Source organism: Phalangium opilio, unplaced genomic scaffold (assembly GCF_054372755.1).
Source record: "Phalangium opilio isolate 3A_F unplaced genomic scaffold, DU_Popi_V2 ptg000101l_1, whole genome shotgun sequence".
NCBI lineage: Eukaryota > Metazoa > Arthropoda > Arachnida > Opiliones > Phalangiidae > Phalangium > Phalangium opilio.
In genome coordinates, this window is record NW_028324204.1 from 6455674 (window position 1) to 6527762 (window position 72089).

The following is a 72089-nucleotide window of genomic DNA, read 5'->3' on the forward strand; positions in this document are numbered from 1 at the left end:
CTATATTTTGGAAAAGGCGTCAATTTATTTCAACTATATTTTGGAAAAGGCGTCAATTTATTTCAACTATATTTTGGAAAAGGCGTCAATTTATTTCAACTATATTTTGGAAAAGGCGTCAATTTATTTCAACTATATTTTGGAAAAGGCGTCAATTTATTTCAACTATATTTTGGAAAAGGCGTCAATTTATTTCAACTATATTTTGGAAAAGGCGTCAATTTATTTCAACTATATTTTGGTCAATTTATTTCAACTATATTTTGGTCAATTTATTTCAACTATATTTTGGTCAATTTATTTCAACTATATTTTGGTCAATTTATTTCAACTATATTTTGGTCAATTTATTTCAACTATATTTTGGTCAATTTATTTCAACTATATTTTGGTCAATTTATTTCAACTATATTTTGGTCAATTTATTTCAACTATATTTTGGTCAATTTATTTCAACTATATTTTGGTCAATTTATTTCAACTATATTTTGGTCAATTTATTTCAACTATATTTTGGTCAATTTATTTCAACTATATTTTGGTCAATTTATTTCAACTATATTTTGGTCAATTTATTTCAACTATATTTTGGTCAATTTATTTCAACTATATTTTGGTCAATTTATTTCAACTATATTTTGGTCAATTTATTTCAACTATATTTTGGTCAATTTATTTCAACTATATTTTGGTCAATTTATTTCAACTATATTTTGGTCAATTTATTTCAACTATATTTTGGTCAATTTATTTCAACTATATTTTGGTCAATTTATTTCAACTATATTTTGGTCAATTTATTTCAACTATATTTTGGTCAATTTATTTCAACTATATTTTGGTCAATTTATTTCAACTATATTTTGGTCAATTTATTTCAACTATATTTTGGTCAATTTATTTCAACTATATTTTGGTCAATTTATTTCAACTATATTTTGGTCAATTTATTTCAACTATATTTTGGTCAATTTATTTCAACTATATTTTGGTCAATTTATTTCAACTATATTTTGGTCAATTTATTTCAACTATATTTTGGTCAATTTATTTCAACTATATTTTGGTCAATTTATTTCAACTATATTTTGGTCAATTTATTTCAACTATATTTTGGTCAATTTATTTCAACTAGATTTTGGTCAATTTATTTCAACTATATTTTGGTCAATTTATTTCAACTATATTTCGGAAAAGGCGTCAATTTATTTCAACTATATTTCGGAAAAGGCGTCAATTTATTTCAACTATATTTCGGAAAAGGCGTCAATTTATTTCAACTATATTTCGGAAAAGGCGCCAATTTATTTCAACTATATTTTGGTCAATTTATTTCAACTATATTTTGGAAAAGGCGTCAATCTATTTCAACTATATTTCGGAAAAGGCGTCAATTTATTTCAACTATATTTCGGAAAAGGCGCCAATTTATTTCAACTATATTTTGGAAAAGGCGTCAATTTATTTCAACTATATTTTGGAAAAGGCGTCAATTTATTTCAACTATATTTTGGAAAAGGCGTCAATTTATTTCAACTATATTTTGAAAAAGGCGTCAATTTATTTCAATATTTTGGAAAAGGCGTCAATTTATTTCAATATTTTGGAAAAGGCGTCAATTTATTTCAATATTTTGGAAAAGGCGTCAATTTATTTCAATATTTTGGAAAAGGCGTCTAGTTATTTCAGCAATATTTTGGAAGTCATTGCAACTATATTTTGGAAAGAGTGCCTATTTTTCGGCAATTTGATAAATGTAAACACCTTTTCCAAAATATCGTCCTTTACATTTACCAAATTCGGGAATAATTTGATGCCTTTTCCAAAGTATCGTCCTTCACATTTATCAAATTCCCGAATAATTTGGCACATTTTCCAAAATATCGTCCCTTACATTTATCAAATTCCCAAATAATTTGACACCTTTTCCAAAATATCGTCATTCACATTTATCAAATTCCCAAATAATTTGACACCTTTTCCATATCGTCATTCACATTTATCAAATTCCCAAATAATTTGACACCTTTTCCAAAATATCGTCATTCACATTTATCAAATTCCCAAATAATTTGACACCTTTTCCAAAATATCGTCATTCACATTTATCAAATTCCCAAATAATTTGACACCTTTTCCAAAATATCATCCTTCACATTTATCAAACACCCAAATAATTTGACACCTTTTCCAAAATAACGTCCTCCAGATTTATCAAATTCAGATTAATTTGACACTTTTTTCCATGATATCGTCCTTCACATTTATCAAATTCCCGAATAATTTGACACCTTTTCCAAAATATTGTCCTTCAGATTTATCAAATTCAAGAATAATTTGACGGCATTTACCAAAATTTACCGTTATCATTTATCGAATTCCCCAAAAATTCAACGATTTTCCCAAAACATAGCAGTTTTTCTCGCATTATATTTCCGTCCTTTTATCAGAAATGAACAGTTTCAGTAAGCTTAAAAAATTCCATAGCTATATCTCCGGCGCGAGTACGTCAATTTTTCACAGTCCCCCCCGGCTTATTTTGCAAGATTGAGTACAGAATGCGTTAAGCGGATAGCGGCTTCAATGAGGGTAAGTGAGTGGATTTTGAAATTTTCAAAAATTTTTTTAACTAACTTGCGGCGGCCAAATAATTTTTTAACTATTTTTTTCGGACTCCCCACAGTCTAATTAACTAGAAACCATTGTTAGTTGGGTGGGTCACGTGAAGTGCAATCCTACCAAACCCTGTATCCCTCATACGTAACCCTCCGTTTCGAACGTGGTTACGTTGAGAGAATCTGTGCAGATGTAAACATGGAAATTCCTCTACATTCCTCTACATTGGTTTAGTTAAGGAAATATATCACACATCTTCACAATTAGTAGCATTTTAGTGAGATTAACAAATAATGAAACCCTTACCCTGTATACCTCCTATATTTGTTGGTAGCAGAAAACGAAGCAGACTGCGTATTTTTGTAGTACAGAGCTGGAAATTAGTTTTTTATCTTTAAAGGGGAAAGACAGTATAAAGACAATATTACATAGACAAACTAAAATACAACTTAAGCCTTGGCCGTAAAGAACGTTCAAAAACTTACTTTAAATGATATAAAAACCTCTGTTAACTGTAATTATTTACCTGAATTACTTTTCGAGACGAAAATTCGACCTGATAACGACGTATTTCTTATTAAGGGTGCTACAGTTAATTAGAAAATACATAAAAAGGTGCTCAAGCTCGGATGAAATACCAAAGTAATTTGTCAGCGTCTACTGCCATAGATATAGTAAAACTATAAAGGGTCTAGATCCACTTCGCTGGCTTAGGCTTAACGAAAAAAACGTGGAAGGGGCAACGAGCAGACAGCCGCTATTTTCTGGGGGTAGCCGTATAAAACGCCATCTATCGGGAACTTTCGAAACTAAATTAAAGGATGAGCTTAGAGTAGTGGCACTCTATGTTAACCCCCTATAGGGCATAATAAGTCAAACCCTCGGAGATGCCATTACTCCATTTTATACGACCTAAGAGCAGAAAAACGTATTTTATAAATTTTACACCTGTAAAATCGTTTAAAAAACACTTGGAACTTGTATTTCTACTTACTTTCGAGGAAATACCACCGTTTTCTGAAGGTAAGAGTCTTTTTTTATACATTTATTAGTAATAAAAACATTAAAGGCGAGCTAAGCCTTGGTCATGGCCATAATGTAGATTTGATTTGCACATAGAGAAAAGAGGCTGTACTTTTGTGACTTGGAAAATTTATTTTTTAGGCTTTTCGAACATTTCTATGGCAAAATGAGGTAGGCCTAGGAGACTAATGAAATATTTAGGGGATAATTTTGGAAGCAAGGTATCATTGATGAATTGGTTGTCTTTCACTATCATCAAGATTTCGATGTTATCGGGTGGCACAAATACTGCCCAAAAGCATACGGGTACGTTACACACGAAAAGCTGACCCTGAATCTGATGATAGACGTTCCAGTTCATCCGTTTCTTCGTCAAAGTAAAGGTAAAAGTTACCCGAAGCTGCTTTTCCTCTGATAGTTTCTTTATTCTTGAAAATAGTGTAAGGGCATTTGATCTCCACAAAGTACAGCTGGTCCTCAACCAGTATAAGGCAATCGGGGCTTGCCCCAAGGAAGCAAAATTGTGGATTAACAATCAAACCCACAGAGGTGTGACACTGGGTATTGATGTGTTGCCTGAATATTTGAAAAAGCAGCGGGTTCATGCTTCAATCTATGATCAAAGGACAACGCTCCCATTTCTTCTAATGCTTCAGATTGTTGCTCGAGAGTCAAATTACGGAGAGTCAGTTTAGGGATAATTTCATCGGTTACATTAATTTCATCTCCAAATTAGGATGGAATCGCGAACCGTACGGTTTGAGCGCTCTACGTAGTCTCTTTCCAGTGGTGGGAAAGAAATCTGATTTTGTAAAATGTTTCGAACAAATCCGTAAACTGGAGATATCAGTGGACAGAGGTCCTACAGCTGTTGTTATAGAATTAATCCACTTCTTTCTAGTGGCAGTCTCTTTCGGAAAGTTGTGGTAAGAAAGAAAACGTTCTTTACACCTACAGTTTGAACGCAGCAAACATGAGTTGAAGCCATGATTGTTACATAAATAAGTAAATAAAAACGTTTATGTTATATTTTGTTTTATGCCTTTAAATATAGAGACACACACTTAACAAAGTTTGTTATGGTGGGCACCATTATCGACTCTTATTTTAAGAATATGTAACAGTTTAATGTCCGGATATTTAAATATCAGTACCTTAAAACGTTGCTAACGTTTTTTTAACATGATAAAATAACGTTTTTCAACGCTGAAAACAACGCTAATCACTAATCTGCCGTGTTTTACAAGACCAAGGCTTAGCTCGCCTTAAATGTTTTTATTACCAATAAATGTATAAAAAAAGACTCTTACCTTCAGAAAACGGTGGTATTTCCTCGAAAGTAAGTAGAAATACAAGTTCCAAGTGTTTTTTAAACGATTTTACAAGTGTAAAATTTATAAAATACGTTTTTCTGCTCTTAGCTCGTATAAAATGGAGTAATGGCATCTCAGAGGGTTTGACTTATTATGCCCTATAGGGGGTTAACATAGAGTGCCACTACTCTAAGCTCATCCTTTAATTTAGTTTCGAAAGTTCCCGATAGATGGCGTTTTATACGGCTACCCCCAGAAAATAGCGGCTGTCTGCTCGTTGCCCCTTCCACGTCGACCTCCCATTGAATTGTGTATCTACCCTTTTAATATATCTGTCTACTGCTAGATAGTCTGACCCAAAATAATTTTTGACGTACTTTCAGAATTAACTAAAATTAACATACTTAGAGTTAATTGATTTAAATAAAACTAGCCGATAGCACACCTTGAATACTTAATTGTTAATTCAAGAGTATTCCGAAAAGTAACTTCGCTGTAGTTTTTCTGTTCGCGGTGGGGGTAAATCACGAAAAACGCCATGTTAATCTCCATAGGAAATTTAGTAAAAGCATGTGAATTTTGCTTTAACGTTACAACAGGGTGTCACGTCATATCTACAAGGGCCTACCGGCCCTGTAGAATTCAATATTGTATTTTCTTGTATCGGATGTGATATGAAAGTATTGTTTATATACCTCATACTCTCGACAAAAAATTTACCGTAAACGGCCTTTTCGCTTCAATTTGAGGACCATTTAATTGGTTATTAATCATAATTAAGGAAACAATTTTTTTACTATCGATTTTGATATCTTCTAAACCAGGCCTTTCGAGTAAGGTCGGAGTTTAGATACCCTGGACCTTTCCTTTAAAGCATCGTATCAAAAATATGGGGCAAAAGTTGTAGTATTATATCTTGCAAATACGTAAGAATATAATTATTCCAATTTATTATTAGTTAGCCGGTATGTCAAACTTGGAAATAATCCCAAGCAGAAGCCCATTAAATTAGCCTAGGAAGTAAACAATTACAATAGCTGGCATAGCGTACGTCTCTGCTGGGGTAAGAACTACTTTTAACTCCATGGATGGGGATTTAGCTTTTTCCCCCTTTCGCAGCACTGTTAGAAATCTCGAGCTGTATTGGAAGTCTTTCTTCACGTGAGCGGGGCGTGACTTCTTCAGCCCATGAACGCTGGATCTCTAAAGGGACTGAAAAACGGTTTAGATCCCACTATGTAGTACGTTTGCGTTATAAAACAAGCTGCCCCAGCAGAAAGGACACTCGTGCGGGATATGTAAGATAATAAAAATTTAAACAATAGGGCTAAAAAAGCGAGCATTAGATAAAAAATTCTTTGCTAGACGCCATACCTCCAGTTGTGAACTTGTGAGAGTCTAATAAATATTAACAGTAGAACTAGCAGCAGACAACTCCTTCTAAAGACTTAAGCTATCCACTAGCACCATCGCGCGCCACCATCCTTAACCCACCGCACCAACGCGTGCTTCTGAGGAGGCGGAGTCTATTTATCCTTTTTTGCGGCTTCAGCTAGAGTGCGTTCTGGTAGAGTCACCAAATAAGTGTTTACTTTAAAAAATCGAAATCGCAATGATGGGGATGAAAAGCCCGAACACACGGTATTCCTGTCGCCATGCATTGCCAAAGCTACGCTAGAGAGACCTTGAAAACCGGGACCAATACCTCGTGCGAGGGGGGATTCTCCCCCGCACGAGTAAAAAAGGAACGGCCACGGTCGTTATATTGTCTTTTTTTTTAATATCATTATAAAGAATCAGAGCGGTGCTAATTTATTAGTAAGAAAATTAAAATTGTAATTAATTGGCAATTTTACTAATTGAAAATGGTAATTGAATTTTAATTACTTTACTGCTAATTGGGAAGTAATTTTTTTCTTTAAATCGGCGAAAGAGATTAATTGAAAATCCAATTGGCTAATTAGCTAAAACTAAATCTAATTAATTTTTAATTAGATAATTACCTTTCCGATGTATACTAATTAATTATAATTACTTCCCAATTAGCAGTAAAGTAATTAAAATTCAATTATAATTTTAAATTAGTAAAAATGCAAATTAATTAGAATTTTAATTATCTAACTAATTAATTAGCACAGCTCTGCATTAAACCTTGCATTACCAAAGGCGGAACAGGAAACCCATGGGGACTTTTATGGTGATATTTGATACTTACGGTTTCTTTTTCACCTCAATTAGACAAGTAATTAATAAGAAATTTGTAATTAATTATGAAATGAAAGAATGTTTATTGTACATGAAAAAAGTCATTTACAGACTCACGTGAACATGCACATTGTGTACAACGAAAGAACAACAATCAAGTTTAAGTATATACAAGACAAAGAGTATACTATGGATAAGCTGGTACTATGTTATTTTATACATGTGCTAAGGGTTAACGGATGTCAGTTAATTTAATTGCGAATATATCTAGATTAAAACGTAGGAAATTGCATGATCTTTGCATGCGATTAATAAGATTAGTTTGAAAAATTTCTAATTTCTAATTGAATTTAATTAATTTCTTATTGCTATTTGGCTAAATAATTAATTCATAAATATTAATCTAATTGCTAATTGGCTAATTAGTAAATTCATAAATATTAATCTAATTGCTAATTGGCTAATTAATTATTCATACATATTAATCTAATTGCTAATTGACTAATTAATTAATTCGTAAATATTAATCTAATTGCTAGTAGGCTAATAAACTAATTCATAAACATTTATCTAACTGCTAATTATAACTTAATTAGTTGGCAGCTAATTAGCACAGCTATGTTTATTACTGTTTCTCCACGTTATTGCAGTTTTTTACTAATTGAAAATGGTAATTGAATTTTAATTATTTTTCTGCTAATTGGGAAGTAATTTTTTTACTTCAAATTGCCGAAAGAGGTTAATTGAAAATCCAATTCGCTAATTAGCCAAAACTAAATCTAATTAATTATTAATTTGATAATTACCTTTCCGATGTATACTAATTAATTATAATTACTTCCCAATTAGCAGTAAAGTAATAAAAAACTCAATTATGATTTTAAATTAGTAAAAAAAAAGCTAATTAGAATTTTAATTAGCTAACTAATTAATTAGCACAGCTGTGCATTAAACCTTGCATTACCAAAGGCGGAACAGGAAACGCATGGGCGCTTTTATGGTGTTATTTGTTACTTACGGCTTCTTTTCTCACCTTAATTAGACAAGTAATTAATAAGAAATTTGTAATTGTAATTAATTCGTTTGAAAAAGCTGCTTTCCTGCTGGACAAATTGCTAAACTTGGCTAGTTTTAGCTCAGCCCTAGTGTACGAGGTCCGACTGGTTCTGTGATATCTTATAGAAATAGAGACACACGATGGACAAGAGAGTATGTTGGTTTCATTGAGAAGATTCTTTAGTTTTTGGAAACTTTAGTGTTCGAACAGAGGTTAATTATGGCACCTCCATAAATCAAATTTGAACACGCGTTCCATGGAAAGTCGACAGTCTTCATACGCATTTCTGAGCGAGATTATTAAATGCCTTTGTTTTATGCACAGTGAGAAAGAGTTATGGCAAATAAAGCGAAAAATGATAAACCCGGTATTTCATTTCAAAAAATTTGTGGATTTGATGCCTACGGTGAACCGTAAAAGTCACACTTTGGTCAATCTACTTCAAAAGAAGATAGACGAGCCGTGGATTGACATATCTCACTTCACATTAGCTTTCAGTTTCGACGTTTTCACAGGTATGATGTATGAAACACGTGAAATATCTGGGATCCGTTCATCTCTCTCTCTTAAGCCGTACCATTAATTCAAACCCGTTTATGATAGAACCTAATGAAATTATTGTTTATAAACTGACTTTACCCGCGTTTACACAAGACATTTTGTAACGTTAATTTTTTGATAAAATATCCGAACGATTAAAAGCTAAATGTTACATTTCGACCTTTCCATTAGACGGATTTAAAGTGTTTAATATAAATGCGGCTGAATTTAGGTCAGATTTTTTTAAATATTAAAAATTATATAAAAGAATTAAAAACTTTCGTTTACGGAGATATCCAACGTGATTTTATTAAAACATTAAAAATTTCTTAGAGACGTTTCGGGCCGCGGCTCGTCATTCAGTCTGTTGAACTTAATTTCGTTCATGTTAATATACTACTCTACTCTAGGTTATTTTTTAGAAAAAAAATTTTATAGGGGAAGTATAACATTCGGTTGCTAGAGGGAATACCATAAGGGTGCCGCGTTTTTTTTCATGGTATTCCCTCTAGCGACCAAATGTTATACTTCCCCTATAAAAAAATTTTTCTAAAAAATAACCTAGAGTAGAGTAGTATATTAACATGAACGAAATTAAGTTCAACAGACTGAATGACGAGCCGCGGCCCGAAACGTCTCTAAGAAATTTTTAATGTTTTAATAAAATCACGTTGGATATCTCCGTAAACGAAAGTTTTTAATTCTTTTATAAAGTAAATAACCGTGACATAAATAACTATGTGTAACCTTTTTAAATTAAAAATTATGATTTGAGAAAGGAAAACAAAATATGATTTTGAGCCTAAACATGAATAGCTTCTGACTCTCAAGGACGACAGTGGTCCTGGATCCCGGACCATTACTATATATATATATTTGCTATGGATAGTCCTGTTGCGGAGCAAGTGTTAAAAAACATAAAGGAGTAAGTATTCAATAAATCATTCGTCAGTTTGTGCTTGTTTGGCTTTTTAAATACAAGGGAAGAATACAACGTGAAATTGCAAGCGATGGGTTTTGTCTAATGGTTTTAAAAATTATCGGTATTTTACGAGATTTGAATTGGTAGTATTTTCCCTTAAGAAAGAGCAGTTAACCAACTTGACTTTTTAGGACGCACAAGGCTAGATCCCCACGTTTTTCAACCAGCAAGAAAATTGGACAAAATAGCTTTGAAGGTACTAATGTTTCAAACTTATTTCGTACAGCGTAAACGTTTCTGCCAGAAATATGAAAATAATTAAAATAACAGACCAAACTGGCACTTTTTAACCGACAAAGCTGAATGCACTTGATATCAGATTTATGAACAATCGCTTATCCAATTCAGTCTTATTTTACATTACTTTTAATAGTATTAAATATAAAATTATTTATAATAATTTATTGTTGCATGAGAGGATATTTGAATATTTTCTCAAATAATGAAATCCTCGTTCATATTTTATTCTCGAACGCCATTACATATATATCGACGTTTTATGAGGCCATGGCTTTGGTCTGACGTCATCTATCGGCGCACTCAAAGAGGAAAAGCCTATTATCGAGCTATTGACGCGATGAACACTATTATAAACAAGACGGCCCAAGGGCTCGTAATAGTAGCCATATCGTACGAGTGAATAGCCCCTCTATACCCTACCCTAATGAGTGGATAACCCCTCTATACCTTACCCTAATGAGTGAATAGCGCTATCTTTTTCAATACTTAAATGATTTACCGTGCATAAAATCAGAGTGAATAGCCCCTCGATTCCCTACTCTAAAGTCTAAACAGTGATTAAATTATAACCGTATAAATTTACTTATGCTGTAATTCTAATATTCCGGCGAATCGAAGAACAGATAGTTTTTAGTGATAATCCCCTCGATGAGTTTACAACATAGACTTATGCCGATGCACACTTATCGCATCTTATAAATTTCAAACAAGGACTTATGCCCAGAAACGTTTGAAAGAGAAAGTTTAGTTATAGTGATTACGCATTTTAGTGATTATCCCCTCGAATTACCTTTAGCAATGCTAAAATGATCAAACGCATAACGCTCATTTAACACTATGTTAGCTCTATCTAAACCCACATTTGAATTGACCGCAAACGTTCCAGTCAAACATAGCATAGATGGCGATAGCTACCGAACGAGAACGAAACACATGAAACGGGGAAAATCGTTATCTATTTAATTAGCACATAAATAAAAAGGAAATAAATATAAAAACCCCAAACATACAAATTCATAAGTATCCGACCCCACAGATAAAAATTCAAAAGTATCCGACCCCACAGATTAAGAGGTACCCCACCCCACATCACCCTGACATTTTAGAGATAAAAATAAATAATAAAAAACTCGGGGTTTCTATCAAGTCTCTATAGCTCAGTGGTAGAATTTCCGTCTACTACGTGAGCGACCCGGGTTTGAATCCCGGCTGCGATCTCAAAAAATTTTTAATTAAAATTAAATTTCTAACCGAGCCCAGTTACCCCTATGGGTGGGTTGTGGTAATATAAAGTTCATTTTAAGCTAAAATCTGACGATAACGATAGCGAAAACTCCGGCCACTACTGTTACTACTGTTACTACGGCTCGGGTCAAACTAAGAGCCTATCGTATACTACGATATGGCTAAAAAGGTCAGAAACATGGGGATAAAGGTTGTCAGTGTTTTTCAATTAGATCATTAAACTAATTCCGATATTAATAGTATAGAATATAGACAGGAAAGTCGCAGAAAATAAATTAAATAAAGGTTCTGAAAGTGACAAGATCGAGAAAGATGCTTCGAAATACCAACCACTTTTGGACTTTCTCATGGAAAAACATTCAGAGGATCCGACATTTACTGAAAAAGATGTGCATGATGAGCTGAAATTATTCATTTACGCGGTAAATCTTTTTTCCGATAAACTAGTGTAAATATTGCGCGTAATCATTGGTCGCAAATTTTTACTTCTATCCCTTACGAACCTGGTAAAAATGCGTTCAGTTAGAAGGTTTCATTGCTGTCTAGTCTTGATAATTTTCCTAAAACATTTTTCTTCGTGGAGAAGCGGATTAATTTAACTATCATATATTTATTTTTTTCACACCTTAAAAACCCATGGCCCTGTTTAGACGCAGCGTTTTTCAAATCGTAAATTTCAGTAAGTGACTATATATTGTAAAACAAACAATTTATTTTGCCGATACAGGAATTCCTCTCTCTTTCGCGTTCAAAATCATTCTACCTTTTAGTTACAATAATTCCATCACCTTACGCCCTTATAATGCGTATCGAAGAGAATTTTTATTCCGTCCAAAAAAGTATAATTGACTCAAAGTCGCCATCTAGGTCACTTTACAACAGCTGCCCACCACGAACTTTATCCATTCATTATAATTATCAATGTTCAGTTAACAAGGGGACACTACTTTTCTCTATCGATAGTGATAGTGCAATGGTCAAATCACTCTAGCTCGGCATTTCTATCCATTATCCACAAATTACTTATAAACAGAGTTGTGGATATAATACGATTTAACTCGTAAGTTCTGTGGATAATTTTCGATAAGGGATAAACATAAAATTACGTGGATAATGGATAGATAATGCCGAGCTCTACAAATCACAAGTTTAATATCACGCCTCTATTGTAGCATAACCTAACCAAGAAATAACCTAACCCTAACCGAACCAAACGATACCTAACCTAACCCAAACCGAACCGAACGATACCTGACCTAACCTAATCTAATCTAACCCTAACCGAACCGAACGATACCTAACCTAACCCAAACCGAACCGAACGATACCTGACCTGACCTAACCTAACCTAACCCTAACCGAACCGAACCGAACGATACGTAACCTAACCCTAACCGAACCAAACGATACCTGACCTAACCTAACCTAACCCTAACCGAACCGAACCGAACGATACGTAACCTAACCCTAACCGAACCAAACGATACCTGACCTAACCTAACCTAACCCTAACCGAACCGAACGATACCTAACCTAACCCAAACCGAACCGAACGATACCTGACCTAACCTAACCTAACCCTAACCGAACCGAACCGAACGATACGTAACCTAACCCTAACCGAACCGAACTATACCTAACCTAACCCGAACCGAACCTAACCTAATCAACAAGAAAATTAAAATGTTATTTTTTTGCAAACTGTGCGGAATTGGGTTTTGGTAAAAAATGTTGAACTAAAATTTCAATCTAAAAACTGTGCGCAAATGGGCTATAAAAAATGTACGGAATTGGGCTATGATTTTAGAAAATTGTGCGGAAATGGGCATCCTCGTTTGAAAGAACCCGCACCATCTTTCGCCCTTGACATCGATGTAGGGGTGGAGAAGGAAAGATTTGGAACTAGGAGGGTTGGCAGCACCACTGGATCCTAGACGTTGAAGTATAGCACCATCGTTATGTAATTCACTAGAACAGGCACTTTATATCTATTTCCGTTTACAATGCATAGGTTAGCGACAGCGCCCTGTACTAACAATTTCCTTTAGCCTCAGAGAGTTTTGATTTAAAAACCCCGGAGAAAATTTTTTTTTATCATTTAAAGAATTTATTAAATGAAGTTATTTTGCGGTGTTTTACTTATAAGAGGTCGAGAGCTTCAAACCTAAACCCCATAACCCCAGATTGAACTAAGGGCGTAGAATAAATATTGTTCGTATCATGAGTGAATCATATACTAGCTCCCTATAAGTTACTCAGTCACACTGGCCTAATGTATCCAGCATTTTCTTCCGAATAGTCGAGAGGAGGGGAGGCGGGTGAAAGTGATAGTAGACGGCGCCCTCTCTTAGGGCTTTGAAATTAATAAATCGAGAACTTGAAAGTGACGATAGTTCCAAATGGTAATAACGGTTTTGGAGGTTTGGTTTCTTTGATTCACATTCATTTTTTTGCCTCGTTAAAAATGAGTTGGACCTTACAACAGGCTTCGTTAAAAATGAGTTGGACCTTACAAAAGGCTTCGTTAAAAATGAGTTGGACCTTACAACAGGCTTCGTTAAAAATGAGTTGGACCTTACAACAGGCTTCGTTAAAAATGAGTTGGACCCTACAACAGGCTTCGTTAAAAATGAGATGACTATTAAGTTGTTGTTTAGCTCTTATTTTTTCATAAAGTTTGGTTCTCTCACCATAAATAGTTCCTGCCTCTGAACGTTGCCCACGAAATAAAAATTCTTATTCCGCTCTGAATTTAAATGAGTTTCTTTCATTTGGCCTGTGTCAAAAAATATCCAAAATTTTGCCATTTTAATGCGCAAAAATAAAACTTCCTATTGCGCCAACCTTAACCCACTAAAATAATTTCAAAGATAAAATACGACTGTGAACCGCCCACAAACAATCACAACATTTCTGCTTATACTAACTACCTTTCAGTTCAAAGTTTCATTGGTTGATCCCCTTTTCCGGTTTTTTACCGGAAATACGTAAGCGCGGAAAGTAGTGTTATTTTCTCTCACTATAGGTAACACTTTTTTGGCGGAAAGAAAATGCTGGATACATAAGGCCAGTGTGGCTGAGTAACTTATAGGGAGCTAGTATATGATTCACTCATGTTCGTATAGATATTTTACATCCTTAGTTTATTGGGAGCAATAGAAAACCACTAGAATATAGCTCCTCTAATTTTCTGACAGCCGAGCGAAACTGCTATAGGGCTGTTCAGATAATTTGGAGTTTAGTATCATCAAACTTGATTGCAACAACTTTTCATCCTGTCACATGAAGGTGGACGATGAAAGCTACATCTATAGCTTTATTTGATCAAATAAAATTTTATGGTACCAACGGTTCCAAATAGCCAGAGTTTCATCTGATAAATATTATATCAAAAAAAAAAACTGAAATTTTCAAATGAGATAAAATATACTTGGGGTAAAATAAAGCTTAAAAAGATATAGAACTTAAGTCTCTTTAATAAAAAGGGTCATGACACTGTTCATTTGAGTTTACTATGGACATTGTACCTTCTTGGACTGCATCCAGAAATACAGGGAAAAGCTCATGAAGAATTAAGCGAAAAATTTGGTGTTGCTTATCCTTCTATTACATGTGAAGATGCTAATCAACTTACTTATTTAGAAATGGTCTTAAAGGTATGTGCACGAATTTGATTATTTAAAAGAAGCATGAATGGAAAACATTCCTTATTGGGGTTGGGGCCTCGCTTCAAACTCCACAACCTTTTCTACGGAATATATTATCATAACCAGAAGTAATATAATAAACCTTCCTACGGGAGGGAATTGTACAAGACGGCAAAGGCGTAACGTTAAAACACGCGAGACATCCTCGAACCGCCAAATACCATATTCAGACACTATTGCACATGGACACTATTGCTAAACCATCTTTCGTAAGAAAGAGAGGATTCCTGATTTTGCTAGTAAATATTTACAAACGGTTATTTAGCGATAGATAATAACGTAATAATAATGTATGGTGTTAGGCATATACCTTGGCAAGGTGAGGGTATAATTTTATGCAAGACCTATGAAAATCCTAGAATCTAGTCACTACCTGATTTTTAATGATTGATTATCATCAAAATCAAAAAATACTGCAAGAATTACTTCTTCGGAAAAGTTTTACAATGAATCTGTGAAATTGACTAACGTAGCCGACGCAATCGCGAGACCAGAGTATGTATTACTACGCTCTACGCGGCCCTTTTTAATTTTACACGGAGTTTTAATTCCGGTAAAATTTAATAAAAGGACCAAGCGCCTGTCCCTGTGCCAGACGGGTACAAGATACGGAGAGAGCGTATACACGATTTGGAGAGGGAGAAGCTCTGATAGAAACGAATGAAAGCGTGACGTAGAGAGAGAACTGCCTGCCTGGTATATAAGTGAAAGGGGGAAGAGGAAGAGGGGGCGTCCCGCCCGGAGAGGAAAGAGAGGAAAGAAATTTATTTTAAATATCGCGGGCTTTCTGAGTGAAGGAAACAAGATGATAATTTTTCTTCGCTTTGTGCGCGTGATACATCAGATTATGCTGGATGGTTAGGTTCGGTTTCGTAAAATAGAGGGGACGGTTAGCGCTCGTAGTGTTTTCTGGTTAGGGGATCCAGGATTTTGTTTTAGATACATTGTTTGATTCGTATGGTTTTTAAAAATTATATTTTATTGGGGAGCACAATTTAGTTTCACTAATATTATTTGAAAAATGACGTTATTAGAAATTAAGGGGATACACGATTGTGTTTCAGAAATGGTTTTTAGTTGTACGATTTATTTTAATAATACCTTAGGGAGATCAACTATATGGCGGGCCACGTGAGCCGTGTAAAATTAGTATCATAAGTTTATAAGATATGTTCCATAAGTGTGTCACTCGTTAATGAGAGCTTGTCATGAAGTGACGTAGTTGAAACGTCATATATTCTCGTAAAGCGACGCCTAGTGAGGCGCTGTCAAAGGCTTAGTACAGACTAAAGAGGAGTATGGACTGCAAAACCGAGTGTAGTCAATTCTCGCGTCGTTCTTGAACTAGCTCTCATTAAGCCTCTAACATTACGAAGTATGGGTAGTGACATACTTATGGAACATATCTTATAAACTTATGTTAGTATTAAGGCCCAGCCCTTGGGCCATCTTGTTTTTGCAACTTTGTTTACGGTCGTATAAGTGCGCGGGGACATTCGCGGTGCGAGGATGGCTTGGGAAAAATTCGCCTATGTACACTTTTCTCCCGCAGGGAAATTTTAAGAAAAACCTTATTTACTAAAACGCCTCTTAATTGGGTAGATAGCTCTCGTCTCGATTCGGAGAGGTATACAGTGTGGAAAAGATCAGAGTGCCCAAATTTTTCGGACATTTTATGAAAAAAAAACGCGAGATCAACGAGGAAATTAATTGTAGTACATTTTCCAGACTCATGGAAATTTAATTAAAGAATTATCTGGCATCCACTAAACAAATCGTTCATGTAGTTTCAAATTATCACAAAAATGAGAATTTGTAAGAAATCAATACAATAATGTTAATGAAAAATTAGATTTTGTATGATATCATAAATTTTGCAAGATTAATCCTGTGACAAACAGGAAATTAATGCCCTTTAGCGCAAATGTTCGATGTCTCTACCATCTTGATGTAGACATTCTTCAAGCCTACTGGCCATTGATTCGCGGGCGTGGCGAAGCATTCCTGGGGTGATGTTGGCAATGGCGATTCTTATTCTGGCTTTAAGGTCGTCGGGTGAATCTGTTTCAGTTGCGTATATCTTTCCGTTGAGGAAGAAATCTAACGGAGTTAGGTCAGGAGACCTTGGAGGCCAGGGCGTTGGTCCACCCCTACCAATCCATCGGTTAGGAAACTCCTTATTCAGCCACTCTCTTACGGGTACGGCGAAGTGCGGTGGCGCCATCCTGTTGAAACCACATATCCCTCACTACTGCCAAGGGTAAATTATTAATGGCATCAGTAAATTCTTGACGCCAAAACTTCAATTAACGTTTCCCGGTGATGTTCTCGTCAAAAAAGAATGGCCCAATGATTCTGTCGCCAATGATGCCAACCCACACATTGGTTTTCAAACGCATCTGATAATAATGCTCCCCAAGCCAGTGAGGATTTTGCTGCGACCAATAGTGAAGGTTATGTCGGTTGACTGTTCCATCTTGATGGAATGTAGCTTTGTCAGAGAACATAACCTTGCTAAGGAAACCTGGCATTTGTTCATCGAGGAACCGCATTTGCATACAAAAGTCCTGACGCCTAAGATAGTCATCCTGTAGGTGATTTCTAAAAGGATGGAATCGGTTAAAGAATTCTCTGGCATCCACTAAACAAATCGTTCATGTAGTTTCAAATTATCACAAAAATGCAAAATTTTAATAAATCAATACAATAATGTTAATGAAAAATTTACTTTTTATCATAAATGTTGCAAGATTAATCCTGCAACAAACAGGAAATTAATGTGCTTGTAACGACAACAAAAAAACACCTACTGCCATGAAAGGCAGAACTATTGCGGCTGTTAACAACGGTCAATGTGCATTAAGGGTTATTTTTTAGGTTTGTGGCCTCTAGGCCGTAAATACGAGGTTATCTTACGGTAGTTTACTTCGGAAGTGTGCCCCACCTACGATATAAATTAGCTTGGTACTTCGTTATGATGGCGCGTTTTACTAATCGCGAAAAGTTCGATATGATTTACGTTATGGGTGAATGCCGAGGAAATTCTCGCCTGACAGTTATTTAGTACACCGAACGCTTTCCGAACCGAAGGCCACCTGCTCGAAGGACTTTTGGTAAGCTAGAAGCTAACCTAATAGCAGAAGGTAGCTTTACGGTTCAAAAAACGTCAACGTAGGGTTGACCGGATAGTTGGAAACAAAGCCCGAGAGATGGACATTGTGGCAAGGTTCGAGGTCGACCCTCACACCAGCAGTAGAGCGGTACGAGACGAGTGTGGCATTAGCCATCGTACATATCTGTCCATTTTGCATCGGAACCGATTCATCCTTATCGAAATCACCTACACCAAGCGATAACAGGGGATGACTATCTTAGGCGTCAGGACTTTTGTATGCCAATGCGGTTCCTCGATGAAGAAATTCCAGGTTTACTTAGCAAGGTTATGTTCTCTGACGAAGCTACATTCCATCAAGATGGAACAGTCAACAGACATAACTTTCACTATTGGTCGCAGCAAAATCCTCACTGGTTTCAGGAGCATTATTATCAGGTGCGTTTGAAAACCAATGTGTGGGTTGGCATCATTGTCGACAGAATCATTGGGCCATTCATTTTTGACGAGAAAATCACCGGGCAACGTTAATTGAAGTTTTTGCGTCAAGAATTTACTGATGTTATTAATAATTTACCCTTGGCAGTAGTGAGGGATATGTGGTTTCAACAGGATGACGCCACCGCACTTCGCCGTACCCGTAAGAGAGTGGCTGAATAACGAGTTCCCTAACCGATGGATTGGTAGGGGTGGACCAACGCCCTGGCCTCCAAGGTCTCCTGACCTAACTCCGTTAGATTTCTTCCTCAAGGGAAAGGTATACGCAACTGAACCAGATTCACCCGACGACCTTATAGCCAGAATAAGAATCGCCATTGCCAACATCACCCCAGGAATGCTTCGCCACGACCGCGAATCAATGGCCAGTAGGCTTGAAGAATGTCTACATCAAGATGGTAGAGACATCAAACATTTGCGCTAAAGGGCATTAATTTCCTGTTTGTTACAGGATTAATCTTGCAAAATTTATGATATCTTACAAAAACTAATTTTTCATTAACATTATTGTATTGATTTCATACAAATTCTCATTTTTGTGATAATTTGAAACTACATGGACGATTTGTTTAGTGGATGCCAGAGAATTCTTTAATTAAATTTCCATGAGTCTGGAAAATGTACTACAATTAATTTCCTCATTGAACTCGAGTTTTTTTTTGTTATAAAATGTCCGAAAAATGTGGGCACTCTGATCTTTTCCACACTGTATTTTGGTTTACCAACTTGTTTTCTTTAACATTACGGGAGGGTGTGGATTCTTCTGGAATTTATTTGACTAGAACATCGTCGTTGGATTCTGAAAGAATTGTACCCCTGTGAAACTGATTACCGAAGAAAATAACTTTTTGAAATTAATCCTTTATCAACAATTAGATAAGCTACCCAACGTGGCCTGCGTGTTTTAAAGAACTATTAAACGGGAAGCATTTCCTGCCTATTTCGACCCTGAACACTTAAAATTGTCTGTGCCCACCCTTTTGAAATATCTCAATGATGTGGTTTTTATGACTTTCAATTCCAATGAATAAATATCAATCCTTTTTTGAATTTATTCGGCTTTATTTCTTTTATTACTTTCAGGAATCTCATCGATTGTATCCTCCAATTCCTGGAATTTCGAGAACAATGACTGATGACTTAAAAACTGGTAAGTACTGGTGATGGAAATCAAAACCAAGGTTAAAATAAAAAAAATTTCATTAAATTAAGTACAAAATCGCTCGCCGGAAAATGACTTTAAAAAGTCTCACACCCACACATTGATATGCCTTTAAATCAAATGCAATTTCATAATGAAATTTTCATCCTTATTCACTTATCCAATGTCAGGGCTTCCACCAAAGGTTCACTCAATTGCGGGTTTTCCTATCATTTATTGTGAATCAATCGCCTTATATACCCAAAATTTCCAAACATTGTTAAAGAGGCATACGCTTGAATACAAACTTCAACAATAACTATGTTTGAAATGATTATTAGGAATAAAGTTTCTTAAAAATATTTAACTAGAATTAAGGTAAATTAATGACGATTAAAATAATTAATATCAATTATATTCATTTATTTATTGAAGAGAAACCACTTAATTGCGTCTCGACTCGGAGAGGTTTATTTTGGTTACCTAACTTGTTAAAGGACTTCATTCAATTTACAAATTTTGAGAAAACCGTAATCAACTATACATACAATTATAAACATCATTTATCCCGATCAATTTATTTCCATGAACTCCCATTGAAACACCGTTAAAATGTTTTACGCCTTTATAGCTAATTTCGAAATACCGAAAGAAACGCCGGTGACTGTCAACATCTTCAAAATTCATCGGGATCCAGAAATATATCCTGATCCGGATAAATTCATACCCGAGAGATTCTTACCGGAGATTTCTACTCGAATGAAGACGTACACCTACATGCCATTCTCAACTGGACCAAGAGACTGCATAGGTTAGCAATAGGGGAGTGCGAATACCACTTTTTGGGAATCGAACCGGTTACCGAATACCAAAACATTTTAATTATCAAATACCGAATCGAATAGTTTATTCCAAATCGTATACCGAATAGTTAGGCCTTGGTATATTTTTTATTTAGAGATTAATTTCGAATAGTTAAGCCTAGTATTCGCGAATGCAAAGCAAGGAGAAATTCATACCTGAGAGATTCTTACCGGAGAAATTCATACCCGAGAGATTCTTACCGGAGATTTCTACTCGAATAAAGACGTACACCTACATGCCTTTCTCAACTGGACCAATAGACTGCATAGGTTAGCAATAGGGGAATGCGAATACCACTTTTTGGGTATCGAACCGGTTACCGAATACCAAAACATTTTTATCATCAAATACCGAATCGAATAGTTTATTCCAAATCGTATACCGAATAGTTAGGCCTTGGTATATTTTTTATTAAGAGATTAATTTCGAATAGTTAAGCCTAGTATTCGCGAATGCAAAGCAAGGAGAAAAACATTTAGAAGCTCCTAAATTTCAAAATACCTCTCCTCATTGTTGGCCAAATGTTGCTTAAAATTTTCTTAGGCACTTGCCGGTAGTTTTTGATGGGAGACAAATAAAATTGGAATGATATTTTTTAAAATAAGGTGGGTCTCTCTAGTGCCAAGGACCGAAATTTATTGTAGTCGAACTTTGACCAAATATTCAGTTCGGTATTCGATATTCGTATCGAATAGTGAAAATGGGCTTATCGAATACCGTATCGCATATGGTATCTTCCCATTGCGCAGAATTCCATTAGACCGAATTCCCATCAGACCGAATCCCGCCAATATTTTTAATGAATTTAGCCCAACGGCGGGTTTGGTTTTCACAATTCAAACGACTTTATTTGTCGAAAACAGCGACCCCAAAAATGCTATGTAGTTTAATTTCTATTAATGTCGTTTTTAATGAAAGCGTTTTAAATATATTTTTACTGCCTTGGAAACGCCACCATTTGTTTAAGTTAGGCTAGTAATATTTTATAAATCAATTAAAAACGTAACGCCTTTTCCAAAATATTGATGTTTATCTTCATTGACTTCTCAAATAATATGCCTTTTCCAAAATATTACTGTTAGGTTAGGTTTGGTTAGGAGTTCGTCTCTTCCTCTTTGGAGCGGTTATACACTTCAATTATATTAAAACGGCTTAAAGTATTTTCAGGATGAATAGAACATAAAACACCACTATTTGGTTAAGCTTGGTTAGTATTATTTTATAAATCACTTGACAATGTTACGCCTTTTCCAAAATATTGATGTTTATCTTCATTGATTTCTCAAATAATATGCCTTTCCCAAATAATTACTGTTAGGTTAGGTTTGGTTAGGAGGACGTTTCTTCCTCTTTGGAGCGGTTATGCACTTCAAGTATATTAAAACGGCTTGCTTTAAAGTATTTTCCTGATGAATATAACATCAAATCATAAATAAATATTAGAAATTGGTTTTATTATGTCATATTTTGCTTATTTATTACTATTTTGTTCTTACAATCCTTAGTTTTAAAATAATTATTTAGAAAATGCTTGGATCTTGCGTTCATTTTACGTAGGTCTTAAATTGTTTTAAGTTAATTTAATTTTTGCTAACAAAGATAAAATCTTTGATTTCCCGGGATTTTATTTATTTAAATTCCATCGGGAAAAACCCGAAGTGCGGGTTTTTCGGTGCAATGGGATTGTCCCATTGGACCGAATCATAAATCCGCCAAAGTGCGGGTTTTTCGGTCGAATGGGATTGGTTTCGGTTGATTGGGATTCGGCGCAATGGAAGTGAAGCTCGAATTATTCGGTTCGGTATTCGATCGAATTATTCCATTGAAACCGTTAACTGCACACTACTAGTTAGAAATAACATGCATATATAAAGTAAAAACAAGCTGGGAGTATGAACTGACGGGAAGAATCTGTGTTATTTTGTGAAAAAGATACTTTATCATTTATCTTAACAAAGGGTTAAACATATTTAACTGTGTCACGATGTAGGTTTCGTTGTTGCTTACTTGCTTTCCTATATTCTGAATGGGGAGCCCTCACATTGCCGTACGAGCGAATCCCATAATAGAGGTCATCATAACTGCGGTTTCCCGAAAACGTATTTCCATATACATCGGTTTTCGTAAACGTTGCGTACCGTTACAGTAGTTACCAAAAGAGCAATACAACCGAGAAGTGAAAAACGATAGTCCTTTATGATGGTGTAACTACATATTAATTTTAGTTGAATAATTTCAATAAATTACAGACCTAATGTCATTTTAAGAAACTTCAGACTCAAACCATAGCCATAACATGACCTATGAGTCAAAACGTTTCGGAACTCTCCCGGTAGGGGTGACGACAGGTGATGCTTATCATTGCAGTCCATATAAGTTTAATGGCCTTAGTTATGAACGCTTCTGTTAGTGCTCTTTGCTAGGACTCCCATTACTGTTGTTGGGTAAGACTAGTGAAAATATCTTTAAAACTCGTCAAATCCTTGGTGAAATAACCCTGAAACCGAGTCTAATCCCAGGTTAAATAACCATTAAACGTAGGAACTAGCCTCCGAACAAGGGGCGGAAATAAAAAAGAAACATTCTAATAGGACATGTGTCCAGTGATACCCCCTTTGACTGGAAAATTTATAGGACATTGTCCACTGAAGTGAGGAAAAATTGTGTCGCATCTTAGTCAAGCTATCAAAACTTCGGAAAAATTTACTGGTCAACCGTCCAGTGACCACCATATAGTCTGGAGGATCACTGTCGATTTTCAATAAAATCTTGCACTTTTTCAAGAAAGCATGAAACTTGGTATAAAGTTAGTTTGAAGTATGTTACGTCAATTAAAGATTGGAGGCATTCCGTATCTCTGTTGTGACAGCCGTGACAAGCCGTCAAAGCGGCCGTGAAATTGTAAACTCACCTAACATCATTTTAGGCAGCGCCCCTCGAGATACGCCGCCTTCGAGCTATAGAGAAAATGTAGGGGTCGTGTATAAAGCAAAAATCTCTCCGATTCGTAGGAGCTTAGTAAGGAATGAAAGAAATTTTCAATAGAAAATCAAACCACGCGCTACAAAATGAAAAAAAAATAATTTTACTCTTAACTGCTATTACTGAACATTTTACAATAACAATTTGGCAACATAATTAAAGGCATAATTTCGCATAAGCACAACGCCTAGAGCTCGGCATTTTCGATCAATTATCCACAAATTGGTGGATAACCGATTATTTATAAACAAATTTGTGGATTATAATACGATTTAACATGTAAGTTCTGTGGATAATTTTCGGGTATGGATAAAGATAAAATAAAGTGGATAATTGATCGAAAATGCCGAGCTCTACAACGCCAAGTAACACCTGTTACTATTATTAATATAAATATTTAACCATAAATATTATTAGAGTTGTAAGCAATTTTTTTGATCATTAATGTTTAAAACCCTCTATGGGTTTCGGAAATTGTTTTATAGCCAACTGCTTTAAATCTATTTTCATAATTTCATTTTTTTGACATTAGAAGCATATTTCCCAGTTTATCTCGGTTTCTTCGTTTCCTTCTAACTTTAGAGAATCGTCTTTCACTAACACGAACTTGTTCATAGTTAAGCCGAAGTATAATTTAACTTGGATTTAACTACGACGGGAGCTAAAATTTACTTTTATAAAAGGAAAATTCCGGTAACTTCATAGTGTACCACGCTCTGCACTATACAACTATGATATGAAGTCTTGATATTTCTTGTCATGCAAGAGATCACTAAAACCCCGTAAATAACCTAAAAAACCAGAAAAACATCCATTCTATCACTGCAATACTTAATTTACCATGAAGTTACAACTTAACAAGCATTAATTAGCAGTATTGGGATACCGAATTTCTAACTGAGTGCCTGTATCATAAAAATATTTTTCGATCTTTAAAATGTGAAGAATAATTAAAATGTTTTCAAATTATTACTTAAAAACGTTGACAGTTGCTTATTCTTAAATGTTGCGAAATTATAAATTTAATATTGTTGCGAAATTATAACTTTAATTATGTTGCGAAATTGTGACTCTAATTATGTTGCCAAATTGTGACTTTAATTATGTTGCGAAATTGTGACTAATTATGTTGCGAAATTGTTACTTCAAAATGTTCAATATACTAAGAGAGCGGTAGCTCTCTTAGATAAGACCGGCTTTCATGTATAAGGAGTGTTTTTAATTGGAAGTAACTTTTTCCAATTGTGTTTACTGCTATGAAAATGGAATACATTTAAACCATAGAGGGTTTTACACATGAATGATTAAAAAAATTGTTTATAACTCTAAATATATTTATGGTTAAATAGTTTTATTAATAATAGTAACAGGTGTTACTTGGAGTTGTGCTTATGCGAAATTATGCCTTTAATTATGGTTCCAAATTGTTATTGTAAAATGTTCAATAATAGCAGTTAAGAATTAAATTATTTTTTTCATTTTGTAGCGCGTGGTTTGATTTTCTATTGAAAATTTCTTTCATTCCTTACTGAGCTCCTACGAATCGGAGAGATTTTTGCTTTATACACGACCCCTACATTTTCTCCATAGCTCGAAGGCGGCGTATCTCGAGGGGCGCTACCTAAAATGATATTAGGTGAGTTTACAATTTCACGGCCGCTTTGACGGCTTGTCACGGCTGTCACAACAGAGATACGGAATGCCTCCAATCTTTAATTGACTTAATACTTCAAACTAACTTTATACCAAGTTTTATGCTTTCTTGAAAAAGTGCATGATTATTTCAGCTATCCTCCAGACTATTAGCTTTTAAAAAAATTATGGGATATTTAAAAATTTTATTGGACAATGTCCAGTGTCCTATGCCTATTTCCTGTCCTGCTCCGAAACCGCTTTTAGTGGAACAGCATTTGTAATTAAATTTCTCGAGTATCAGTTTTCTTTACACTTAGGAAGCATTTTCACTCGCCGAGTATAGTTTTGTCTTAAATCAATCAAACTTTAAAAAGTGAAATTTTCTATTGTTATAACTATGACTTAATTAATTTTAGTAATCAATTTGAATTATGGTTTCATCTGATAAAATTTAAGCCGCATTTACACGAGACACTTTGGAACCGTTTGCAACCGTTTTGGAAAGGCCTAACACTTTTTAAAAAATAATATTTGCATTTTCTCGAGAAAGATCTCTGGTTTTATCAACTTAATATTCTTTTTGGTACATTCCAAAACGGTTTAATACGGTTTCAAAGTGTCTCGTGTAAACGCGGCTTTAGCGCTTTTTATGCTAACCGGCGCTGCCATGGTTTTTAAAGAACTTGAAATCGGAAAGACATATAGCTACGTAAAACCGATCTAGCTTTGTGGAAGACTTCCTCATCTACGTAGTTGCACAGCAATATGTTTCTTTAAATAACACTCTTTGCAAAAACACTCGTATAGAATATTTCCGTGTATTTTTTTTTTTTTGAACCTAGCCATTAACTAATACTATGTTAATTTAGAGTAATAATAAATATAACACGTACATTTTTTTCTAGGTAAACAACTGGCTATACTCGTCGAGAAAGTAGTTCTTTCTCATTTGCTATTAAATTATAAGTTCGAGTCACTTGATCCGAGAGACAAAGTGTTGCTTAACTCTGCTTTATCGTTGAATCCAAAATCCACTATCCGTTTGAAATTGCACCAAAGATCAATTACCAAATAAGCACATTCATATGGTATGAAAGACATGCTAAATTCAGACACCTGGTTTAAAAATTGTATGTTTATTTAATAATGCCTGTTTATTTTGCTGAAAAATATTTACAGTTACTTAAAATGTAAACGAGCGACCATTAGTTTATAAAATAAGAAACACAGAACACTTTCTCTTGTGTTATTTGAAGATTAATTTATCGTAGAAATCAATTCAATGGATAAATTAATCAAAAATGTCTTGATTAGAATCAAGACCTAAAAAGTATCGATAAGACTGAGGTTATCACTTGACTGAAGGATCAGATATTAATTTTTCTTTTTAATTGAAACTTAAAGGCATGCTTAAGAAAAAACAACGTTCCATTACCGTTTTCCGTTGAAATAACTTATTTTACTGGTAATCAATTTCAAAAACTTACTGATCTCGGCTTTTCGACCACAATTCCATTCCCCGAAAGCATTTTATCATTACATTAATTACTTTTGAGAGAGTACGTGTTTGGACTTGCGTTTTAAAAGGTTTCTAAAGACGTTACATCCCCATTCGTGCCCGGCACGCTTCGCAGTGGAACATTTTAATTATTCTAAAACCAATGGCGGCAAATTCAATAGGGACAGTAAGATTTTTACTCGTGGTTTTGCAAAATTATGTAATATCAAGTGTACTTTAGTCAACCGTCATATTGTTCTTTCTCATAGTTCAGGGCATGATCAGTTTTACTCCCAATTTCACTCTCTAGTTTGTAACAATAGTTAGAGACTATTTGATATGGCACGTCACAACATACATTTGTAAATTCTAAGTAGCACAAAAGGAAAAAGAATCCAATTTTTTTCTATTTTGGTTTGAAATAAATAAACTCATGATAGTTGTTATAACGAACTGAAAGTCAAGGGAATGACACCGGTAATGAGCAGCAAAAAGAGAGGAAAGTTTGCTTCAAGTTAGCAGAGGGAGATGGTAGTGTTAATAGCTATATTCCAACATCCTCAGCGTTTAGATGATGCATCACAAGGTACACTGGGAGAGTTAAAGTGCTAAACGTCGCACATGATGATATTTCAACTCCAGTTTACATCAATTGTCCCTGGTCGTAATAGTAGCGGGTTAAGCTCTAGTTTGTTCAGGTCCCGTTAGTCTCAAAAGGGTTATTTGGTGCTGTAACTTTTAAAAGGTTTTTGTCATGGCTAAATAGACCGCTATTACAGTTTTTTATTGTTTTATCTCCCAAAAGTAATTATTGTAATGATAAAATATTTTCGGGGAATGGAATTGTGGTCGAAAAGCCGAGATAAGTAAATTTTTGAAATTGATTACCAGTAAAATAAGTTATTTCAACGGAAAATGGTAATGGAACGTTGTTTTTCCTTAAGCATGCCTTTTAGTTTCAATTAAAAAGAAAAATTAATATCTGATCCTTCAGTCAAGTGAAACCTCAGTCTTATCGATACTTTTTAGGTCTTGATTCTAATCAAGACATTTTTGATTAATATCTGCTCCTTCAGTCTTCATTTTAATTAAGATTGTTAAGAAACTGCTTTACATTTTCAAAATCTGCACTAAGCAGAAACATATATAAAGGGGACCGTAACTTTAGCTCAATCCGACTTTTATTTATAATGATACTTCAATAAAAAACGTAAAGCAAAATATTCATGTTTAGCTTCTTTGACATCTCAAATAATATGCCTTTTCCAAAACATTACTGTTATGTTAGATTAGGTTTGGTTTGGTTGAGTTAGGTTAATATTTTATAAATCATTTAACTATGCTACGCCTTTTCCAAAATATCTATGTTTGGCTTCTTTGACTTCTCAAATAATATGCCTTTTTCAAAACATTACTGTTATGTTAGGTTAGGTTTGGTTTGGTTAAGTTAGGTATTTCGGCAGTTATATACTATATATATATATATATATCTTTGGGAACGAATAGGTTTTTTAAGGGTTATGGTTTTCATATCTAAAAAACCAATATTCGAAAATGTCTAGTTAATACTCTAAAACTGCAGTCAAAACCATGTAACGTGATAAATATTACTTAAAATAATAAAAAAAATCTACGATTCCCTTTAAAAAGTAAATTTTCGGGGATCTTAAAGTATTTGGTTCTTCTAAACTAAAGTAGGTGCTTAATATTTTACAGAATGTTCGCGTATGGTGCTCAATTTCTTTGACCATTATTTTATTATAAGTCAGAGAAATTGTTAGCTTACAAAGATACAATCTCTGCGCTCCCGGGAATTAAATTCATTTTAGTTCCATCGGGTGTATATGCGCATGGACCGAAACCCGGAGAAGTGCGGGTTTTCGCATTCGCTCCAATGGGACTGTCCCATTGGACCGAATCCGCCAAAAGTGCGGGTTTTTCGGTTGATTGGGACTGGTTTCGGCCGAATGCGATTCGGTCCAATGGGTCAGAGCCTTCCAGACAGGAATGAGCTCAGTCTTCAAGAATCAGAAATTAATTCACAGTGACCAGCGTCCGTACAAATGCGATATTTGCGATTATCGTACCCAAACGCGCAGGAATTTAAAGAGACACGTATTGACGCACAGTGACCAGCGTCCATTCAAATGCGATATTTGCGATAATCGTTCCCGAAGGCGAGGTCATTTAAAGAGACACGTATTGACGCACAGTGATTAGCGCCCATTCAAATGCGATATTTGCGATTATCGTTCCAAAGACGAGATGTTTTAAAGCAACATGTCGCATCTCATAGTGACGAGCGTCCGTACAAATGCGATATTTGTGAGTATCGCTCCAAAACACGCGTGGATTTAAAGAAACACGTCTTGACGCACACTGATGAGCGTCCATTCAAATGCAATATTTGCGATTATCGTTCCCAAAGACGAGATGTTTTAAAGCAACATGTTGCATCTCACAGTGACGAGCGTCCGTACAAATGCGATATTTGTGAGTATCGCTCCAAAACACGTGTGGATTTTAAGAAACACGTCTTGACGCACACTGATGAGCGTCCATTCAAATGCAATATTTGCGATTATCGTTCCCAAAGACGAGATGTTTTAAAGCAACATGTCGCATCTCATAGTGACGGGCGTCCGTACAAATGCGATATTTGTGAGTATCGCTCCAAAACACGCGTGGATTTAAAGAAACACGTCTTAACGCACACTGATGAGCGTCCATTCAAATGCAATATTTGCGATTACCGTACCCGAACACGCAGGAATTTAAAGATGCACGTCTCGACGCACACTGATGAGCGTCCATTTAAATGCGATATTTGCGATTATGGCTCCCAAAGGCGAGATTATTTAAAGAAGCACGTATTGACTCACAGTGACGAACGTCCGTTTAAGTGTACGTTTTGTGATTTCGCAGCCAGACTGAAACATGTACTAAGAAAGCACATTGCTACACTTCATCCGTTAAAATCTCGAATTGGACGAAAAACTCGGAAAACAGTCTCGTTAAGACGGAAAAACGATAGCGATCAATCAAACAGTGTTGCAGACTTTGGGTGTCCATTAAAATTCAAACCAGACGACAAACAGGGACGGATGACAAATATAAACGATGATTCTCTCAATGAAACTGACCAGTCAAAACAAGTCGAAATTCATTCAGAATCAGAACCTGATGAACCCGGAAACGCGAGGAAATCTAAATGTACTTATTCAAAACATATCGGTTCCAACATCAACCAAGTAATTTCATTAAATACTTCGCCTTCCAAGTGCGAATTTAATGCTGTATGTGAAAGTCCAACCAGAATTTCCAAGGAAGTAAAGAAAGAACCAGAACCTTTATCGAGTGATAATGTTAGTTCAGAGTTTCACTTAAATCGTTTCAAATTGGAAAACGAAGCTGCAACGCCTCTCCCAGTGAACGAAGTGATTTATTGCCCAGATCCTGACGCTTCGAGTTTAGAATCGAGTGTAAAATGGGAAGAACCAATTAATCACCTGAAGAATGAGTTCGGTTTGGATATCGATGAAAATCAGTTTACCAACAAACATTGTTCTATTATTTTGACGAAATTGGAAGATTCAGGGAATTATGTTGGATGCTATTACATAAAAATGAAAGAACCACCTTACCTTTACGAGGCGGTTAAAGTTAATTTGAATAATGTCATTTAGTTTCCTTTTGACTATGTTTTGAATAATGTCATTTGGTTTCCTTTTGACTATGTTTTGAATAATGTCATTTGGTTTCCTTTTGACTATGTTTTGAATAATGTCATTTGACTGAAGAGTCTATGTATGTTTTCCAATCGATAAATTTCGTTAGAAACTTTCTATCTGCCTCGAAATAACTCCGTTTAAGAAAGACTTTTTATGTATATTCTGTTTCTTTTTCACCTCTCTATTTGGTAACCGGTCATATTGGCGAAAACCACGTTGGCGAATTTTTTTATTTCCTCTTTGGCGAAATTTTTTGAACGAAAAATCCATATTGGCGAAATAGTTTTTAGCGGTAATCTACGTTGGCGAATTTTATGAAGACATTTTTTTAACATTGATCATATATAAGGCACAATGAAAATTACTTCGTCACTTTCGTTATGGATAATTGTCAGAACTACACTAAATATTTAATTTGATCCAAAGGGAAAAGAACGTATAAACTAGCTCATCATTCTAAACGGAAAACAAATCGGAGATACGGAATATTACTACTGTGATATGTGCAAAATCTGCAATGCGTCTATTATTTCACGCCAAGGAATCTGGTCAAATGGACGAGGGAACAACATGCATCACACGAACCAAACAACTCTAAAAACTTGGCAGAAGTCGCTGTCAGCAGGCATTGCAAATAATACCTAACGAACTAATGGGTTTTGCGGCGTACTTTGAAGATACTTATATAGGAACTAGGTGCCGTGGGCCGTTATTTCCTATTTCATTTTGATATGAAATAGGTAAAAAAAGGACATGGATACTGCGACCCCTCCAACCATACTTGGAGCAGAACCATCTAATCACACTTTATAATTATATTATAAAACCAATTTTCGACTACGGCATAGTCATTTATGGCACTGCCTCAAAAACCAAGATGATGAAACTGGAAATTCTGCATAACTTTGGAGCAAAACTTGTCACAACAAAAAAGAAACGTTCGTCGTCTACGGTGGCACGCGAGCTAGCGAACTTCAAAACCATCAATTTCTCCTTTAAATCCAATCTACTAATCTTTATGTATAAAATCAAAACAGGCAAACTCCCAAATAATGTACTGAATTGGTTCCCTCCACACCCGAGTGGAACAGCTACTAGAGGAAAGACGGATAAATTTTATGTTGAAACTTTTCAAACCTCTTTCAAAGAAAAGACTACCAAATTTACTGGGATAAAATTGTGGAATAATCTTCCTAGATTAATTCCAGATTTTGGGTCAATTAAACAATTTAAGAAATATGTTGAAAAATTTTTAGACTGAATATTATAATTTTGTTTTTAACTTGTTTTATTAATTTATTTTATTAATTTATTCTGGAACAAACTGTAAATAAGTACTTGTACTTAGTTTGATGTCCAATTAAAGCAGTTATTTATTTATTTATTTATGTACACGAACGTGTTAAAGGCGAAAATGTTTTTTTATAAATTTCAACTATTTAAAAAACATCGCAAAAATGGTTTTTAATAAATTTTGTTATTCGTCAAACTGGTTTTCGTTGTTTTTCTTATGTTAAAGTTGGCGAATTTAAATATTCGCCAACGTGGTTTTCGCCAATATGACCCCAAATCCTCTATTTGGAAAGAAACGGTCAAAACTTTATTGAATGTTTGCAAGTGAAAGGTGAACGTATGTAAGGAAATTGATTTGAAAATTCGCCTTTTTATTAGAGATTTTTATTAAACCTTGAGGAAATTCTGTCCTCTTTATTTTGTTTAAATCAGATTGTAAAAGAAAATACGGGATAAAATGTTACATTGCGTTGCGAAGTGTTAAAAAAGAGTTTAACATATTCCATAATATATCGGCTCCACAATGTCTTATTTGACTTAAAAGTAATGGATAATAGAAAGCTTATTAAATGGTATTAGTGGTACATGGTAAGGCGAAGTCGAGGAGATAATGGTAGCTTTCATATACCTATCAGTTAAGAATTTATCAAGTCTAACTTCCCTTATTGTATTATCCGAGTTTTGTTCTTTAACTGAGTGTGTATCCCAACGTCACCAATGACGTGGTGCAAGTATAGAAATAAAAGGGAAGGACGAATATGTTAAGTGCTAAAGAATAAAAATGTTCTTCACAATCTTTGAATCATTGCTGCCTCAGTTGATCTTTACACCAGAACGATGTGTTCTAGAGTAACAAACATGCCGATAAATTTAGTATTCTATAGCCAATGTTCGTAAAAGTAGAGGCCTTCTCGATATTAATATTTTCTTTGGAAATAAACTTAAAGATTTATTCCTTACAATTTTATCTCTTACACTCTGTTTTCACTGGGCGTTTTTCGCAAAATTTTGCGTAAAAGGAAAAATGTTTCCTCTTTTTTTGGCGAATTTCGCGATTTTGCATTGCAGGTCCTATTTCTATTTTTGCAAATTTTCCCGAGCCGCGTTTTTTTTCCGTAGGCACAAACCAATCATTGAGGGTATGCAAGTCATGTGGTTAACACTGAACGCGCGTTTACTAGGGAGCCGCCATTTTGAAATTTCCGGTGTTTTACCGAGGCTTAACCTGTTTACCATAATCAATTGATTAGAGAACTGTGATGTTATTTAAATATTAAAATGAATAGATTCGAAAATATTGGTGGAAGAGAAAGGAAGTATCCATTATCTTTGGGATAGAAGAAATTTAAGTTACAAAGATGAAATGAAATAATTATTTATTGTAACAAAGATGTTAATATGAAGGAAATCTAATGAGCACAATCGCTCAGTTCGGACACGGAGCTTATCAGATATTAAATTCCGCCGTGGTTTCGTCCAGTGAAAACCGACCACACAGGATAAAAATTTCCATGGCGGATTTTACCTTTTTTCGCCTTTTCTCCGAATTTGTTTCCGGAAAGAAATTCGCGCGGTGAAAATCGAGTGTTAGGGGGTGAAGGGTTATTTTTCCTTTCAATTTAGTCGAATAGAAAACGTCAAAAAGCCATTTTCCTAATATCACCATAATTAAAGGAAAGCATCATAACATTATACCTTAAAAGAACGGCCTTTTTTAAACATAAAAGGAAATATATTAAAAAAATTATCTTTTATTACAAAATAACTTGCATTAAATTAGTCGTTAAAACGAGGACTATTGTGCCGCCATTGCTTTAGTGGCGTCTGCTAGCCAGAACCTCTTACCCTTACTTCTCTCAGCGTGTGCGAATTCAACCAAACGAAGAGGTTTTTTTAGTAGACGTCATTAATCCAATGGCGGTGCAGTAGTCTAGTTTCTAAGACTAATTAAATGCTAATTATTCTGCAATAAGGGATATTTTTACTGGAAAACTTTATATCCATTAAAAACCACCTTTTACATTGAAAAAGACCCAGGTCTTTCAACATAATGCAATACTTTATTAAATATTTTAATCATGTTAGAAACCTTTTTGTTTGCCAGAAACCCCAAATTACTATCTAAGAAGGTTAAGTTACTTAATTGTAGCTGAAAAATACCTACTGAGAGTGACATAAAAGGCTAACCAAAATAAAATTATTATGAGTCTATGATTTTAATAAATCCAATCACTTTAATCAGTAACGAAAGGGAGGGACAGCACACACTAAGCGGTCGAGACGGGCCCCGCGGAGTCACTGGTGACGAGCCCACTCTAAAAACCCCTTACTTCTCACCCTTGGGAACTCAGCTTTTCCTGTTTGAAGCAGACAACGTACGACTTAATATTTTCTATAATGAAAGAATCTATACAGCTCTGTTTGTCATTATTTCCCTTGAAGAGTTGTCGCCAACGTTTAGTCAGCGAGGCTTCATCGTTAAGGTGTAAAATTTACCCCAATAGAGTAATTTCGGTGAGGGGGAAGAATTTTTGTCGTCTGCTTATACCCCAAATCCAAAAACACTTGATGTAAGCTAATGGACTTGTTACGTACTCCATTATTTCGTTCTTGGTTTTCCCTCCTCGTAATTTTTATCAGCCGCCATTTTGAAGGCAAATTTTCGAAGGATATTAAGGATTTATAGTTAAATGCGTGGTTAGAAGGATCAGAGGATGGCTACTGACGGTTACTCAGCTTATTTTAATGAACTTGAGCTACACGTAAAGAATAGATATAAAGATAAAATTTCATTCATCAGCAATATTGACCCATATGTACTTAAATCGAAAGACTTTAAAGCTGTAAAACCAGAAGGTGATGTAAATTCTCTTTCGCTTCTTCCAAAGATAAGCTATGGGGATATATATAATTATCTAATTGATGGAATATCCCCATTTACGAAAGAATGCCTAAGAAATTTTAAGAACTTGGGCGCGTATAACAACTTTTTAAGTGGATTCGTTAGAGATGTTTTAGTTAAACGATTCCAAACCGTAGTTCTTGTCAAAGCGACTGTAAGTATTTCTACAAATCTTACAGAACTATAGCCTATACAACTGTTAACTATAGGGTTTTATTGATAGGTGATGCATTCCCAACGAATGAATGAGACGCCCTTAAAGCCTTGGGTTATTACAGACCTTGATGGTATTATAAAGTCTGGGCATTGTACGTGTATCGCAGGCCTTGATGAATCATGCTCACACATAGCGTCTCTGTTATTTTATATCAGTTATGGTGTTGAGTTGTTTGAAAAGAAGACTGTCACAGGAGAAAAGGCGTATTGGGTTGTGCCAACAACAAAAGAGGTGAGGTATGTTCCTGTCAGTGACATGAACGTAGATTCTGCATTAAGTCAAAAGAGGAAGGCGGATTTAGTGTTAGAAAAAAACATTGAACCTCCAAAACCAAAATCATGCATATTGGTGCAAAACTTTGTGCCAAAAGCGACAGCTGAGAGCCATAGCAAGCTAGCTGAAAAGCTACACAAACATGGTGTACATAGTGCGTATTTTAGGGTTGATCGTAAATATCAGCAACCGTGCATTCCAATATGTTTGACTAAAAACTATCCCATTGTTCTGACGGAAGTAGAACTGCCTCTTTTGGAACTTACTAACTACTGTCAAACAATAAACATTCAATTCACACTTGCTGAAGCTGAAAAAGTAGAAAGGGACACCAAACTTCAGGCCAACAGTAAAATATGGCATAAATTCCGAGCCGGAAGAATTACGGCTTCAAATTTTTATCAATCCTGTCACACAAACCCGCAAAATCCATCAATTTCCTTGATAAATAATATTTGTTACCCAAACGCCACCACATTTGAGAATGAGGCCACAAGATGGGGGAAAACACATGAAAAGACCATGATCAACGATTACCAACGCATTATGAAAGAAAAACATGTAAACTTTAAGTATGAATCAGCTGGTCTTTGCCTGAATGTTGATTATCCTCATCTTGGAGCATCGCCAGACGGGTTTGTCAGCTGTGAGTGTTGCGGTCGCGGATTAATTGAAGTTAAATGCCCTCATTCGTTAAAAGACAAATCTTATCGGGCTGGGTTGGAAAAACAACAATTCTGTTTAGATTCCCAATTCAAGTTAAAGACTAATCACATGTATTATTCTCAAGTACAGGCTCAATTATTTGTCACTAACAGAAATTATGCAGACTTTTGCATATGGACCAATGTTGATTTTAAAATCAACAGGATCTATCCAAATGAACCTTTTTTCAACACGGAACACGAAAAAGCCAACCTATTTTTTAAAATGGCAATTTTACCTCAATTAGTTGGTAAATTCTACACCAAAGACCCGTCGCTGAAAGAAAATGTTAAACGAAAACCAAGGGGCTCGAGGAATAAGGCCTTTAAATCAACACTGGATGAAAGTGCAAATCGTGAAATATCTCCGCTCAAAAAAGGACATCCGAATGTATGTCCAAGTCCAACACGTGCAGTATTATCTCCGCTCAAAATAGAATATCCTAATGTAAATCCAAGTCCAACACGCGCAATATTATCTTCGCTCAAAAAAAGACATCCGACTGTATGTCCCAGTACATCAAGATCTGATTTAAATTCTGTGGTTCCTGCAAGTAAGAGGGGAAAAACAGAAACAACTAATGTTAAGCTAACTTCTGTGATATCTGAGCCATCAATCAAAATACAGATGGAGGAAGAGAGAACCGACGAAGATGGTTTGTGGTGTTATTGCCAACAAAAATCTCATGGAAAAATGATCTTTTGCGAAAGCCCAAACTGTAATTTTAAGTGGTTTCATATTACTTGTTTAAATATGAAAAGAATTCCCAAGGGAAAGTGGTTTTGCAAGGAGTGTATTAAAAGTAAACCAACAGTTGTAAAACGTAGACTTAAAATGTAAATGTAGCTTCTAAATTACCTTGAGTTCCTAAAAGTGATAATTTTATTTGGAAATATTACATGATAATGTTAATTAAAAGTTCCTAATTTTCACTGTAAAACATTTCTCGCCTCATGAATACAACTAGGCACATTGTTATATGAAATATTTAATATAGAGTCATTATAATCAGTGGGAACAACTGAGGGAGTTAAATTGGTCAAGGCGCAGCAAACTGTACAAATTTTATCAATGGTCGATACATTTTCATTGGGAGCACGCCTTAAAAATTCGGTAGGAATTTGCGTATGCAAAATTCTATATTTTTGTCGCAATTCCCCAATTACTCTTTCTACGTGGATTCTGACGTTTGGCAATTTTCTTGTAGCTTCTACAACCAAAGGATCTAATTGTTTCTTCCCATTAAGAAAACTAGGGTATTTAATAGTTGCGCAGTAAAATCCCACAGAATCATCTATATTAAATCCCCTATCTGCGAGAACAAGGTCACCTGGGATAAGTTTATCTAGCATACCCGAACATTCTGTCAAGTGTTTATCGCTTACTCTGCCATCCCACCCCTTTGATATAAAACTAATAGAACCCTGTGGTGTTATTCCGATTAGAAATTTAACTGTATTGTGATGTTTGTAACTAGAAAAGGTTTCTGCTTGAGCCTTAACACTAGACGGTTTATCTGAGAAAACTTCAAAGCAGTCAATTATTACAGCACATTTTTTACCAAATTTCTCACGGAAACACGTCGGCATAGTCGTTTGAAGCTCATCCCGTTCTGGCCATTTTATAAATCTGTATAGACGATTATACAACGCGTTAAGGCAGTTGTAGAAAATTCTACCGACAACTGCTTCAGAAATGCAGAATCTATAAGCTATATCTTTGTTACTTGGGGATAGTCTAAGTTTCATAACTGTTAGAATAAATTGTTGAAAGGGGCTCAACTTAGAATTTTTAAAGAGATATGGCTCTATTTCCTCAACTATGTCTATTAGATATTCGTAAGAAGTCAAGCCAGTAAAAAATAGAATTTTGCCAGGGTCCCCACGGAAACAAGAAGGGGTAAATTTTAAGCTATCCAGATTTTCTTCCATATTTTTTATATGTAAATTTAGTTTATCTATTTGCTCCAACTGATGCTTTATAGTTTCACTAGCTTGCACAATTTCAAAGTTCAGGTTTTTGATTACTTCTTTACACTCATTCAACTTAATTTCCACAGATTCCAATTCAAATTGGTAACAAACTCTAAAACTTGTTTGAATAATGGAATGTCTAATATTCAAATGTTCAGTTTGAGATTCTTGCGAAGAACTAGAATGCAGGGTTTGAGTTTCTCGTGTGATATGAGTAGCATTTAGTTCCGTTTGAGTTTCTTGTGAAGAACTAGAATGCAGGGTTTGCGTTTCTCGTGCGATATAAGTGGCATTTAGTTCCGTTTGAGTTTCTTGTGTCAAATAAGTAATAATGGGTACTGTTTCAGTTACTATGGAACGTTTTCTAACAGGCAATTCAATTTCAGTGTTAACGGAGTCTTGTAAATGTGACAGTTGTAAAGCAGTGTTAATATTCTCAACAGATGACATTGTAAATGATGTATCAGAATATTCTAAAGTTGGCACAGATGTGCCATCAAACGATTTCTCGAAACACACTGTCGAATTCCCTATTGATAAGGTGGTATTAGTATAATTTCAATATTTTCCTAACACTTTAAAAAAAATTATCTTACCATACTGCGGCCCCAAGTTAGATTTTTTGGAATGAGGTGTAGACAAGGCTATGGGTGTGGATGAAGCTATAGGTATGCCTATTCTTTTTCGTTGATGTTTTGTAGGCTTCAATGATAACGAATCCTGCCTTGATCGTTTAATCCTTCCATCATAACGTTTCACAACTGCTGGGGTATCCGCTATACTTTTCAAATTATTGGGTAGCCAGTCAGGGTTAGTTTTATCAAAAAGCTTAGACGGGGCCCCTGAGAACCGATTGAAGTTATCATCTTATGTACTACGATTAAATTTCACTTTTAAACATACCTGAATAAAAATGCCTTGAACAGACTCTAGTATATTCCGTTACGTTGCTAAGCCTTAGCTTCACTATCCACTGTGTACGCCTATATGCCGACAACTCTTCAGTTTTTTCCCCCTGATTTTTAACTACGCACGGAATTCGATAAAAACTAACATCTTCTGGCACCTCGTTTTGGTTTTTATTACGCTTGCTTCCTATACAGCCTTCAACAACACACCGCCAATGCCTTCTACCCATTGCAATTAGCCATTAACTCTCCTAATTTTGCCTCCAAAATGGTGGTATACGTGAGGAGACATTATGTATATAAAACACATCAAGTCTCCGCTAGATGGGTGTACAGTAGTATCTTCTCCCTGACCCCGCGTGACGTTACAATACCCCCTCAGAAATTACTCTATAGCTGATTAATATGTCCCAGCTCTCACAGATCATAATGTAGTAGTTAATTGATCTACCAGTAAGATTAATAATCAATTTGAACATACCAACAGTATTCGTAATGTCTGGCTTTTATCCCAACCGAAGTTAATGTTGCCTATAAGGAGCTAACAGTTCTGACCCTGAAACGTCACACCCTTCTATCTCTTACTGGAGTTTCTTCCCCCATAACGGTTGGAAACAGTATTCTACACGTAAAAATGCCTACCAGAGGGGGGCTGCGTGACGTCAGACTATCTCTTCCCCCTATTCAGTTGTTAGCTCCCTATTCTTATAACATCAACATAACACTACTCTGACCGAGGCTTAGCAAAATTTGTTAATAATAAAATATTCTGTTGGCTTTTAAATTTAAAATTAATTTTAGTAAAGAATAAGGGCAACGGCCCATAGGATTTTGGGCGAGCTAATGTTAAAAAAAATTTGATCGCTGGTGCGGTGTTTCTACTTGCATATTCTACGTTGCTTGGATCACCACCGTTTTGTCGAAAAAAGAGGCAATAAATCTCAATAATCTAAGAGTTGAGGTCAGTTTAAGTTTCGCTCCATAATGCTAAAGATAGGCAAAACAGGCGGATTAAACCCCGGAGTAGACTGTCTTCCCCCACCTGAAATGACTTCGAAGTTGGAACATATCTAAACTCTGAATCAATAATAATTCTGGGAAAGTTTCGTTTTATACCTACAAAAGGGACTACGAGAAAAACGTCCCAGAAATCTGGCCTAATTCCAGCTCTTTTAGACCAAACGCCTGTAAAAATGTTTAACACGTCTAGCACCAATGTATTGCAGATAATGCGAAATCAAGGGGCTGGACAAAGAACATATATATAGCTATATAGGCTGGGTTGTATAGTCTTTGTTTTCCCCCCATTAATAGTAGGTAAAAATAACTAAGAGTAATAATACCAACAATGTTCCCAGAAGTGATTAATAAATACGTTAGTAATATCAACATCATTTTTCATAGACATACGAAATATTGTGTACAGTATAAGCATTTAATTAATATTTTGTACAAGTTTACTTATGAGGAAAATCATTTTATTAATATTTTATACACGCTTAGGTATGAGTGAAATAATTTTAGTGGTATTTTAAACAACATAAGTGAAGAGTTCCAAGTCTGTTGTGTCCTTTGACTGATAACAGCTGCCCCTATCTTCGTGGCGTCGATAGCCAAGTAATATTGACAATTACTTTCATGGACACACTAAATATAGTATGTCGTTGATGACTGCGGTGGCCATGTATAGAAGTTTCGTATCATATGTTTTGGTGCGGATGTGAATACGATGTTGCAAAAGTTAGTTGGTATAGTCACGAAATCCACAATTGGCCAGAATTATGTCATTATTCGAACTTTTCCACATGAAAGAATAAACACTAGGGTCATTGCGGCCTTGGAAGAGCCTTTTCATCCTCAACGTTTTGAATTAAAATAACCTTTCGCGTGACGACTTAATGTCCATTTATCAGTCACCGTGGATTTGTGACTTTATACTAACTGGTTTTTGGAACTTGGCGTGGATGAAAGTATCATATAACGCTACTAACGTGAGCTCATGCCAATGGTTAATTTTTCACCCTTACAATTACAGTACCATTCTGTAATCGAATTAGCATGTAGACCTTTAGGGAACAAAGCTTGATGGGTTGTTTAACGTAAAAATTCACAGCAAACTCAAACAAGGATTAGATCTCTTTATACCTCGACGTTGAACCAACCCCAGTAGCAAAAACTTGTCGGGCCGACACCAAACCTGGTCAATCGGCCCGATAAAGTTATAGGACTGTCGGTCCACAATACTTCATGTCCGAGCTATTGAGTAGTCAAGGCGTACTCGGATAAGAATAACGCGGTCTTCCAGCCGACTCAAAACTAACTTGTGGAGAGACAGTTGGAATATTGTATTCGCGTCACTCCACCAACTCAGAACTGACTAGTCGAGCAGCAGTTAGAAAAGGAGCTGAGCGTCACTAAACCGACTAATAATATTTAGTCGGTTTAGTGACGCTCAGCTCCTTTTATTAGTTGGTTTAGTGACGCTCAGCTCCTTTTCTAACTGCTGCTCGACTAGTCAGTTCTGAGTTGGTGGAGTGACTGTGACGCTAATACAATATTCCGACTGTAACTTGACAAGTCAGATTTTGGTCAGCTTTTAGGTCGCTGGATTCTTCTACGAGGACACATTGACTACTCAATGGCTTGGACTTGAAGTATTGTGGACCGGCAGTCAGATCCACTGGGCCCATTGATCAGATGTGTTGTCGGCCCGACTCGATTGGTTTCTGATGCTGGGTATGATTATAAGAAACATCTCATCTCCATATGGCGGTTTCCCTCCATAGCTACCTTTCATTCTCTAAGCTATGATTCGAAACCAATTTATACTCCCGATTTCTGTGAAGCAAAACAAGTGACATACGCTACACTTCAAACCTCAATTTTAGAGAAGTGTCTCAAAAATGTTCAATTGTTTTTCTTTAAAACGGTGTAACGCACAATGATAACTAACGAAGAAAATGTATAATATTAACTTAATATCTAATATAATCTTGATTTTCGTCTCAAAGCTAATAAAGAAAGAGTAATAGACCCCTTCGATATAACTAAGAGGGAAATCCAAGGCGCTAAAAGGTTGCCTTCCGTATCACTTTTTGACGCCGGCGCTATAGCCCTTTTGAATCAAGAGAATGCACAGAGACGGCAGTGTATCAACCCGTAGTATGTCCCAATGCAGATGGTTGTTTACATCGAAACGTTTTCAAGTCGGTGTAGTGACGCGCCCCATAAATACCATGCAGAAAATACATTTAGTCGGTTAAGTGACGGCTGCCCGATTAATTAGTTTTGAGTCAATTTAGTGACGATGATCCAATATACCACCTGTCGGTAGACAAGTTAGTTTAAGTGTTCTTTAAGTCCGCTTGATTCTTATCCGAGCGCTCATCGACTCCTCAATGGACTAGACATGAAGTATTGTGGACAGACAGTCCAATAACTCTATCGGGCCGATTGATCAGATTTGGTGTCGGCCCGACTTTTTTGCTGTTGGGGATTCTACGTCCTGTTTTGAGTCGAGTGGTTTGAAGACGTTTACCGACAATTATCCGATTCGGACATCTAACCGCCTGTACCGACAATAAAGCGACTACAAAAAGGGCGGGAAATGCTACTGGTTAACCAGACGTCTCTACGGTCAAAACAACGTAAGACTCATCATGTCGCTCATATAACGACGCTTTTCACGTCCATTTCGCACTGAACTGGGAAGTCAGACAAATCAATGTCCTCAAGCTTTTGCTATTGTGATAACTTACGAAGAATTCCTCTTTCAATTACTGGTTTCAAATGGCGCTCAATATGTCCTGTTGTAAACATTTTATCCATCGCATCTCCTAAGTTGTTATTGTGATGAAGCTCCGAATGATAGGCGTTGACGACAGCGGTGGCAATGTGTAATAGTTTTGTGACGTATTGTATGTGGACGTAGGTACGATGTTGAAGACTCTTTGAAAATATTCATTAAATACTTTAGGTATGTTTCTTTCCTTGAGCGATTAAATTCAGAGGTGCTTAGTCGCGTTTCTCTTTCATTGAAAAATTATCCACGCCAAGTTCCGAAAAGTAGTTAGTATAGAGTCACAAATTCACGGTCTGCCAGAACTTCATCACTAAATATGAAAAAGGACCTAAGAGTTCTTCGGGTGTTAATAGCGAATATGGTCAAATAATATCAAGGACATAACCAGTCGTGGTCATCTGAACCCTTGGCTTGAAAACGTGTTGTAACTTTTGAAGGCAATAATGTTTTTGGAGGACCGTGTAATCTTTTGACCTTCGAATTCGATTTTACGTTCATGCCGACAATTTTTATGCTACAATCGTCACGCGAAGGGTTATTTTAATTCAAAATATTGAGGATGAAAAGGCTCTTCCAAGGCCGCAATGACCCTAGTGTTTATTCTTTCATGTGGAAAAGTTCGAATAATGACATAGTTCTGGCCAATTGTGGATTTCGTGACTATACCAACTAACTTTTGCAACATCGTATTCACATCCGCACCAAAACATATGATACGAAACTTCTATACATGGCCACCGCAGTCATCAACGACATACTATATTTAGTGTATCCATGAAAGTAATTGTCAATATTACTTGGCTATCGACGCCACGAAGATAGGGGCAGCTGTTATCAGTCAAAGGACACAACAGACTTGGAACTCTTCACTTATGTTGTTTAAAATACCACTAAAATTATTTCACTCATACCTAAGCGTGTATAAAATATTAATAAAATGATTTTCCTCATAAGTAAGCTTGTACAAAATATTAATTAAATGCTTATAATGTACACAATATTTCGTATGTCTATGAAAAATTATGTTGATATAACTAACGTATTTATTAATCACTTCTGGGAACATTGTTGGTATTATTACTCTTAGTTATTTTTTACCTACTATTAATGGGGGAAAAACAAAGACTATACAACCCAGCCTATATAGCTATATATATGTTCTTTGTCCAGCCCCTTGATTTCGCATTATCCGCAATACATTGGTGCTAGACGTGTTAAACATTTTTACAGGCGTTTGGTCTAAAAGAGCTGGAATTAGGCCAGATTTCTGGGACGTTTTTCTCGTAGTCCCTTAGCAGTTACAAAACGAAACTTTCCCAGAATCCTATGGGCCGTTGCCCTTATTCTTTCATTGAGGTTTTTTGTTGTGAAAAAAATAAAAATCGTACCTAATTAGCCTCCAGTTTAATTCCAAATCCAAATTTTTTATTTTAAACGAGAGCTCAAACGCCATGTTTTTCTTGCTCAATCTCCCTCTAACGGCGTGATTCACGACAAAAATGCCGTAAGTCCAATATAAAAATTGAGGGCTAAAATGCGTGTCTCGAACAGTGGTAAAACGCCCTAACTCTAATACCAAAAACAACGTAACTAGAAGTATGTGTTTATAATGATAAAAATCTATACTTCAACTTAATTGATCTTAATGAAACTAAAAATGGCGCTACAATGAACTGTTCTCTTTCATTTAAGATTGTTCTCAAACGTATCAAATGAATAGTTTTCATTATATCCCTGCGGGGTTGACCCCCACTTTCTATAAAATTCCCATGTTATGTCTATGGAAGAATATTGTATTTTTCACCGAATGTCTGATTAATTTTATGGATTCTAAAACCACCCTTAACAACTTTTTTCTTTATAGAATTAACTCTTAGTTGGATCGCTTTGAAATATTAACCACACAATTAGGGCCCAAATTTTAGTTCACTGGCAAAATTTCAAAGCAGCAAACACAATACGAAAAATGTTACGGCCAATCAAAGAACCCTCCTTTAGCATTAGAGGCAGTATCAAGTCTTATCTAAGAGAGCAACCGCTCTCCTAGAATTTCTTCTTTTTTATTTGTTTCATTTCTGTCAGCCCATTATAAAATTGCTAGCTTACGTTATTGAACATGCGTTACTCAAATATATCCAATCAGTTTGGTTTCTCCGTTTTTAGTGCAGACAGCCTATTTTTCGCCGTACTTAACTTAAAGTGCGAATTGTAACTCTAAAGCGGGCCTTAAAACAAAATGTCAGATAACATGACCAGAGTCCTGCACGGGCCGGGCTCAAGCCCGGTCCGGCCGATCGGGTCGGGCCGAGCCGGGCTTTCCACTTTTGAAAATTGTATCGGGCCGGGCCGGGTCGGGCTTTTAAAATTTTGGAAATTAACGGGCCGGGCCGGACTTTTGTTCATTTTTCAAAATTCGGGCCGGGCCGAACTTGATTATCATTTAATCCAAAGTTCAAATGAAAGATAATTTAAATGAGTATAAGATTCTAAGGACAAATGTAACGAACAATTATAAAAAGAAATGAAAAATACACGACGCTAAAGCAAATATAAATTCAAATCATTGATTTTATGTAAAAAAATATAAAAATTACAACTGCACTACGTGTAACGGGCCGGGCCGGGCCGGGCTTGGTTATTTCCTGTAACCGGCCGGTCCGGACCGGGCCGAAAAACCAACTATGTACTCGGACTTGGGCAGGGTTTCGGGCTTATTTAAAATGCTAAAACCGGGCCGGGCTTGGGTCGGGTCTGAAAAACTCGGCCCGTGCAGGTCTCTGAACATAACATTATACCTTAAAAGAAGTCTGCTGGCCCATTGGGCCGAATGCCATAAGACCGAATGTCCCATTGAACCGAATCCCGTTGGACCGAATATAGCCAAAATGTGCGGGTTTATTATCTTAAAATTCTCATTGCTATTAAAAGATATATTTTTAAAGCCGTATTTTAAAACCGAATTAAAAACTACCTCTTTTGGTTTAAAGAAAATACCCTTGTCCTTAAGCTTGCGTCTATCAATACACTTTCCTATATAAATAATGATACTGTGATGATCAAATCCCAAGTTTAAAAGAATGCCTCTATTGTAACCGAGCCGAATCAAAGCCAACCTGAAATGACCCGTAAAACAATCAATATTTGTGAAAAGGCATATATTTATTGTTCAAGAAACTAAATAAATAAAGCGTTAATTGCTCCAGAATCTTTATAAATTTGTTGGAAAAGGCCCGTTTTTATTATGCAAGGACCTCAATGAAAAAAAATATTATGACAAATCGGTTATTCTACCACTTCCAATCCTAACCTAACCTAACCTGACTTAACCTAACCTAACCTAACCTAACCTAACCTAACCTAACCTAACCTGACCTGACTTATCCTAACCTAACCTAACCAAACCAAACCAAACCTAACCTAATCTAACCTAACCCAACCCAACCTAACCTTAACCCTCTAAAATATTACCGTAATTTTAATAAAATTTAGGCAAAATATTTTAAATACTCAAAGGCCATTATTCCAATAGTATTATTTTATTACATTATAGTTTCCCACACTGTCTAACGTAACTTCAATTAAGTTCAAATGAAATTAATAATCAATTGAATGAAACTATTATTACGTAGTTTACTTTTTCTTTCGGGGAATCGATCCAAGGACTATCACACGGTAGTCCGATACTCTTCCACTGCGCCACGGTGAGACGAAAGTTTCAATCGCTAAATTAACTTATATAGCCATCATTATACATGGTGACCGATATTTTGAAAAGCATATAACCCATATTTCAGCAGAAGTGTTTCGGTGGAAGAGAGTAATGTAGACGTACTTCGCTTTCAAACAAACATTTAGAACTTCCTTTTCCGTTTTCGCGGGATTGAGGAAGTCGATTGAAATAATTTTATTATGCAATTATATTTCTAAATGAAGACGACGTAGAAGCATCGTCGCTCTGAGTGATTTTAGAGGCTAAAATGATGTTTAATTTCGATGGTGTCTACCAATTACATAGGATAGAACGGTGCGTCTTTCGGTGGTTCATCTTCACAAACATAATATTAGGTACTAGATTCGATGGCAATGTTACGAATGCTCGTTTAATACGTGTTCATTTCTATGGCAGTTTTTCTAGCAACGAGTTTTTGTTCCTGTGGATTATTACTAACTAATGAAATAGGTACATTTTCAAAGTTACAGAAGCTTCACGAATCGTGCACTAAATACAAGGTAATTGAGAATTTTCGAATCAGCCACTATCAAAGGCGGAAGGCTAGAAATGATTAAATGCTTTATTAGTAAATCATAAGAAATATAGAAGATACAAAATAGCATGAACTTATTTATTATCCTGAATATATGTTTCATTAGAAGGAGTGCGCGAATACCACTTTTTGGATATCGAACAGGTGACCGAATACCAAAAATTTTTCCTTATCGAATTGTTTATTCCAAATCGAATACCGAATAGTTAGGCCTTGGTAAATATTTTACTAACCGATTAATACTCGAAAATACTAGGCTTAACTACTCGTGAATAGTTAATACAAGGCAAGGAGAAAAACATTTAAAAGCTCCTAAATTTCAGAGTCCCTCTCCTCATTGGTGGCCAAGTATTTCTAGGGGCTTGCTGGTAGTGTTTGATGGGAGACAAATAAAATTGGGATGATATTTGTTAAAGCAAGGTGGGTCTCTCTAGTGCCAAGGACCGAGTTTTATGGTAGTCAAACTTTAATCGAATAGTCAGTACGGTATTCGATATTCGTATCGAATAGTGAAAATGGGCTTATCGAATTACGAATCGAATCAAATTATTCGGTTCGGTATTCGATCGAATTATCGATTGAAACGATTAACCGCACACCTCCATGCATTAGCCTTTCTATCATGTTATTTAGGGATGGGAGGCGCCTTTCTATTACATACGCGTTTAACGTTATCGCGGTAGCCAATCAGAATAAAGAGCCCGGTTACATGTGCCTTCGAAGAGCGCTTTATCGTAGGACGGACGAAAGGCGCGTTTGCGAAAGGCGCTTTTGAAAACATTCTTACTGTTACATGCGCGCTCTTCGTGAAACCCTCGGTTTTCCCACTCTCGATTTTGGGGAACTTATCGTGTTTACAAATTGCCTGGTTTGTCAGTCGGTCCCCGCTCCTTGTGAAAATAGTTAGGATTTTTGAGAAAGCTTTAGGTATGATTATGGATATTTCATTACATAATATAGTAAAGGTATTGATTTTGACAATACAATTTCAACTTCAAACTCAATTAAAAATTCCGTTACTATTTGATAAACTAATTAAACAACGAAGATCCGTAGTTGCCCAAATTTTAAAAAGTGGCATTCTTCCCACTTACGATTTCATTTATGAATCTGGACTAATTAGTTCGGAGAGAAATGCAGAAATCGCCAATTTTCGAAAATAAGATTTTAATTTTTTCTTAAGACTAGTTTGTAAAAAAATCCTGGCACACTTGGCGAAATACATTTCAGTACTGGAGAATAAGCCTCTACAGTAGAAAAATTCCCGCATAAGGGATTTCTTGTTTTTCCAAGAAAATCGCTTTTGTAGTTACATGACTAGGGAAAGGCGGTTTAACCCCGCGGAAAGGCGCTTTATCGACGAAAACCGCTTGTCCGAGGTAGTTTTCGTTAAAGCGCTTTATCTCGAAATTTTTTTCGTGAAAACCGGTTTCCAGGTGTTACATGAGGGCGGATTTAAAGCGCCTTTCGATAAAGCGCTCTTCGAAGGCCCATGTAACCGGGCTCAAAGACACCTGGAAGTTTGAACAACAGAAGACGTCCAGTTTAACGCAATTGTATGAGGGATACACTTTACGCTCAGCTTTACTGAACTGCGTCAGTTGAATATTAAAAATGATCGCCGATAAGGGAATAAATATCTCAAGACGATGTCAAGAAGGTCATTTTTGAAATGAAACTATATTAAGTGCGGCGTTATATAAAAAAAGTGAGGCGTTTGAAAAGAAACTACCAACATTTAAAATCGTGGGAATTGATGATACTGGTACCTCTGCTGTTGGAGCTACAATTAATGCGGTAGTTGATCAATTTACATGCAAAATTAGTCTTTCGCGTGACAATAGCTTTAGCTTTAAAAACAAACAGCTCATTATTCTTGTACGTCACGCATACTAAGCCCCTCCCATCTCTGAATACGTAATTAAGCTAGTCAATTCACATGGATACCCCCCATATCACCCAATTTAAAACACCCAATTCCCATTTACCCAAACCTCATTTAACCCAATTCCCAGTTCTCCTATTCCAATTAACCCAATATTACATACCCAAAAAGACTCAAATAGAGTAGAATTTGATGGTTTTATTTATTTATTTTTTCATTCCATAAGGGATACACTTACTTGAAGTGTATAACCGCTCCAAAGAGGAAGAGACGTCCTCCTAACCAAACCAAACCAAACCTAACCTAACATAACATAGCAGTAATGAATTGGAAAAGGCATATTATTTGAAAAGTCAATGAAGCTAAACATCAATATTTTGAAAAAGGCGTAACATTGTTAAATGATTTATAAAATATTACTAACCTAACTTAACCTAACCTAACACAACAGTAATTTTTTGGAAAAAGCATATTATTTGAGAAGTAAATGAAGCAAAACGTCAATATTTTGGAAAAGGCGTACCATAGTTTAATGATTTATAAAATATTACTAACCTAACCTAACATAACAGTAATGTTTTGGAAAAGGCATATTATTCGGGAAGTCAATGAACCTAAACATCAATATTTTGGAAAAGGCGTACCATAGTTAAATGATTTATAAAATATTACTAACCTAACTTAACCAAACCTAACCTACCTAACCCTAACTCAGAATTACGGGGGCATATTTTCCTTTCGAATTTTTCAGCCATTCGACTTCCATATTTAATAAATTACACTGATCAACAGTCTCTTATATAATAATTTTAAAATATTGCTTTTTTAATAAAAAATACGAATTAATAAAACGGGTATGTTATTCGTGCCAAATTCCTGTGTTACCGCCTTTTGTGGCAAACGCGAATTGGGAGATATACATTTGGGTGAATCAGGAATATATGATTTGGGTTAAATTCTTCTGATTGGGACAAATGAGATTGGGTGATATGAGGGGACACCATGCACATATATATTCATGTAAATGAATAAATTCATAATTAAAGGCTATAATAGACCTAATCAAAGGTTGGGGGTAGAATAGTTTCGGTGTTGACAAACTTGTTTTCATGAGACGGCACATCCGGTTGGGGAATCCAAAGACGTTAGATATGACATTAAAACGAAATGCCTTTGGTAGACTGGTAACTTTGAAGCCTTTCCTAAAACACATGGTTCCATACCGGGTGTTCCTCTTAACCCTCTTAAAATATCTATTCTAATCATTGCAAATTTCATTGTTTCGGATCCTCCGAAATGATCTAGGCCCGTGCGTGTCCATTTTTATGTGGGGAAATATTCAGTCTCATTTTGGAAATATTTTCACCCTATACTTGTACTAGATGGCGCTTTTTTTAATGTTGCGACCGGGGTCTTCCATAAATTATCGTTGATATTTTAGGGGACAATTATAAAAATTTTATGAGAGAGAAAGGTTTCACCCTTAAATTAACCTAGTTTTTAGAGGGCTATTTACTTTTTATTTATTTTTGGGTAAGATTGTGTGGACCACAAAATTAATTATGAGATTTTAACATTCTTGGTTTTTTTTAGTAAAACAAAACTTCTTGAATTTGCTAATTCACAGTTTTATTATACCGTAAGAGGACTTTTTTAGCTCCTTCCTAGCTTTTCATTTTTTTAACGTTAGCGTTTTTATCCTTTACTTCTTTGGCATGATTGTTTAATAAAGGTCTTCGGAAATTTTCTATCCGCGACCTCGGTTTCACCGCTCTACGTCTATGCCTTGCCCTAATATTGTAGCAGTTGACGGGCTCACGAGGCTGAACTTATTTTTATTTAACGGTACTAAAAAGCGAGATAACACGATGAACTAAATTAATTAAAAAATATTCTCTCTTAGCGATAGGAACGGGCCTTGATAATTTCGGAGGCTCCGATTGTTTCATCGTTTAGCGGTGCACTGAAAATGAAAACATTTCATATTACCCTTTTAACAAATCTTACCTTATCCCTCTTTTAGAATTTGACAGTACTTGAGGAAAACTTTTTTAATGAATCCACCACTACCCTTTTAAAAGTGTCCCTTTCTAATTGCGGTATAAAAAATGTCAATCGTAAAGCTTTTTCGAATTTGAATAATTTGAGAATATTGGATATTGGGCTAAACCCGATCAACGAAGAAACTCTGTTCAACATCAGCGTGTCATTGAAAAACACAGATTTGAGAAAACTCAAAGTGAACGTAATACAACTTGAAAAAACCACACTTCCTGTCTATTCATTGGAGCCATTAATGTCGACGAAAATTCAGACAATAGACTTGAGGTAAGAACCATATTATTTCATAAAAATTTTTCTTTGGAAAATTACTACTTGAACGAAAACACGACGGAAACACTGCGCAAATTCCTCTGCGGTAAAACATATACCGCAAAAGGCGACCGAATTAGTTTTCGGTCGGACAAAGTTGGTGTTAAGCTAGATTTCCACTCGACCGAAAAAAACGACGGAAATCACGCAGACTAAGGTATAAATTTTAACTTACGCCGGCGTCCCGCGGTAGACCGTTCACACTACGACGGAATTTTGAGTTTGGCGGTAGATATTTTTGGGACATGTGACAGATGGGAGTGGTTTCCACGCCACCTATTTCGCACTTTGTACCCCTTGATGCTTAGGTTGTACAAGAAGGGATATTATCTAACCTCCTCATTAAAGTCCACCATATTAACATCTAATCTCTTTTTACTTCCATTAATTAAACTTTAATTTTTCTTTCTTCGTGGTATGTTTCTGTTAAGCCTTGGTCAACCATTACTTTTAATAGCTTTCAAAAATGGCGGCTATAAATCTATCTCGCGTACGCGTGCGCTCTTGAAATGTATGACGTAGTCAGTGAGATAATTTCATTGGCTGAGACCCCGGCGTAACGCCAAAAACGGACGAAAAAATAGAAGACAACTTACGTCCGACCGAAGGGTAATTTCGTCGGGGTCGGTGAAAAGAGTTTTCGATCGAAACCCTTTCTATCGGGTTTCCATCGTGTTTTCCATCGAGTGGGAATCTAGCTTAAAAGTACATTTTTTGACGCAGAACTAAAGTTGACGGTCGTTATTTTCGGACAGTTGAGTACCTAGCTGTATATCCCTTTTGAGGTGTGGTGCAACAAAAAACCATTGTTAATCAGAAGAATAACGAATATTATTTATGGAAACGGAGTTGGTGCTAATTTCAGTTGGTCCAATTAAAAATAAATAAACAATCACTTCCACTGGCAGTCTAAATAACAACTTGGAAAAACAATTATTTTGCAGTGGAAATGAATTTGTGTCTCTACGTGATGTTTTATTCCCCGCCATTAAGTCTCTAACTGTTTTGCTGCTCCGCCAATGCAAAATTAAGTACGTAAACATGAATGTGTTTCGTAATCTTGATGGACTTGTGGAGCTAAATATGAACGATAATATAATTCTGAATTTGGATGATTTTCAAGAAGGGCCAATAAATCTACAGCGTCTTTATTTAAGCGGAAACAGAGAAAATGGATTGTCGTAAGATCTGTACTTTTGGTCTTTCAATAAGAAACGTTATTAATAAAATAGTTGTAGTATTTGCATTCGTCATAAGTTTATAAGATATGTTCGTTAAGTATGACACTACCTATACTTCGTAATGCTAGAGACTTACTGAGAGCTAGTTCAAGAACGACACAATAATTGACTTCACTCGGTTTTGCAGTCCATCTTCTTATTTCGTCTGTACTAAGTCTTTGATAGCACCTCACCATGCGTCGCTTTACGAGAACCTACGACGTTTCACCTACATAATTTCAAGAAAAGCTCTGAGTATATAACCAGTGACACATTTATGGAACATATCTTATAAATTTGTTGATGGTTTTGAAATTGTGGTTCTCAAACATTACCCCAATTATTGAAAGACCAATGTATGTTATAGACTCCCAACAGTCATCTTGCTAAATCGGATTTAAATTTGCAGGGGCCTAAGTCTAATTGAAAAGAATTTAAAGATGAATCCAACTTTGAGTGTACTTACTCTGAATGGTAACCTCCAAAATAAAATTAGTCGCGACCTTCTGAAAAACGTCACGGAACTTCGACATTTGGAAATAGCTAACAGTCGTGTTAATTTCATCGAAGAATTGGCGTTTCTGAAACAGAAGTCACTGGAAACCCTAATTCTTACACAGAACAATATTTCCTATTTAAGTAACGACACATTTCGAGGACTCAGTAGTTTGAAGAGCTTGTACCTCAGTTGGAACAAAATCGTTTTTCTCCAAAACTTCTACCCGTTTACTCACTTAGTATCTTTAAAATATTTAATAATGTCGAACAATATTTTGAAGGTAAGTAACCTGATTTTCCAAATATTTTTGACGCAAATAATTGCAAATTTTCTTTCCAGCAAATACCAAATCAAATGTTTCAATCGTTAAAGTCCATCAAACTGCTTAAATTGAACAACAACCAAATAACGGCATGGGAAAACGAAATACTTCCTTATGATAGAGAAGGCTTAAACATCTCTGTGTCGTTGGCATTTAGCAGCAATGAAATTAAATACGTTTCACCCACGATGTTGCGAGATTTTCAAAAAGCCATCGAATTGGATTTGTCACAGAACTATTTTGATTGCGAGGCGAGTGATAAAAATTTTAACCTTATCTTGAACCTCCTTACACTCCTGTTCGTTGGCACATGATCGTACTACTATAAGTAGATATAAGTAGCTATAAGTATATAAGCATATTCTATGAGAGCGGTAGCTCTCTTAGAAAAGACTTCATACTGCTCTTAATGTATAAGGAGGGTTTTTTGTTTGGATGTAACTTTTTTATATTGTATTAACTGTTTTGAAAAAAATCCACAGAACTACAATTCTACCCCTGAATATGTGGTTAAAATTTCAAAGAGATCCATTAATTAGTTTATATTATAAAAAATAAAGTTGCTAAGGGTGGTTTTCATTTCCATAAAATTAATCAGCCTTTTGACGAAAAACTGGAAATTTCCCATAGAAATAACATGGGATTTTTTTCGAAAACAGCCATTTTGTCCAGGCTCTTATAGACATAACTATAATTTTTTTAGACTTGAAAACGGTTTTAAATGAAAGGTACAACATTTTACTCTGCGCTAAGCGATTTTCATTAAATATAATTAAGTCTAAGTGTGTTTAATTTAAAATTTTTAAAACCATTCCAATCTGCGATATTTTAGCATGGATAAGAGTCAGTTTATGATAATAGCACGGTTAAGTCTATTTGGTCCAATTTTCGTAGTGGTTAAAAAACAAGAGAACCTAAGCTTGTGTTAGCTAACAAGTTAAGTTGGAAAAAGACCCCACACATATATATTAAGTTAACAAGATTACCTACGACTGGAAATTAAGCTAGATTACTTACGACTGGAAATTAAGCTAGATTACCGACGACTGGTAATTAAGCTAGATCAGCAACGACTGGTAATTAAGCTAGATCAGCGACGACTGGTAATTAAGCTAGATCAGCGACGACTGGTAATTAAGCTAGATTACCGACAACTGAAATTAAGCTTGATTACCGACGACTGGTAATTAAGCTAGATTACCGACGACTGGTAATTAAGCTAGATTACCGACGACTGGTAATTAAGCTAGATTACCGACGACTGGTAATTAAGCTAGATCAGCGACGACTGGTAACTAGGCTAGATTACCGCCGACTGGTAATTAAGCTAGATTACCGACGACTGGTAATTTAGCTAGATTACCGCCGACAGGTAATTAAGCTAGATTACCGACGACTGGTAATTAAGCTAGATCAGCGACGACTGGTAATTAAGCTAGATCAGCGACGACTGGTAATTAAGCTAGATTACCGACGACTGGTAATTAAGCTAGATTACCGACGACTGGTAATTAAGCTAGATTACCGATGACTGGTAATTAAGCTAGATCATCGACGACTGGTAATTAAGCTAGATCAGCGACGACTGGTAATTAAGCTAGATTACCGACAACTGAAATTAAGCTTGATTACCGACGACTGGTAATTAAGCTAGATCAGCGACGACTGGTAACTAGGCTAGATTACCGCTGACTGGTAATTAAGCTAGATTACCGACGACTGGTAATTAAGCTAGATTACCGACGACTGGTAATTAAGCTAGATTACCGCCGAATGGTAATTAAGCTAGATTACCGACGACTGGTAATTAAGCTAGATCAGCGATGGTAATTAAGCTAGATCAGCGACGACTGGTAATTAAGCTAGATTACCGACGACTGGTAATTAAGCTAGATTACCGACGACTGGTAATTAAGCTAGATTACCGGCGACTGGTAATTAAGCTAGATTACCGACGGCAGGTAAATAAGCTAGATTACCGACGGCAGGTAATTAAGCTAGATTACCGACGGCAGGTAATTAAGCTAGATTACCGACGGCAGGTAGTTAAGTTAGATTACCGACGGCAGATAATTAAGCCGGATTAACGACGTTTGGTAATAAAGCTTTTCCTCTCCTGTGTTTTCTAAACAATTTTAGTTAATATGAAGACTGAAGTAACAGATATTAATAAAAACTGTCATTGTAGACAAAGACCGGAAAGTGTAAAAGATAAGTTTAGAAAATTAACTGCCTGTAGAAACAGATATTCAAATTTTCACTTTTGAAGACATGATTATAAAACATCAATTATTATAAAAAATTCTTATCTTACTTTTTTTCACCAAAATTTCATTTTCCCAAAATATTTCTCAACATTATTTACTCATGTATTTTGTTCTCAATAGTAGTTCAAGAAAAAATGGCATCTAGAAGAATTTAAGTGATACTACCTTGATACTAGGTTTTACTTTCGACTAACATTTGCTATTAGGATATTCAAATACTTGGATATCTGAAATGATTTCTCTTGAAAAGTTTAAATTTTTTTATTTTAAATTGGAAATATTGCGAAGCGGAAAGTAATATAGGCCTTTTCATTGTGTTTTAGTTATTTGTGTCGAAAAGATCTATAGATTGATCGTGATCTTTGAGAGCTATACAGCACGTTAATATTTAATACTTCGAAAACATTATAATTGAAGAGTACGTTTATAATTGAAGAGTACGTTTTGTTAAGTTTTCATACGGTTTTATTTTATCAGCTCTCAACGATTTTCTGTCCATTTTATACTCTTTATAGGGCCGAATTTTCTACCTAATTGTAAATTTTTGATAGAAAGTAAAATGTAACACGTACTATTTTTAAAATGATGCGCATGTTTCTTGTTAAAATATTGTTCTGAAGTAATTTTGGTGAAAAAAAGTAAGATAAGAATTTTTTATAATAATTGATGTTTTATAATCATGTCTTCAAAAGTGAAAATTTGAATATCTGGATCTTCAGGCAGTTAATTTTCTAAACTTATCTTTTACACTTTCCGGTCTTTGTCTACAATGACAGTTTTTATTAATATATATAGCTTCGAGAGAAGTGTACTACAAAGCGGGGTAAGCGTATCATCATTCTTCCCAACATCATTTTGTATTTGAGGCAAGGTTACTAAACCGTATCACATACGCGATAAATATTCCCCTCATCATTACTCTATAACGCTTTAATTATATGTCAGTTTGTGGATTTTTGTCCCACGTCAAGACGACAGTTAAAGAATTCACCTTACGGTGCGATGCCCATCTGAAGTTTGTTAAGCGGAAAAGCAAACTAAAAGGGTGAGCCTGGGGAGTAGGACGTTACATAACTGAAGTATTAAGAGGATCCTTCTTCTATTATCCCCTTCTGCTAATAGTAACACTTTTTAAGCATGCATTACGTTAACACAACAGTAATGGTAGAAATATTAGTTATATAGAAAAAACACGTCTAAAGGGTTCGTGTCAACCTCGCTGCTTCTATGAGTGCGCGATATTTAAATAGGTTATTAGTCATAGGTGTCATCAAACCTTGAACGAATATCGGTGGATGTCTCGCGAATTCCCCTCGTGCTACTAAAAAAACAAGGTGGGCAAATTTAAATTTTGCCGTCTTTAATATTCAGTTATTCACGAGTGATAAATTAACGAAAGTGTTAAACTTCTCGATAAGTTATCGCTTTCAAATCACAGCCAGTGAGTTCCAGTGTGAGTTAAGTTACTTTTAAGTGAGGAAAAGTCTCCAGAATCGAGAGATTAAATATTAATTCAACTAAATCGGGAGTTACATAGCATTGTTGTCCGCTTTGATATTGAACCGCTAGCGCCGTTCTTGAACGAATTCTTTTAATTTGAAAATACGAATTCCTTTTTTCAAAAACTAAAAGTCGCGTCGAACAAAGTTTGTAAATGGAGGTTTTCTATGAAGTGTGCGAGAGTGGTACCAGAGGGTAAATCTATGCTCCGAAGCTCCGACGTTTTTATTACATTAATCCGCTTCTGATTCTGTCATGACTTCGGCAAAACATATTGAAATGTATAAATTTCCCGGGAGTTTGAGTTTAGTTTCTTAAAGCAACAGGCGGCTTCATTATCACCCCTAGCATACTGGCTAATCTTCTGGACACGAATTTTATCTTGCCAAAGGCAGGAACCAACTAGACCCAATGCAAGAGGTGGCATTGGTTCCTGCCTTTGGCTTAACCAGCGTTTACCAAGTTTAGCCACTGTGTAGTAAAAAGGCCATCTTTTAGGGGCACCAACGGAGCGGCTCTTTCCTTTAACTACTTTACCGTAATTCTGATCCATGAAATTATGCCCATTAGTAATTCGGTCCAATGGGAGGATACGTTATATACGAGTTCTTTCTCGAAATTTAAAGCAATGGGATTCTGTCCATTTAAAAGTCGCCGCAAAGATTATATCAAGATCTGTAGTGCCTGACTCAGGGTGCAAAAACTTTGTGTACAAATTATTTCATAACCTGACATAACTTTACACAAACATTTTTGCCCACAGTACTATTTACTTACATAACTACAATCGAAATTATACAAAAACGTCTTTGTTTGGACCAAGACCAATTCCAAGAACAATTCCATTTTCCGAAAACATTTTATCATGAAATTAATTATTTTGAAGGGAGTACGTTTAGAGGGATCAATAATTAATATTTGAAATATTCTACTGCATTTCTAAGAAGAGCACCCATACACTGCAAGCACGGATGACTGCAAAATTTTATATCATAACTCGTTTAGAGTGAAGTGATTTATGTATTAATTCCGCTGAAAAGAATATAAAATGACATTGTACAGTCCCCGACAAAAGTTTCTGGACATTTTCATTTGGCTGCCATTTTGTTCCTATTTGAGCTAGAGTAACAAAATAGGACTTTCTAGATAGGTTGCCTTCTCAAGATTATTTTAAAATTACAAATGACACTGTGGCGCTAATAGGGCGTTAGCCATAGCGGAAATAGTAAAGCCCCCCGATAATGACGTTACGAAATAATGCTTCAAATGGATCAATAATTCTATCGTTGCACGCGTCTTGTCACGTAGAATCCGAAACTGTTTTCAAATTGTAAATCGGTTCAGAAAATCAAAAGTTATGACAAAAAACGTGACGTTCAAAACAATAGCAAATAAGCCTAACGATTATTTATTTGTTCTATATCAACTTAGCTCAGTAGTAAAACATTACGATTAGAAAAACAAGATGTTCCAACCCAAGAATTTTTAGTTCCACACTGACATATGAGAAATGGGAACTTATGAATTAGACTCAGTCTTCGGAAATGGAGGATTGTTGGTGGCGGTTTGTAAACGTCTAAATATTTAGAGATTTGGATATGTTTAAAGATTTTTTATAATTTACTAGTTGCTTATACAGTGGGTGGATATTTAGGGATAATTCTTTTGACGGATATTTTACGGCAGACGGCGTTATGTGTTGAATTGGTATTAAAAGTTGGACGAGCCGCGGTATTGGATGATGGACAGTGTTTCAAGAATATACTTTGAGATGGTTTAAGGAGCAAAATAGGTGGCATGACTAAAATACAGGTGTAACAGAACTTATTTGACGTTCGGTAGTCAATTTTTGGACGCCTGAGAATTGGATGTTGAGAAATGCTCTGAAAATAATATTGTGGGAATAATATTTCGACGGCAAATTCATGAGGATGGTTGAGAAGACATATTGTTCAATTCAAAGTGGATGAGAATGGTTTGAATTATAATAATATATATATATACAGGTTAAATTATACGCAAGTTCTTATGACATGAAAATATTTTACGACGTGGATAATTTTAACGTATTTCCTGCTTTCTCGGCTTTATTCTGCATGTTTTCTTATTCCCAGCACATTTTAAACGTGATAACTATCCCTTTAAACTTTACTTAAGAATTTGGTTTTTTGAAAATTATGGCTGTTTTTGGAACATAGAGCAAAAAAGAGAGAGAGGCCCTACAAACGATAAAAATCACAGCGTTTGCAATTGTGTCGTGTTTCAGCGTATGAAGGTTGCTCTATATATTTTTTAGCTTAGAGTAGAGCAGTTTCAATGATCATCGGAAAACAATCAGACTCAATAGCCTATACTTTTCCTGCTATAATATAGTCGGTAAGCGCCTTGGTTTGTGACATTGAGAATTTAGTATCTCAATTTTTCTATCGTTAATTTGGCAAAAAAATAAATTGAGTCTGCTTCCATTATTAACCTTGACTATTTCCCCTAAAATAATTTGATATTATTCTTTTGTAGTTTAAAGTTTACGTTTCATAATCTATATGGATAGAGGGACTAGAGCTCGGCATTTTCGATCAATTATCCACAAATTGGTGGATAACCGATTATTTATAAACAAATTTGTGGATTATAATACGATTTAACATGTAAGTTCTGTGGATAATTTTCGGGTATGGATAAAGATAAAATAAAGTGGATAATTGATCGAAAATGCCGAGCTCTAAGAGGGACACTTAGATTTACACAATAATCTAAGACGCCTTGGATTTTTTACTTGAAATGAGAAATTTAACGGGCGCCCATGTATAGAGTTAAATACCATTTTCTTGCCCTGTCAAAGGTTGAAGCTTCTCCAAGGTTGAAGCTTCTCCAAGGTTGTTCGGATAGAAATTTTATTTTATTTATGTATTTTTTCGCAGATGAAGTTTTACTGAAATTATTCAATCCAATTTCAAAATATTTATTTTTTACTTTTCACTACATATACATTACATCATGAATATTTACAAAAGAATTCATCTTGAATATTTAGGAGAATTCCAACTTGAATATTTAGAATAAAAAATCCATCTTGAATCTTTAGTATTAACAGAGTAGAAAAAAAAAAACAACCGGCGTTGCCCATCGAGATATATTATTACATTTCAGGCCGCCATTTTTAACGAAGGTGGAAAATCGAGCTTCAAAAGACATGAAGTCAGTCTTACGGAAATTGGGAACCAGTGTTTTAAATGTTATAGATTCGGTTGAAACACGTAGACGCCGCCATTTTTCAAGATGATGAGGAATTGGAAAAATCTAAGAGCCCACCTACTGCCTTTGAGTACCGTCCCTGCAAAATTTCATACCTCTAGACAAAGCTGTTTGGACTAGGAGTAGAATATCAGTCAAATTGTAACTATAGATGTTAAGCATACAAGTTACTGAGGTTTACGTAGGCGTCCTTGTGATTTAAATTAAAATTTCGAGTTTAAAATTGAACTTGTTGTCTTAGATTAGTGGTGTCTTTCAAGTTTGAGTAATAAATGGTTTAGAGAACACTTTAGGACACGGGTTTGATTTGTTGGTTTTCGAGTATTGTTTCCGGTTGTAGTATACTTTTGACGGTTTATTTACTGTTCTAAAAACGCGATAGAGGTTTGCGTGCAGTTCAATGTCGCCATTTCGGTTATTGGAAGTAATTAGGTTTTAAATAAGATCACAGGACAACTTGTGTAATGAATTTTAAAAGAACTATACGATCATATTTAATGCTTTTTTTATTAAAACTTGATCAATGAAAAAACAGTTGACATCGCCAGTTATCATTTCAGTATTTACATGTGTGGACACCTTTCCACTAAAACCAATAATTATCCGTTAGAAATAGTTCCTACGATATTTATAATACAAGATTTTAAGATTATTTTAATCAAATCTAATATTAGATCTAAACATACTCTAAAAAAATTACACAAAACCAGTTAAAGTTTTTACATGACGAAGTTAACGGTCTAATAATGTGACCAATATCCCTGGATTGATTTGACCTACAGGGAAGTTTTTTAAGCGTGATACTTGTGAGCAACTTCAAATAAGTTTAAAACCGTAAGATGAACTTTGGTGAGACAGGGTCTTTTTGAATGCTTCGCGTGGCACTTAAGAAACGTGAAGTTTCTTTTCTCTAAAAGTCTAAAGAGGCTTCAATTTGGAACAGAGCAGGGCTGTTGATTATTATGATTTTTTCAAATAAAACAAAAAAAGCTATTTTTTTATTTAAATCGATTTATTTGATTTTTCTTGAACTACTAGATAGTAAATTACCAACATGAAAAGTCTTGAGTCAAAACTAACCAAAAGGAAAATAATCATGACATTTAAGCAGCTATTGGATATTGTTGTTATTGAAATGCTTGTATAAAAAGACTAGCTTGACCGTTATTTCATTTCTTAGCCTATCCAGCAAGACAAACTGAAGTTCTGGGAAAAACTTAAACTGAAATTTAACAACACTATGACTCATTTTAATTATAGGTCTTTTCTAGTTAAGTTTCTTCTCGAGTTTCTTAACCTACTTCTTGGAATCTTAGAAAACATTTTTTAAAAATAAAAATATATTCTTGATTTTAATCAAATAATTTTTTTAAAAAAATCGCTTGATTTAAATCAAACAACCCTGGAACAGAGCACACAATTTAGACACTCGAGCAGTTAGAATGTGTAGTCTTTACGAATGATAAACGTTTCATCGTCGGACACGATGGCCAGATAATTTTTTAGAGGATGGATGTGCACCAATATATGCATATCCACTCGAAAGGCTTAATGTGGTTTAGTAGGGTAAAAGTCTTAAAACGGAAGTTAAAGAATGCCATTTTTTACAACTCAACTTTCATAATGTCTCTATTAGGTGATGAAATGATCTTCAAAAAGCTGCGATATCAAATTATGAATGGTTTTAGCATTTTTAAAATATTCTAATTTTTACTAAGCGCTATTTTAGAGGAAACCTTTTCGTATATTTCTATGTAAATATTGTAATAATATTGTAAAATATAATGTTTACCAAAGGTTCTACCGCTAAAAATTTTAAAAATCAATTTCTATTTATGTAAAAAGGCGGATCTCATGGCGAATTCCACTGGGTCCTCCCGGAGCGCTCCCATGGAGCAATAAACATGGGAGGAGTAGTTGCCGGATCGTTAAAGACTGTTTTTCCGTAATTAGGGTCTCTCATTTTTATTGCTCCATGGGAGCGCTCCGGGAGGACCCAGTGGAATTCGCCATCAGTCTGTTTTTCCTTCCAAGGGTTTTTATCCTACTGGGTACCATAGGAGCATGGATAAAGAATTCGCGTGAGGAAATTTGTTTTTACGCTATAGGATAGGCAACTCCCCTATTTCTGACGACAGCTTATTCTGTATAATCTGATTCAGCTTGGGTTGTCAGCACGCGCAAAGCTGGGTCTCTATGTAACGTAGCTTTGTTCGTGATGACAAGAGACGAAGAAAATAATAATTCTCTGGATTTAAAATATCCGCGAGTTTTAGCTCAAATGTATGGGCGGAAATTCTAGTAGGCTTCGAAAAAAGTTGAAGTGCCTCGACTGTCGAGTGTCGACTTCATAGTCGAGCCAGTGACTTTTAAAATTTCAAGTAATACTAATTTAGACTATTACAGAAGGATGTTAGAGTTAGTATTATAAATATTTATTACGTTTCTAAATCTTTTGGGAATCTAAAGAAATAATTTTCGCTATTTTTAATACCACAACGTTCCTTGATAATGTTTGAAGGACCCACCAATTGAATACATACGACTATGCACGTATTTGAAACTAAAGCCTACAGGTCCGTGCATTTGAGATAAAAATCTCGCGGATATTTATAATCCTTTTTTTTTTCTTCGTGTCTTGTCAGCACGCACAAAGCTACATAACATAGAGACCTAGCTTTGCGCGTGCTAACAACCGAAGCTGAAAATAGAGTATATACATAATAAGCTGCTGTCGAAGATAGGGGAGCTGCCTATCCTATAGCGTGAAGACAAATTTCCTCGCGCGCATTCTTTATCCAAAACAGAAGGCTGAAATTTGGCAAAGAGTTTCCTGAGACCCCGTGAATGGTATCCGTAATTCTAAAACTCCCACAAGTGTTCTTTCAGTGGTTGAACTTATTTTTTCCCTTGAAATGAATGAAAGTCAACGAATTAATTAGAAATAGTCCAATGCCTGATCTATTGCACTACCGGATTGCTGAAGTGTTTCGGATTATATTGATATTGTATTTTTTCTATGATGGGGATAATTATCGGGGGATTTTTCACTTTTCTCGGATAGGGTTAACAACCGAGGATTTTGTCTGGGGATGGCGGATTTTGTACAATTTCAGTAATTGGAGATTATGCCTGGGGTTCTTTGTCTTGGAAGTGTTTAGTCCGTATACCCATGTGAATCGATAAAACCTAAAAGGTATTTTTCAGTTCTTATATGTAAATCGAGATATTGAACAGGGTTTGAACACACTCCTACTTTTTATACGTCAATCAATCGTATATCGCGGTTTTTGCATAAGTAAATGAACTGTCGTAAGTATACCAATACAGAAATTAGTACTGGAAGACCAATAAATCAAACCCATGTTCTACAATGCCCTCTATACCATTTGTTACTCAAATTTCAAAGACACCACTAATCTAAGACATCCAGTTTTTTTTACATTGGGAATGTCAATTTAAATCTTAACCACGTCTAGGAAAGGTCAGACACTTTTAGGCTTAACATCTATAAAACCATTCGTTATAATTTGAAAATATTCATGATACATTTTTTCTCTATATATTCATATGATGCATTTTTTCTCAATATATTCATGGAGAATTTTTTTTCAAATATTCTAGATGGATTTTTCTAAATATTCATGATAGATTTTTTCTTAGTTATCATGATTGATTTTTCTAAATTTTCATGATTAATTTTTCTAATTTTTCATGATTAAATTCTTGAAAATATTCATGATGAGATTCTTAAAAATGTTCATGATCAAATTTTCAAAAATATTCATTATTAAATTTTTGTAAACATTCATGAATAAATTTTTGCAAACATTCATGATTAAATTTTTGCAAACATTCATGATAAAATTCCTGGATATTTTCATTAGTGAATAAACGTAAATCGTAACATCATCTCCAACGTAGGCAGGCACTTGTTTACCGTGATTATACACTTTGGCGTGGCTGATGAATTAAGTGATTGCCATGCTGCAAGCTTAAAAAACAAGGCAGCCTACCTACTCGGAAATAAAATACAAAAGGTATTTATTTCTCGTTTCATGGAGCCCAGCCCCTATTATTATTATTATTATTATTATGATGTTGATGACTGTGTAATTTCCAGTGAACTACTTATATAGTTTTTTATATACACATTAAAAATCCATTTCATTCATTGTTTGAAGACTACTTTTTTAAATAAAACGTTCTCTAATTTTACTTAGATTTAACAAAAAATATATGGCATTCTAAAATTTAAAGAGATAGTTGTCTAATTTCAAAAGTGGTGGAAAAATTAAACTTCCAGACAAAAGGAGAAGTATTCGAATATCAATATTTTCATGTCATTAGGACAAGTGAGTCTTTTTAATTTAAATAATATAATAATTCGAACCATTATCTTCGGAGATTACCATCCATTTCACAATGAGGATTAATATTGGCATCCTTCTTCAAGAATTTGTCGTTGTTACATTCTTCTCTAATTCATGTCATCGTGAATCTTCATTCCCGATTCTCCGCTACATTTCCATGGTAGACACGTCACCTATTCTGCAAACTGGAGTTCTGCCACGATATTTATTCTCCAAGCACTCAAAACATTTCTTAAGAAAATCCAAACCAAACATTTTTATACCGAAAAGACACCCAATCATTATTTACCGAAAAGACACAAAAACATTAATCATCGAAAACCCACCTAGAGCTCGGCATTTTCGATCAATTATCCACAAATTGGTGGATAACCGATTATTTATAAACAAATTTGTGGATTATAATACGATTTAACATGTAAGTTCTGTGGATAATTTTCGGGTATGGATAAAGATAAAATAAAGTGGATAATTGATCGAAAATGCCGAGCTCTAAACCCACCCACCCGTAAGCTACACAAAATATTTTTTCTTTAAGAGCTTAAAACATTTACTACAGAAAAGCCACAGAAGAATTCAACCCAAAACGCAAACTTCGCGCATTATAGAATATTTGGAAAATTTTTAATGTCGAAAATCCTTCCACTTTAGCAATCACAACTTGCTTATTATTCCAAATTCACAGACTTAACACTACCCTGCACACAAAATCCAGAATTTCTACTTTCCAAAGCGCCATCCAAAACCTTTATTTCTAAGTTGGAACCCTATTGTCCTTTTAAAATCGAGACCCTATTGGCAATTAACTAATAAATCGCCACATTACTGAACGTAATTCTTAAAACCTCATCTCTATAATTTCAGAGTAAAACTATGCTATGGCTTGAACATCCTGTTTTTCTGATCGTAATGTTTTACTACTGAGCTAAGTTGATATAGAAGAAATAAATAATCGTTAGGCTTATTTGCTATTGTTTTGAACGTCACGTTTTTTGTCATAACCTTTGATTTTCTGAACCGATTTACAATTTGAAAAGAGTTTCGGATTCTACGTGACAAGACGCGTGCAACGATAGAATTATTGATCCATTTGAAGCATTATTTCGTAACGTCATTATCGGGGGGCTTTACTATTTCCGCTATGGCTAACGCCCTATTAGCGCCACAGTGTCATTTGTAATTTTAAAATAATCTTGAGAAGGCAACCTATCTAGAAAGTCCTATTTTGTTACTCTAGCTCAAATAGGAACAAAATGGCAGCCAAATTAAAATGTCCAGAAACTTTCGTCGGGGACTGTACAGTCAGGGATCACTACACGATGTCTTGAAAACGCGCTTAATTTCTTAAATTTACCTGAAAGTTATTCTAGAAAGCGACAAAAAGTAAATCAATTTGAAGAAAAAGCTAAAGATAAATGTTTGATTTGCTTGAAGGACTACTCTGATGTGGGTGAAATTTTATCTCGCGAATAAATCCAACCTCCGTATAATACGAACCTTCGTTTCGCATTTCTTTCGTCGGCAACTGGACAAAGGCAACATTTGGAATATTTTGATCGCAATAAAATATTTATACAAAATAGTGAAGTAGAGCTCGGCATTTTCGATCAATTATCCACTTTATTTTATCTTTATCCATACCCGAAAATTATCCACAGAACTTACATGTTAAATCGTATTATAATCCACAAATTTGTTTATAAATAATCGGTTATCCACCAATTTGTGGATAATTGATCGAAAATGCCGAGCTCTAAATAGAAGTTATATATATCATGTTGCTATCGACAGCGTTGAAGATTCAAAATACCTTTTATGGTCGAAGAAAGGCTTAGAAAGCATTCTCCATTATAAAAAACCGTCTTGGTTTGGACCAAGGCCGAAAAAACAATTGACTGAAGTTCAGATATTGAAATTTTTTTCTAGTTATTTTTATCCACTCAATCCTTAATCAATATTTAATTCAATCAACTGATTTTACTGTTAATCGATCTAGTCCCTCTAAATTAATTGAAAAAATTACATATCTACGCTTTTTCAAGAACAATTACATTTTCCGAAAACATTTTATCAAGAAATTAATTATTTTGAAGGGATTTCGTGTCGATGCTCACTAACTTGTAAGCACCTTGACCAACATAGTTTTAATTGTTGCTGGCTTGAAAAATTTTCAAGTTTGCACCAAAAGAAGTTTAAATCTGTTTTAAGTTGTTGATAAGACTGTCGTTTACAGTGAATGACGTCTACTTAAGACAAAGCAACAAAGTTTATCCTGCGTGGTTAAGGGTAAAGAACACATAAACAGAAATACTTCTCAGTACCAATGACTTGTTATATTCATTTCCCGCGGAGATAATATGGTTAAACACATCATTCATTACTAGTTATGCCAAGAAGGTCACATTTAACTCCGACACCCCCTCCCTTCCTCTATTTTCCCAATATTTTTTATAATCACCAGTGGTTCCAGTGTATGGGTCATCTGAGCCGTCGCAACACAATATATTATATTACCATATAGATCGAAACCTTTTCACATTAGTAAACGGTACATGACACTCCGGAATTGCCCGCCAACCTTATTAACCTAACACTATAAAACATTCGTGTACATGAATGGTTATGGTTATGGCTTGACACCCGCTAGCGCCCGAACGACCGATCACTCAGTGTAATCGGTGTACAGTACATTTGCAAGGGATTTTGGAAATTACATACAGAGAAACTAAAACACAGGTGTGATCCCGCCATTGGGGTGTTTTCCGAAATGATCTTTACGCTTGCTAAAATGATTACGCGTAATACGTAACCGGTGTAAAGTAGGGGGGTGACGTTTCAAATGAAGACTGAGTTATTACCAAGAAATTCTAAAGTATGCAACTTTTCCTTCATAGAGGCGACAATAGAAATGTAGCATTTCGATATACGAAATTTAATGTATAAATTCGCGCAACACCCTGGTTTGGCATCAATTAAATATTTACATTTTCCATTTGAGTTATGCCAAAGTTCGCTTGCTCTTTTTAGACATCCAGTAGAACATTTCAAATAATCAATACTGATCCCTCAACACGTACTCCCTTCAAAATAATTAATTTCTTGATAAAATGTTCTCGGAAAATGTAATTGTTCTTGAAAAAGCGTAGATATGTAATTTTTTCAATTAATTTAGAGGGACTAGATCGATTAACAGTAAAATCAGTTGATTGAATTAAATATTGATTAAGGATTGAGTGGATAAAAATAACTAGAAAAAAATTTCAATATCTGAACTTCAGTCAATTTATAAACCTCAAACATTTCGTTTGTTTTTTCGGCCTTGGTCCAAACCAAGACGGTTTTTTATAATATCTGTTACTTCAGTCTTAATGTTATTAAATTTTGAATAATCATGTTTGCTTCATCGTCATATATTTGCACTCTAAAATATGACGGTGCATTCAAACACCATATAGGCTGTTTTTTCCGGTGCCAAAAAAGACATCATTTAGGGTGTTCTTTAACCCCATTTTTATGATCAATTCAAGCCATTTGCTAATATTATTTACAAGTATTAAGGAAATATTAGGCATTTATGCACCATTTACAGTGGTTTTTAACATCTTTGTTAGGCAATCTGTTGAACTTCTAATATTACTTATTTTAATGGTGTTAAAAGTATGGAAAAAGTACGCTACCTCTGTCACATTATTAAACCAAGTTAAGTGAAATAGTTGTTAAATATTTATTTTTTCCATATTTAGCACCACGTTTATGGTGTAAAACAAACCGGTCAATACACCATTTCAAGTCACTGTTTACCCATTTAAAGACCTGTTTACAAATTTAAAGACCTGTTTACCCATTTAAAGACCCTATTTCCCCCGTTTTAAGGCCCTATTGACCCATTTCAAGTTAATTGTACTATGGTAATTAACCGCTTGCCTGCCTTACGACCGAATTCCAATTCGGCTGAAAACTACTGCAATTTGGCGGTTTTGGATTTGGTCTAATGGGACAAACATTTTGGCTTAAATTAAAATTCTATCTACGCCCGTTAACATCTGATTAACTTGAGTGGTTATGTAAAATGAGCAATAATCCCATCTATTTTGTAAAACATTAAGCAAAATTTATAGTTTAGAAGAATGAAATATTTTTAAATCGCAGAAATGCACCGTTATAAAGCGATTCGCTTATTTTAATTTTTAAGTCAAATTACGTAACACTGTAACGAACTTAAACGAAGTTTGAACATAGAATGAGTTCCCAAAAATAATTTTCTAACGTAATATAGTGCCAATGAAAACCCACATATTATTAAAAGCAAATATTTTTATTTTAAACGCTGTCAACGATAAAACGTTTGTTATTATTGAACTTTTTTTTATAAAATTTATAACATTTATAGGATAAACACGCCTACTATTAAGAGGTACAATGCTTGAAATTTGTGTCTCAATGACACGTAACCTAACTAACATATGCCTTACCTAACCCGACCTATAAAACAAGCAATATTTTCAACGTTTTTTGTTGAGGGACCTTGAAAAATAGGGTGTAGCCCATATGAGCAGTTCCCTGTAGCAACCGCGATTCCAAAAAAACAGCGGAGTTTTTCAAAACTGCTGTTTTAGAAATAGCGGCTGCTGTTTTAAAATAGCAGTGTTTGTCTTTAGTTTCGAGCATGTCTTAACAATACAGTTATATTCTATGGTTTCAAACACAACCTTTTCCTTAATCATTTTATCAGGAATGTGACCTACTAACGGATCGTGTTTTTGAAGTACACTTAAATATTGTACTGTTCTTCAGGCTGTATCAGCTTACAATTCTCATACTAGGATAGAAAAATCATTCGGGAAAGGTTATTTTATTTCGGAAGTAGATAATTGTAAACAGTAATTTTTTGGAAAAGGCATATTATAATTCGAGAAAGATTATTTTATTTCGGAAGTAGATAATTGTAAACAGTAATTTTTTGGAAAAGGCGTAACATTGTTACACCAATTCCAAAATATTACTAAACTAAATCTAACCTAACCTAACCTAACCTGACCTGGTACTATTTAGTTGAAATAATCAACTTTAACCTAACCAAATTATCCTTATCTGACCCAGTTCTTTTTGGGTTCATATAACCCAGCTGGGCCAGCTTACTCCATAATAAACAACTATAGTTTTTCGCATATCTGTTTTTCCGCTCTTTAGAGAACTGCTGTAACGGTACGCCGCGTTTACGAGAACCGCTGTATCGGTAATTGCTGTAATGGGTAAACCGCCATTTCGGGAATCGCTATTTAGAGAACTGTTGTTATGAGGACCGCTATTATGAAATCCGCTCATATGGGAACTGCTCATATGAAGGCTTCCCGAAAAATTAACGATTTTTTGGAAAAGGCCCGAGTTGATTAGTAATGACCAAATATTAATCTCGGTTTGTAAAATAAAAATAAAATTCTTATGCCATGAAATATTTTCCAATAAGCATGTATTTTTAAAAAATTGTGCATACAGACCTCAGATAGGTTTTTAAGTGATGTTTTAGAAAGTAAAACATGCTCATTATTAAAACCAATCTGAATCCATTACATTAGTTGTTGCCCAAAAGATTTCATTTGGATAATTTTAACGGCATTAACGTTTTTACATAAAATCGTGTTCAGTCAGGATTGATATAATAAGAGAGCCTTCAACGTGTACAAACACAATAGGAAAGGTGGTGAAGTACCACTGAACAAGACTATAAATATTCCTGTAAATCAGGCGCATGGTCCTGAAAAGGGGTGAACAGGGGTTTGATATGAGACTAATAGTGGTTTTAAATTGGGACATGAAATGGGTGTAAATTGGGACATGAAATGGGGTAAATATGGACATGAAATGGGGTAAATATGGACATGAAATAGGGGTAAATATGGACATGAAATGGGGTAAATATGAACTAAAAAATGGGGTAAATATGAACTTGAAATGGGGGTAAATATGGACTTGAAATGGGGGTAAATATGGACTTGAAATGGGGGTAAATATGGACTTGAAATGGGGGTAAATATGGACTTGAAATGGGGGTAAATATGGACTTGAAATGGGTCTAAATATGGACTTGAAATGGGTCTAAATATGGACTTGAAATGGGTCTAAATATGGACTTGAAATGGGCCTAAATATGGACTTGAAATGGGTCTAAATATGGACTTGAAATGGGTCTAAATATGGACTTGAAATGGGTCTAAATATGGACTTGAAATGGGTCTAAATATGGACTTGAAATGGGTCTAAATATGGACTTGAAATGGGTCTAAATATGGACTTGAAATGGGCCTAAATATGGACTTGAAATGGGTCTAAATATGGACTTGAAATGGGTCTAAATATGGACTTGAAATGGGTCTAAATATGGACTTGAAATGGGTCTAAATATGGACTGGAAATGGGCCTAAATATGGACTAGAAATGGGCCTAAATATGGACTAGAAATGGGTCTAAATATGGACTTGAAATGGGTCTAAATATGGACTTGAAATGGGCCTAAATATGGACTTGAAATGGGCCTAAATATGGACTTGAAATGGGTCTAAATATCGACTTGAATGGGTCTAAATATCGACTTGAAATGGGTCTAAATATCGACTTGAAATGGGTCTAAATATGGACTTGAAATGGGCCTAAATATGGACTTGAAATGGGGGTAAATATGGACTTGAAATGGGTCTAAATATGGACTTGAAATGGGTCTAAATATGGACTTGAAATGGGTCTAAATATGGACTTGAAATGGGCCTAAATATGGACTTGAAATGGGTCTAAATATGGACTTGAAATGGGCCTAAATATGGACTTGAAATGGGCCTAAATATGGACTTGAAATGGGCCTAAATATCGACTTGAAATGGGTCTAAATATCGACTTGAATGGGTCTAAATATCGACTTGAAATGGGTCTAAATATCGACTTGAAATGGGTCTAAATATCGACGTGAAATGGGTCTAAATATGGACTTGAAATGGGTCTAAATATTGACTTGAAATGGGTCTAAATATCGACTTGAAATGGGTCTAAATATGGACTTGAAATGGGTCTAAATATGGACTTGAAATGGGTCTAAATATGGACTTGAATGCGGTTAAATATGGACATGAAATGCGGTTAAATATGGACTTAAGTGCTCCTTTAATTGTAAAGATTAAATAGGAAAATTGAGACTGGGTGAAAAATAAGTGTAGTTTTAATTTTAATTAAATAAGGTATCCATGAATTTAACCAAAAAAATCGTGTTTTGGGTTAATTTCACCTAAATTTTACTTACGTTTAAAGGTTTATCTCGATTAAGTTTAGTTTAAAGGCTTATCTCGATTATGTCTAATTTAAAGGCTTATCTCGATTAAGTCTAATTTAAAGGCTTATCTCGATTAAGTTTAGTTTAAAGGCTTATCTCGATTAAGTTTAGTTTAAAGGCTTATCTCGATTAAGTTTAGTTTAAAGGCTTACCTCGATTAAGTTTAGTTTAAAGGCTTACCTCGATTAAGTTTAGTTTAAAGGCTTATCTCGATTAAGTTTAGTTTAAAGGCTTATCTCGATTAAGTTTAGTTTAAAGGCTTATCTCGATTAAGTTTAGTTTAAAGGCTTATCTCGATTAAGTTTAGTTTAAAGGCTTATCTCGATTAAGTTTAGTTTAAAGGCTTATCT

At 35.1% G+C, this 72089-nt stretch overlaps 4 protein-coding genes and 1 long non-coding RNA gene across 6 annotated transcripts; 3 read left to right on the forward strand and 2 right to left on the reverse strand.

Annotated features, from left to right (window-relative positions):
• Positions 1–3751: 3751 nt before the first annotated feature.
• Positions 3752–4943, reverse strand: LOC149631174 (uncharacterized). Its single transcript, XR_016374062.1, has 2 exons — positions 4704–4943; positions 3752–4590 (listed from the first exon to the last, which is right to left on the reverse strand). It is a non-coding gene; the product is annotated as an uncharacterized LOC149631174 (long non-coding RNA).
• Positions 4944–12987: 8044 nt separating this feature from the next.
• On the forward strand, positions 12988–20495 carry LOC149631175 (cytochrome P450 4V2-like). Its single transcript, XM_089851223.1, has 4 exons — positions 12988–13131; positions 14707–14877; positions 19622–19688; positions 20311–20495. Exons 1-4 carry the CDS (start codon positions 12988–12990, stop codon positions 20493–20495), a joined length of 567 nt encoding a protein of 188 aa, XP_089707349.1.
• Positions 20496–34335: 13840 nt separating this feature from the next.
• On the forward strand, positions 34336–35229 carry LOC149631176 (uncharacterized). Of its 2 annotated transcripts, XM_089851246.1 has the most exons (4): positions 34336–34538; positions 34629–34738; positions 34808–34871; positions 34957–35229. In XM_089851246.1, exons 1-4 carry the CDS (start codon positions 34397–34399, stop codon positions 35034–35036), a joined length of 396 nt encoding a protein of 131 aa, XP_089707372.1. In that variant the 5' UTR covers positions 34336–34396; the 3' UTR covers positions 35037–35229. The 2 variants fall into 2 exon arrangements, with proteins under 2 accessions (XP_089707372.1, XP_089707371.1); XM_089851245.1 differs by having other exon boundaries at positions 34336–34738.
• On the forward strand, positions 35057–36619 carry LOC149631177 (uncharacterized). The gene has a single exon (XM_089851224.1). The coding sequence runs from the start codon at positions 35057–35059 to the stop codon at positions 36617–36619; it is 1563 nt and encodes a 520-aa protein (XP_089707350.1).
• Positions 36620–36708: 89 nt separating this feature from the next.
• Positions 36709–41350, reverse strand: LOC149631178 (uncharacterized). Its single transcript, XM_089851225.1, has 4 exons — positions 41214–41350; positions 38656–38882; positions 38349–38594; positions 36709–38282 (listed from the first exon to the last, which is right to left on the reverse strand). The coding sequence occupies exons 1-4, from the start codon at positions 41348–41350 to the stop codon at positions 36709–36711; spliced, it is 2184 nt and encodes a 727-aa protein (XP_089707351.1).
• Between the last annotated feature and the right edge of the window lie 30739 nt (positions 41351–72089).

What these genes read in the sequence shown, in the direction of transcription:
- LOC149631175 (XM_089851223.1), top strand. Translation starts at nt 12,988, where the DNA reads ATGGGCTATAAAAAATGTACGGAATTGGGCTATGATTTTAGAAAATTG. An exon ending in AAAGATTTGGAACTAGGAGG is followed by an intron (nt 13,132 to 14,706) that starts GTTGGCAGCACC and finishes TTTAATAAAAAG; the next exon opens with GGTCATGACACTGTTCATTT. An exon ending in ATTTAGAAATGGTCTTAAAG is followed by an intron (nt 14,878 to 19,621) that starts GTATGTGCACGA and finishes TATTACTTTCAG; the next exon opens with GAATCTCATCGATTGTATCC.
- LOC149631176 (XM_089851245.1), top strand. Translation starts at nt 34,397, where the DNA reads ATGGCTACTGACGGTTACTCAGCTTATTTTAATGAACTTGAGCTACAC. An exon ending in TAGTTCTTGTCAAAGCGACT is followed by an intron (nt 34,739 to 34,807) that starts GTAAGTATTTCT and finishes TTTTATTGATAG; the next exon opens with GTGATGCATTCCCAACGAAT. An exon ending in GGTTATTACAGACCTTGATG is followed by an intron (nt 34,872 to 34,956) that starts GTATTATAAAGT and finishes ATTTTATATCAG; the next exon opens with TTATGGTGTTGAGTTGTTTG.
- LOC149631177 (XM_089851224.1), top strand. Translation starts at nt 35,057, where the DNA reads ATGAACGTAGATTCTGCATTAAGTCAAAAGAGGAAGGCGGATTTAGTG.
- LOC149631178 (XM_089851225.1), bottom strand. Translation starts at nt 41,350, where the DNA reads ATGGGCCCAGTGGATCTGACTGCCGGTCCACAATACTTCAAGTCCAAG. An exon ending in CAAGTTACAGTCGGAATATT is followed by an intron (nt 38,883 to 41,213) that starts GTATTAGCGTCA and finishes TGCAATGGGTAG; the next exon opens with AAGGCATTGGCGGTGTGTTG. An exon ending in TAACTTGGGGCCGCAGTATG is followed by an intron (nt 38,283 to 38,348) that starts GTAAGATAATTT and finishes CCTTATCAATAG; the next exon opens with GGAATTCGACAGTGTGTTTC.